This window comes from Falco punctatus, assembly GCF_963210335.1.
Source record: "Falco punctatus genome assembly, chromosome: 4".
Taxonomy (NCBI): Eukaryota; Metazoa; Chordata; class Aves; order Falconiformes; family Falconidae; genus Falco; species Falco punctatus.
Genome location: NC_137583.1, coordinates 43,060,450 through 43,132,538, shown reverse-complemented (window position 1 = coordinate 43,132,538; position 72,089 = coordinate 43,060,450). Strand labels below are relative to the sequence as shown.

The 72,089-nt window shown below is 39.8% G+C and overlaps 2 protein-coding genes across 2 annotated transcripts; one reads left to right on the top strand and one right to left on the bottom strand.

Moving 5' to 3' along the window:
- The first annotated feature begins 33,334 nt into the window (after nucleotides 1-33,334).
- Nucleotides 33,335-54,139, top strand: EMP2 (epithelial membrane protein 2). Its single transcript, XM_080386786.1, has 5 exons — nucleotides 33,335-33,630; nucleotides 49,328-49,439; nucleotides 51,608-51,701; nucleotides 53,062-53,208; nucleotides 53,800-54,139. Exons 2-5 carry the CDS (start codon nucleotides 49,362-49,364, stop codon nucleotides 53,982-53,984), a joined length of 504 nt encoding a protein of 167 aa, XP_080242912.1. The 5' UTR covers nucleotides 33,335-33,630; nucleotides 49,328-49,361; the 3' UTR covers nucleotides 53,985-54,139.
- A 1,429-nt stretch (nucleotides 54,140-55,568) lies between these two features.
- Nucleotides 55,569-71,646, bottom strand: LOC308063601 (uncharacterized protein). Its single transcript, XM_080386785.1, has 8 exons — nucleotides 69,471-71,646; nucleotides 69,255-69,388; nucleotides 66,281-66,364; nucleotides 64,947-65,104; nucleotides 64,399-64,443; nucleotides 62,288-62,349; nucleotides 59,593-59,665; nucleotides 55,569-58,212 (listed from the first exon to the last, which is right to left on the bottom strand). Exons 1-7 carry the CDS (start codon nucleotides 69,694-69,696, stop codon nucleotides 59,619-59,621), a joined length of 756 nt encoding a protein of 251 aa, XP_080242911.1. The 5' UTR covers nucleotides 69,697-71,646; the 3' UTR covers nucleotides 55,569-58,212; nucleotides 59,593-59,618.
- Between the last annotated feature and the right edge of the window lie 443 nt (nucleotides 71,647-72,089).

Below are 72,089 nucleotides of genomic sequence, written 5' to 3'. Positions count from 1 at the left end.
CAGAACTGTAAAGATGCAAAAGTGGAGCCAAGACTGTAAAAGATTCAGTTGTACTGCATTTCCTCCATTTTATTTCCCAGCACATGCAAATCTGATTTCAAGTATAGTCGTAAATAATGAATTACAACAACAACAGACTCAATACTGTAACACCAGCCATCTCCTTCTGGTTAGCTATGGAACAAAATCTTCTAAGATGTAAGCAAAGTAAAATAAGCCCCCCTGCTTCCCTCAGGAAAAAAATAAAAATAATAACCCCCCCCAATCCTCTCAGTCAAAATCTAGTTTGATTTTCAAGGCTACTGTGCAATAGAGACTAGTTTACTGCCAATTTACCTTTTATTACCCTACAACTCCTAGGTCACTTGAAAAATGAACATTGGTTTTATGTTAAGTTTTTAAATCTCTTAATGATCTCAACCTGCCCAGACCAAGCACTCTCAGAATAACTAGCACAGGTCACAGCATTGCCATAAAAAAGAAATATGGCTTGAGATCCAGCAGTATCAGTGCTGTTGGAACTTGAATGCATTCAGGTTTAATAGGCTACCAGTAATTTTCTGTATTACTCTTTGCCAATGCTCTCTTGGAAAGAGATGATGAAATTTGAGAAGTACTCTGGCCCTAGTTTCAAAAACAACATCAAGGGTTTCTCAACACATCCCATACATCAGCATAATGAACTTAAACTATGCACTGGCTAGTCAATTTACAACAGAAAAAGGAATCCAAGTTCAAAACCTCAGAGTTACTTTGCCATTACTTCCTTAATCAGACATTAAGACAGAAGCATTTTATTATTGCACTACATAGGTGTTCTTAAAGGCCACAAACTACTTGCATTTTAAATTGCAGAGCTTGAAGAGAATATCAACTAAAAAATTTAGAACAGAAGAGTCATGAAAGTTCCCGAACTTGCCTAGTCACATTGTCCAGAAGCATGGCAAGGCAAAAAAATAAAAACCCTTTAAGTTATTTTTCTGTCTAGTCCATTGTAGATTTATCTAACATTCAGAAAATCTTCCTGCTGCTTCCCCACAAGTTACTCAAAAAGGCAAGTGAGGGCATCTAGTACCTTGGGAAAGCACTCTAGCAGATTAGTCACCTTTACTGGATTAATTTTCATCTAACAAACACGCATCCTATTTGTGGTTTAGCGAAGTCTCATTTACAACATGCATTTCTATATAGGTTTGTTTGCTTTTTTTAAAATGCAGATAACTTCACCCACAGGAAGACTTCTGACATGTTGTAATTCCTCTGCCCCTTATATTTTTGCCAGTGTTTTTAAAAATGTAAGGTAAAACCCAGAAGGCGAAGATACACAACTTCATCAATGCTTGAGCATACTTCTATCACTGCACTTACATTTCTTGTAATGCTGATGAAATCAATTTCACAGCTCTCTGGCACAGTGGCAGAAAGTTTAAGTCCAAATCCTGTTATTTTTTTCATTAAAATTAAAGTTAACTTTCCACAGAAGTGTTTCTTATCTCCTGCAAGAGGAGAGGCAAATGACCAAATGAAGATTTAAGGGTAACTGCCACAACTTCAGACTGACCATGGATGATCTCCTAAGACTCAACTACATTTACTCAACTCCAATAGCATAAATACACTGTCAAGACATGTGAAACAAGCCAAATACTTGTGTGCAATTATGTACTTCTCCTGTTATTTTCCATTTCTTTTCTTCTTTTACTGTACATCTTACACACATATTGTCAAAAGTTGCACTTCTTCAGAAAAATTTCTGCTGACAGGAGGCTGTGCTTATGGCTAAAACACGTGAATAAACAGCGGGAGTTACTTTCAATCCCTGCTGTACTATCCAGGGACCGGACTCCGTATCTTATTTTCCAGTATATAAGGTAACACCTTTTCATAGAGGGACTGCAAATCAACATTTCTTAATGATTAAGACTATGTGGAACTCTTATCCACAGATGTTTCTCATTGGTATCACGTGACATAATCCTGCATGTGCATTTCTGTTACTTGGACTTCTCCCTGTTTTCCCCTCACAGGAATACTGGCTTGGCTTCCTCTGCTCTGGACTGCTGGCTGTAGAGGGAACAGGGATAGGCTACTTTTAACGAGCAGCAGATTTCATTTTAAACCTTTTTGCACAGAATACAAATCCTTGAAGGCTTTCCAGAAATCTGAAGTGTGTTGACCTCTGTACTCAGAATAAAAAAACCTGTGCTTGTCTAACCAAAAATAAGTGGAAACACAGTTCTGTTCCCCATTCATGAAAGAGCAGTCAAAACACTTTCATGCTGTCAACTCTATCAATATCATAACTGGGTTTCTCTGAGTGGGAGCAGCAGAGTTTATTTATTTTTTTTTAAAGTTGTTCCTTGAACTACAGCCAAGATTTCAGATAGTTTCCATTACACAGGCAACAAATAATCAAGATGCTCCCCAGCCTCTACCACTGACTTGTGCAATTCCTGCAGTAGAGCATTACCCTATGCTGTGTGCAAACAGAGTGTGCCACTTTGCATCATCAGCAGACAGCCTGGGAAAATAATTAAAGAATTACAATGCCAGTCAAGCATTAAAAAAACCCAAAAAACAAGCCTTCAAACTAAAGCCTCTAGGGATGTTAAGTTTAGCTAAAATCTAAATGTTAAATTACACCCAACGTGAATGCATAGAAGCATCTCAAAGTAAGATGCTGTGACTAAGGATATGCAAAAAAATCCCAACCAACCTCAATCAAAAGCATAGACATGCCCAAGTTAAGTGGTTTAAAGCCAACTCTGGTATCATAGAAAGCAAGTAATGCCAACTCAGAGGGAGGAGTTATCCATCTTCTCCTAATTCTGCTCTTATTTTTATGCCTAGGCAATACCAATGCTCAAGCCAACACAACTATCCACAGTCCTGGTATCAATGCCATAGTAGGCTTACTCTGAAAAAATTAGACTGTCAAATTGTTCAGGTCACAGTCCAGCTGGAGCAACAGGAGATCAGCCAAGGACATAGATTGTGGCAGCTCCCTCTGAAGTCAGCATGTGGTCTTATTATAACTATTTCTTATCAGAGCATCAGCCAGAAGAAAACAAAAAACCCAAATGTGGCCAGATGAAAGAGGTGCATTCTAGGTACTCATATTGCCTGCTTTTGTTTATGCCCATTTCTGCTGTATGTAGGCAGAGAATATTTGTCTTTAGCTGTACATGTTCATCTGGTTTTCTAATTGCATTTGCGCTGCTTACAAGTGTGAGAACAAAATCTGGTCTTCAGCTTAAAATATTTTCTAGACTTTATGAAACCTTAACTTATTTATCCAGTACAATCTAGAGAAGCTTTTGGATTTTATACTACAATAGAATAAAATATGACATGGACTGAACAACTGTGTCACCTACTCTATCATCAAAATGCAGTAGAGCTCACAGAACATTTAAGACAAAGAAAACTGCTGTTTGCAGAATGACTTTTTAAGTAGGAAGCATTTTTCTTTCAGAAAATCCCCTTTCCCAGTTTCATACAGGAAATCACAAGGGTTTCAAATAGAGAATTAGTCTGAGACAAGGTATGGCTGTTGCTTTCCTACTCAGTGTAATCTACTAGTTTTCTCACAGCTTCCTTTAATATTTGAACTAGAACAAGAAGTCTGTCAAAACCTTTAATTCCTTAATCCAAGTATATGAGCTAATGAATGAGATTTTCAAAAGGCAAAAAATTGGTTCAGACAAGAGCAGAACAAAGTTGCTTCCCTTGCACAAAAGCACATAAGCATGCATAAATTTTTATAAACTTATAAATATATATAGAAAAATCAGTAAACAAGTGTAGCCTCAAAGGACCATTCACTTAGTTCCCTCAATGTCCAAAAAGCAAAGAACTTCAGAGGACCATGAGGTCAAATCACAAGATTCCTGCTAGTTTCCCATGGAGGCTTTTAAATATTGCAAAATATTAAAATAAACATTTTAATTATATTCCACCAGGTGAAATCTTCACCATAGCCTTTGGCACAATGTCACCTCACAGTAATTTGTACAACGTCCTGCTGTTGGTGATGCAAGGCCAGTCACCTGCATGACTAGTAAGTACTAGTCATGATTTTGGAAGCTCCTGGAAGGCTGCCTAACTTACGCTTGCTCTTCAGTTTTGTTCTGATTCTCCCTGGGCCAACAGACATACAACTTACTACACATGGCTCCAGAAATCCACTCTGGATCTAAAAGAATTATGTAGGTACATTTACCATTTGATGTGGTTGCCCCTTGAGAATAAAAGCAAAACTGTGAGATGGGGTTTCAAGCAATCACTTTCCAAAGCTAACTGGCTTTGCTGACTGTGGCAGAAGGTTGCCCTGAAGGGGTCTGCAGAAAGACTTAATGCAGACTGACACAAAACCAACCAGGCTGGCTGCCACAGTGTTGGTAAGACATTGCTGTTAGTATCTCAATGTCTGCTGCACTTTCAAAACTTTCTATTGCATAATCCAGAGGAGAGGGGAAAAAAAAGGCATTTGTGATGTAAAAATGTCAGCATTGCGAGTCCCCTGAAATGTTCTTCTATTAATTGGTGACAAAACCCACACATCACAGAAGCATATTAACAGAAGAATGGGAGGAACTAGATCACCTGCTTTTCTGTATAAGCCATTACGATCCACTAGATTAGTAAGTAAAATCAGAGTAAGATAATACACACATCAACACCAAAGGTTTCCCTTTCTGTATGCTTCAGATTCTACCTAAAGATCTTGGTCTTTAAAGCCATAAGTTGTCTATCAGTGCTATAAAGCACTGAAATACTCCTGCCATTGATAACATTTGCTCAGAATCACCAGCTACAGGGCCATTGATATCTTAATACCTGTTCTGTGCTCCTTAAAAAAAAAAACACACAAAACAAAAACAACCCACAAACCCCCAAAAAACTAGGTTACACAGACGTGAAGCTACCTGGATGCCCTTCTACTCCAGGCTTCCCAAACTGTTACATTAATTACTGGATTAGAACTAATAATAAAAAAACACCTTAAAGATATGAGTGAAATACCAAACTTGGCTTAGTCAGAAACACTACCTATTCTCTTCACTGATAACAGCCAAAACAATAATCCCTTTTGAGCGGGATGCAAAGCAAAGTTCTAGAGATAGGATCCTGTTGATAAAAGTGCTTTAGAAACAAAGCTCCAGATGAGGTCAAACTAACAAAAATCATACTCAGGCACATGCAAGGCCAAGTTACAGCAGGAGGACTTTTTGAAAGAATGGAGAGTGGATTATGGAGTGATATGCATATTTCAAACATTGTCTTAAGTAACAGGGAAAGGGGAAAATAAGATGCTGTGGGAACAAAGAACACTTGGGGAGTCCTGTAGAAATCTAATTTACCTAAGCAGCATTTAGTACCCTCTGCAAGGCTCAGTGACTATAAATATTTAAGAAATGTGAAATGGTATACAAATATTTAAGGAACTTTTCAATTAAAACCAAAACAAAGAGACACAGTGGAGTCTTACACATTCTCGATGCAACATTTCAAGGTGGTTCTGCAGTCTCTAGCACACGGTTGTGCTTGTGATGATGTCTTCATCAGCAGTGAAATTACCCCAAAAGTTTCTGCTGAAGAAACATACTCAGGTAGTAATACCTGCTTTGAGTAGTCATCTTCTGAATTTCCTTTTGTTGTGAAGCAAAGGGCAACATGTACTTACTCTGCTGTTCATCATGAATTCATTGTACCTCAGTTGTAAGGGACTAGACTCAGCAAAATCTGTTGTCTATCAGAACAGGTAAGAGAACTACTAAGTCCATCTACTAGATGACTACATTTCTAATTCACTTGGTTAATGACTATTTTTTGACTCATAATACTAGAAAACACTTGTGGGTAGAGGATTGGAGTGAACGTATTTGTCTCATTGTCTATTAAGAACCAAAGCATTCTAGGGGATGCTCATCCACAGTGTGATTTTCTGCCGAAACACGCGACATCTCCACATACAAGACAGTGCTGGTTATAATTGCTCCTTAGTTTTCACCATGCCTGTACCAGTGATGTTGGGCCTTGGCACTGAGGTGGTCACAACCTCACTTCCCCTCCAAAGAAATTACTCAAAGGCAGTTTTATCTGGAGATATCTTTGAGCAGTTTGCTGGTTGTACAACATCCCAAGATTCTGAGGATTAATATGCTATGAATTCTCCACTCAACAATATCCTTTCATATAATCTTTTCTTCAAAGATCCTGTGGGCAGAGTTCTCCCCTTCTAACAGCTGGAATCAACAGAGAGCATAAGTGCAAAGCTGAACTCAAGACAGGACATCATGTTCCACAGGTGGCCTCAGAAGTGTCTCTGTATTGAACTACACAGCACTAGATAAACAATTCTCCCCTGGAAAAAAGTTTCAGCAACTAAGTCAGAAGGCAAAGCACAAATCCTATGCAAGTATAAATGCAGCAGTTGTGCCTTTTGCTTTCTGTCCTCCTGCCATTTCTAACTTTGGCTGACAGTGTTTCCTTTGGGAATCTAGAAAAAACATGCAATTCCCAGCAGCTCCAGCTGCATTGATGAACTTCCTCTTGGTTAGAGGTACAGAGAACTAAATCTGTTTCCTTAGAACTGGTAAAAATCTAGATAAACTTCAGAATTCATTAGTCAATCTTCAGAGGTATTACAGTAAAAATAAAAATCTGCTCCATGTGATTTTGTCATAACCACAAGGTTCAGACTTGTGGGGACTATTCTTCACCAGTTAGGAACCAAAACTTAACAGCAATAACAGCTGTTACTGAATTGCTGTAATATATAACTCTTACCCAAAGAGCCACAGCAAGTCTAAACCCATTTATTTTCAGAATTCTCAAATGGAGTAATTTACTGCTTGAAGTCTGTAATCGAGACCTTATTTCTTCTCCTCTGCTTCCCAAATCAAGTTTTTGTAGACTGGCAGGCAAAACTTCTACCAATTTTGGTCATAATAAGTGCTACCTTACTCCATGAAGAATTTCACAAAACTATTATTGATCCTTAATGAATATCCACAATATCAAGCTGATATTTCTTGAGCAAAAGTGGTATCCAATCACTGCTCCATCTCAACTGTCTGTTTAATTTTAAAAACTAAACATAACGAAAAAGGAAATTACCTTTTGTGCATGTGTTACTTGGAAATATTTTGCCATTGATTTTGCAGAGAAGACTAAAATAAGCCATCAGGTAAGAACTTGCTTCATGCAAGAAGATATTCTGGCTCATATTTTAGAATTACCTTTAAAATACTTTCTACAACGAATAAGTAATGTTTGTTTTCCCAAACCTTTACAGACTCAAAATATAACAGGAGTAAAATTTTGTTAACCCTGAAAAGCAAGGACTGAGACTACACTAGGTGGCAGTGCTACACACAGCTTAAGTTCCTTTACTGTGGGTTCAAATTAACCTTAATTTTTGCACAAATACCTGTATTAAGTTTGAGGGAAGTTTGGCAGGCAGCAAGCATGCACCCTCTTTGTTCTCCTGTAATTACAGAGAATTTTTGCTATCAAATTTTTATCCAGAAACCAGCCAGTAAGAGCCTTGATGATAAAGCTGATCTCTCCTTCAGGAATTGCATACCTGCTGTTTAAGCCAGTACTTCGACAGTCACATGCACAACCAAAACCAAACATTGCCTTTGCAACACAGACAGAAGCCCAGTCACTGGCTTCAGCCAGATGGTGAATTTGACCCTAAAGAGCTGGACACTATCAAAGACTGAAAATGCCAGAAGGACGATGGTGCTTTAGAAGCCAACTGAGTTGGCTTGGGTTAGAAATAAATAAGATCTTGTCTTTATATGATACCATCTAAATAATCATTTCATTTAGATGTCATCTTTTAACATTATTCAAGGGTTACTGCTGCATTAATGGTGCTCTACAGTTTGTATTTAGACATGAATTACCCTTTTGTTTACTGTTACCACTTAACACCAACAAATAGGACAAAATAGTTGTTGAAATGGATAGTTGCAGGCATCCATTGTTCATATTAATTCACAGCATTGTGCATTGCACAGCAAGATATTTACTATTAAGTGTCTGCAATTTCACTTGTCTTTTAAACCTAATTCCTTCATAGTAGCAACTGGAGTCAACTGAAAACCTTTTGCCATTGCAACCCCAAGGGTGCAGGTGGGTTCACACGACCAGTATGCTACCCACTGAATTGAATCAACTCAACCTTCACTCTTCTTCTTTACAGTAGTTACATAGAAGCAGAAATTCCAACAATCTTTTGTTCTTAGAAAAATCAGAAGGATAGAAGAGCCTGGCTGCACCACCTGCCCAAAAGAAAAACTTACAGAACTCAAACACTGTCTATTATTTCATCTTCCCCAATTCTTGGGTAAAAAGGAAGACAGTGAAACTAAAATTATCATAGCTGAAACTGGCAAGGCTTTCTTTTCAAACACACCAAGCCTTGTCACTAGAGATAGTTTAAATTAGTGCCATGCCATAGCTTTCCAGAGTGAGTTTTCAACACTGAGAATCTGTTTCAGCCAGATTAAAAATACATGAAGCAGTTTCCTCAATGGGAGGAAGAGAAAAAAGTTCTGTTCACATTCTCTTCCATTTTATAATACCAAAAAGAAGCAGTGAAAAATCTTCTACCATACATTTAAGCAAAAGCTAAAGTTCTGAAAATTGTGCAGTCTAACTGTTATTGCAAGTTAACTACCAAGACACTTATGCCATTACAAAAAATTCAAACAGATGGCTAGAACTGCAAAAAACATATAGGTAAAAAGGAGAAGCAAGAGGCTGGCTCTACATAATTCTATTTTTGTGCTGAATCTGGCAAGAGCACCGCTTATTCCTCTGCTTCCATCCCTGAATGGCTGAGGATGTTCATGCTTCAAAGTCCTATTACATCTCATGCAGATCAGGGTGAAAAAGCTCACACTGCTCAGAAAACACCCTGTAATATCATATTACTTGATAACTAAAAATGTACCATGAGCTATGCTCAAGCCTCATTAACTCTTATATTTAAGAATCATTGTGTGATAATAAGAGAAAGGCATCACCACTTTGCCACACCCACTCAATTTCAGCCCAAATGTGAGGATGTACCATCTAGAGAAAGCCACTTGATATTTAAGCAAAAAGAATTTTCTGGTAATCCTGCAACCTATCTAATAACCTAACATTTGAGGGTATGCCTCAGAAGCTGGAAGTCAACAGGCTTTGGTCTGGATGATTTTTAAACAGATCCACTTAGGAAGATTTACTCTATATTGTCATACAATGAAGAGGAGCAGAGTTCTATTCTCCTGTTCCACTTTAAAAAAAAAGCCTTGGTGTTATAGGTTTTATAGGCATCAAGGTTTGATAAAGTTGGTTGTGGTTATCACTACAAAATTTTTGATCTTTAGACAGTAGGTGTTCAAATGTAATAATTCAAGAGTGCAAATTAAACTCCTCCTAGTCATAGTGACTGCAGAGTGGCAGAGTTGCAAGAATTCCTCCAAAAGCAAGCAGGACAGACTGATCTTTAGATAGAAGCATGAGCTTGCCTTGCAGAAGTACAAAGTTTCTGAAAGCAGAATTTATTATGGACAAATTAATCTTTCATTTTAAGTGTCAGAATTTTGAAATCCATTGTCAAATAATGTACTGAAACAGAAGAATTAGTAAGTAAAGTGTGTTCTCATATACCTAGAGAGAACTATAAGCTGGGTTTAATCCTATCCACATGACTTTGTAAAGTTATACTGCTATCTTGCTGACGATCATAGGATTCAGTCACTTTTTTTTTTAATGATCCTACAAGAAATATTTCCATGACTTGGGGGGCAAGGAGAAATCAATGGAGTTTTTATTATCAAATAATCATAAACCAGGTCTTTTTACTCAAAATTATTTTTAACCGTATAATCAAAAAGTCAGTCTCAGTATGGAAGAATACAATTATTTTTTCCCTTTCACAGTAGTATCTTCACTATTCTTCCCCAGAAAACACTTAGTCTGTGAATTTTAGTGAGAACTACATAGAATTTTTTCCTTTTTTGCTTGATTCAAAACAAAGAAAAAGTAGAACTATGATCTTGGCAACCAAAATGGCTCCACTGTACTAAAAAGCCCTAAAAGACTGAGTTTATAGTGGCCCCTTCTTCAAAGGAAGCATTAGCAGACACAGCTACACCAAACACTGATTTGTGGGACTACTGTTACCTTTATACCAAGTTTGATTCAAATGTCACGATCAGAACAGGAAGCAAACAAACTGAAAGCAGACATTCCTGCTCCAGTCAGCTTTTAATATTCCTTTGCTTTGGTTTCATTTCAAGTGTGTGACTTCCATTTATCCAAGAAGGGTGGGTTGGGGAGGGTGGGTGGGAATCAGCATTTTATGGAAAACTGCAAAATGGAAATGTTGAAATGCATAAAACAGCTCATTGGCAGGTCCTCTTGACAGGAAGTAAAAACTATTCCAAGAGATTGCATCTTTCTTGGAAGGCCAGAAAGTATCAGGCTGTCCTAAAATTATTGAACATGTTCTACCACATGTATTCAATTAAGAGAAAAAACATACTAGCCATTACCTGTATGAACTTGAAAACTTGTACTGAAAGAAAAAGTCTGCATAGTCAGGCCTCTGATCCTGTGATGGAGTCCCAAAGCACAGAATTAAACTCTGATAGCATCCTACTGAATTCTGTAAGACTAGGGCGGTGATGGGAATCATGCTCATTTCAGAGAGGGAAATTGTTTCACATCCCATGATGCCATATGATTTGAGTACCATCTTCTCTACACAGAAAAGACAGGTATCACTGAACTTTTTTTTTTTTTTTAAATGGAGGACAAGAGAAAACACACATGCATATGTTGATCCAGCGTAAAAGGGTAAACAGCTTCAGAGAGGCTGCTCAGAGGTAAGAATAAAACATGAATTGATCACTTCAGAACAGGAACTACCTTCATTCAATCACTCCTCACCCACCAGATTATTGGCAAGTGCTTCCCAGGGCAGATACCTGGCATGTGCTAGGAAAAGCAGCATAGGAATTTGAACCAGGGGATTTGCCTAACAAGGCTATGTACAGTCAGTCTCAGTCCTGTGCTGAAAGGTAACACAGGGAAGAAATTAAAAACATCAGTTGGAGAGAATAAAAACCCGATACAAGTTACTAGGCAAAGCTGCCAGCAGAACTGCTAGCAGAAACTTGGGGACAGACAAATTCAAAGGGTCTGGGGACACACAGCAGAAAACCTCTCGTTCAACTGAGAAGAAGCCTGCTCTGTCAAAAACTCCAAGAAAATTCTTTGTTCCCACAAAATGATTTGAATTTTGACAAGTCAGTATTTTCCCTTATGTATTTTATGTAAAGCAGTCATTTTAGGTAAAGCCATTAGGAAAATTCCCTAGAAAAGCTCATATTAGTATTCCACTGCAAGTTCAAGATCTGAAAGGCAATACTGCATTCTGCAAGGTTTCAAAAGAAACAAGCTCCTGCAGTTCTTCACATTACATACAGTCTATTCACAAATCAGTGTTCTGTATGTCTTTATTTACTGGATGAACCTATAACGCTGGTTTCCTCATGTTTCTGAAGAGCCAGACAAGATTGCTTTTCTTTTATGAAAGCTTTGATTCTCACATAATCCTATTTTTCCATGAGAGAATAAAGGACAGACAGGACACAAATAAACCAGAGATGACAAAAAAAAGAAAAACAAATTTAAGTGTTTGCTGTCTTCAAGCCCATTAACACAACAAAATATGGAAACCCATCTATATCTAAACTGAATTTGTTTATGAAATAAGAATTTGCATTCCAATATCTACTGACACATGCAAATATCCCATTCAACAGCAAAGCTACTGCAGAACTTTAGTACAGAGTTTAACAGAGTGGAATTGCTTTTCAGCTGGCTGTACTGGTCATGGGCCTGTGAAATGAGGCCTTCAAAGCAGACTATCACTACGGCATATGGTGTTTTTTTTAAGAAAACCAACATGTCACTCACTACCTGTTCTGAATATGCAGCAAACTGAGAATATAGCAAGTTCACGAAGTAACAGTTCTGCTTTTGGAAGGGTGGAAAGTGGTGTTCCCTCAGATTCTAATAGTGCATGTAATCTTTACACTTAGTCACCAGGAAAAAACAGAAGTGACATTCTAAAGGGACAAATTCTTTCTTTATGATGGGTTTAATTATCCAGTATTAACTGATACGCCTCCACTGCAGCAGACGGGGCTGCTTTCACTGCAGGTGGTCATCTTAGACTTCATGCTTAGCACTCAGCTCCCTACCACAGGTTAGTAAACACAGGTTTCTCAGCAAAGAAACTCAGCACAAGGCAGTTCAGCTCCCATGCAGCCACACCCTGCACCTGGCAGAGCTGCAGGCACTATCAGAGCAGGCAAAAACCCCCACCAACACACCCCACACCAGAAAGCCTGTTTCTCACCTGTCAGGCTGGTTTTAGGTGCATGTGAGGGAGGAAGGTGAGGGAATGACTCTCCAGCCCTGGCTCTTCAACAAGTTCAATCAGTCCCCAATGTTTTCAATGCAAATGATTCAACATTAAGAGTTGTTTCATTATGCCATGCTTTAATTTATAGCATATATTTGCGAATTCCCTGTTTGGACAAAGCAATAAGAAGTTTGCATTTAATTTGTCACAAATACAAGCCAAAGAAAGATGACTGCAACTGCTAGTCACACAGAAAAGTTTAACAAACAGGCTTAATTTGAAAGCTGATGCCGCTATTACTTAAGAGTATGGACAGAAAAATAAAAGCCTAAAAACTGTAATATCCAAAGGTTTGAATTAAAAAAATAATACAAAGAAGATAGCTTGCTGCAGTTCTAGGTTAGACGGCAGGAGAAATGGGAAAATGTGCATCCACACAGCCCCCTCGTTACTTGCAACACACCCACTAGGTCTGGTTCCGATTCCACCCTCTTGAGGAATTCAGCAAGCACTGCCAATCAGTCCCAGTAATCTATAAACTATCGTGAATATTTTGGAACTGCCAACAGGTTTATTGACAGTTGATTACTTTAATCTTTTGTTTTGATGCAAGTAAAAGCTTTAATCCTATTTGCCAAACACTGAAAGGTTAAGGCAGATGAGAAGGCCTTACAGCACAGGAAGAAGCTTTTATCTTCTACAAATGTGACTGTCAAAACTTGCAGGGGATTAAAAAGCTCAAATATTTGTTATGACAAAAAAAAAAAATCCCAGAACCTAGAGTCTCAAAAGTGTACACAATTTTAGGATCAAACACTAAGCACTCTGAAGTCAAACTGTCCCAATTAACACAGCATCAAGTAATCTTCTGTGTCCTATTACAATAAATTTTAATATATTAGTAGATCCCATATTGGCATTACAAAATAAAGTATCAAAAAGCCTTAACTTCTCTCTCCCAAGAGTAACACTGCAAAAGTAAGGATATTACAGGAATGGTTGAAAGACAGTATAGTTTATATACACAAGGGAATGAAACATAGTGCAGTACTGGCTGACTATATACAACAGATTCCATATGTGCAACATAGAAGTGGTCGGAAAAAGTGAATCATCTTGTACAGAATGTGATGAGCAGTTTATGGCATTTGAAATACACATGAATCTGGATTCAGAATTTCACAACAGCCCTCACTCATAGCTAGATGCTTATTTATGGGGAAAAAAAAGTCTTCTTTAAAGCTCTCCCCCCCCCCTTTTTTTTTTTTGTAAGTATTGTACTTCTGTCTCACTGAGGCGAGTGAAGTAATTTTTTTTTCAAATGTAAGTAATTATTTGCAAGTGCACCTTGCTAACATACAGCAGAATGCTTTGGGCTGAAGAAGTTAAACTGACACTGTACAGTACTCTTGTGGTTTGCAAAAAGAGCTCTTGCTGTGCATGTTTTGATTAAGTTAGTGCCTGAAGCAAACAGTAAGCATAGCTAACTCCAAAGATTAAATCAATTTTTAAAATGCTGATAGCAGTCCTAGGAAGGAGAAGGTCCTTGTTTATAGTAAAGTCTCACTGGAGAACATGAGTAGTGCTGTGGACCTCAGTGGACTCACTGTCTCCAGTTCTTTCATATCTACCTCAGGGCTGCAGGTTCCTTTTCACCCGTTGTCTACCCTGAGGCTGCTGCCAGGACCAACTCTGCACCTGGCTGAGCAAGCAAGACAGAGATGCTTGGGCTGTCCACAGAGCCAGTCTCAGGCCATTCGTCTGGTCTGTCTCAGCAGCTGTGATCAGCTCTTTGCTCTGGGCCTGTAACTACTGGGACAAGCAGTCAGCAGCTAGCGTATGCAGACCTGAGAGGAAGGGGAGTTTGACAAATGTTCCAGGTTAAACACAAGAGGAACTGAATATATATTCTTGCAATTAAATGAGGATGGCTATATATAGTTATTGGGAATGTACTGATAAATTGGGGCAATAAGTCACTAGGGTGGCAGCAGGTTTGTACATAATTAATAAAGAAATAATGAGAAGAAGATACATAAACATTTTTTCAATTATGATTTATGAGACTATGAAATTGGCTCTCAGTGAAAGGGGAATAAACTGCTTGATATGGTTCATTCATAAGACTTCATTAACATAAAAGGCTCAAAGTTCTCAGACCCTAGATCTTTTTGAACTTCAGCACTGTCTTCCTAACACATTGACTAGAATAAATTCTGTTCCTCCCAAAGAAAGGCAACAGCCCATCCCAAAAACAGGTAGAACATGTAAGGAAAGAGAATACATGAAGAAGAAACCTAATGCTGCTGTAGGATCTTTCTTATTTGTGTCCTTCTGGGACTTAAATAGAACACCATTCTTCCTGGGTTGAGTCAAAGCTGTTCATAGTGAAGGCACAATACCAGCCACATTTAATTCTAAACAGATTTAAAAAAAAAACCCAAAAAACAGCTCAGCAGAGCTTTTTTATTCAACGGGCAGCATTAACTTCCTCCAAAACCACATCAACAAGGCTTGAATAGAAGTTTTCTTAGCCACATGACCAACAGGGCATGTGGGTGAAGAGGGAGAGGAACTGATCCCCTTTGGGATGATGATTGGAGGTACCTCTCCGAGACAGCGGCCTCTCAGGCAGAACAGGCACTGCAACATTAGACACACATGTCCAAGAACATGTGTAAGCAGCTCTGACCAGGGGCCCACTGGGAGGAACTGACACACAAAAATCCAGCTTCCATTCAATTCATACTGTGTTTAAATCAGACAAAGCTTGTTAAGACAGAACAGAGAAATGCACTGAGAAACAGATGTTTGCAACATGACAGCCAATGCAACTTTTCTTAAGATGTGGTAAAAAGCTCCCCAGGAGCTTCTGCAACGCCATCATGAAGTGAATGAAGAAACCCAAGACAAATAACATCAATGGATGAGACTAATGGGGAAACTAGGATGAGAACACACTGGATAAGTGACTCATCACAACAGTCTTCACATACTCTTTAAACAACAAGTCAGAAATCCCATACAGCTTTCAAATTTCAATGCTGATGACAGAATATTGCTACATCCCACCAAAGCCACAACCACTTACACCTACAAACTGTTGCTTGGTCCATATTTTCACAGCAACTGAAGTCTGGTTTGATCTGCTAACTACAATAGCTTCCACGTACATAAAAGGCTGCTAAGGACAAGACCTTCACCTTCTAACATATTCCACAAAGCAGCACTGCACTGAGACTAGAGCAGTCCTATAAGGTTGAGGGAAAGCAAGGGAACAAGCTATTTTATCCTGTTTGAGAGGAGGAAAAATCCCAGAGTGACTCAGAAAAAAACAGAAAGAGCTTCTACCTTTCAAGTAGAATAGAAGGATAAGAAAGTAAAGATTACTGTCTCCCTTACAGCTAGGGAATCAACCAACCAACAACAGAATCCTGGAAAAAAGCAGAATTCAGGGACCACAGCCTTACAGAAATGGACAGGAAAAATTCTGTTCTCCTCCTTCAAGGGGAATTTTCCCCAAGTACAATGTTTTGGGGGATTACCTGTCACCATTCTTCCCAAACTTCTTAATGATGCCATGGACTCTGGACACATTTAGACACTGTTCTTTAGTACCTCAAGCCAAACAAAGCTCTCCAGAAATGAATAGTATATGACATGCATTTTCCCAAGGTGTAGCTTTCTCCATCCTCTCATTCCTGTGCAAGTATGAGTATATCTATAACTGTTCTAGGAAAAATAAGATTATATTTTACATATCCTAATTGTGTTGTACATATCCTAATTGTGGGTTCTTTCAGGGGGAAGTTGAGGTACTTCCCCAAACAGTTAAGAAACCACTGTTTTTTTCATACCATACTGCATCACCAAGGTTGAGAGAAAACAATAGATGCCAAACTTCCAACTCAGCTGAATTACCTGACAAGTAGAACATTAACACAAGAGATGGCCATGCTATCACTAAACTGAAGATGACTGGCTTCACAGATGAAAAAACTTCTGAATATGGCTCTTTCATCACTTGTTTGGAAAGTATCCATCACATTTGGAATGCTCTTTTTTCTAATCAGATGAAAGGAAATACCTACTTCTCAATCTACAAGCAAACACACTTCACACAAGCTTCATATCAAATAGAACATTACCATCACATTTCTATCTTCCCAGCATTCACCACACAAGACAAACAGGGATAAAAAGCAAAAATTTACTTACTTTACCAAAATTTCTCTGATTACCTCAGGCTACAGACATTAAGATTCTCTCCCTTCCACCACCTGCTCCAGCCTGCAACTCACCTAAATGTGCCCAGATAGATTCATAATATGCATCTGGGGTACCCTGATAGCATAGGAACAGCACCTGTTCAGACTTCAAACACCAAGTACTCAGTATCCCAGGTCCAGAGGTAACTTACACAGCCCATCTTGTATGCTATTATGATTATCCTTCTCTGTACCCCAATTAACTGGTTCAGTTAGCCTAGACACAGCTATACAAGCTACAGCTCCACCTCTAGCTTACAAAAGATGTACCTTTTCGGACACCACTGATAAAAGATCTAGAAATTTCTACCTTTGTTGCACACCCACTTGTTGACATTAATATTACTTACTGTACTGAGGAAAAAAGAATCTGAAAGATAGATATTGCACCAGCTGAACAAAACTAGTATTACAAAAACCCCAAAGTAGGTAACTAGTACTCTAGATTGGACAAAAGTGTTTTATCACAGCCTAATCTTTTGAAACTGTTAAAATTAATTTCAAGCTCTTTCACAAAACACCACTTGAAAAGCCTTCACCCATTTCCAAGGAGATGATAAAAGCATGCTTATCCAGACCTTGATGATAAGATCAAATATAAACTCTCAAAGAAAGGGAAATACATTACAATACTCCTGAATAGCCAGTGGAGACTGGCAAACATGCGAGTTTCAGGTTACGTTCACCCACAGTTTGTGCATCAACACTACTGAAAAGTATGCTTATAAACTAGAAAGAGAAGCCATTAGGAAAAAGTGGAGAATAAGATTTGAAGAAAATCCAAGGATCTTCTATGGACACGGAAATGGTCTACAAATGAGAGAAAACCCAGAATCAAAGGATGACCCAACACTGATTACCTGTAGCATGTCTGCTCAAAATGCCCAAGGATTTTTGACAAAAGTTAGCAACTTGTAGGTTCATTGTGAAGATGCAGATTCACAGACAACACTAACTAGCAGAGGTATGTATAAAGTGGTCATTATGCAGAGTTTCCAGGCAAAATAATTCTGTTTGTTTTAAGGAGGACACTAGAAGGAAGAGAATGGTTAAGTAATAGGTAGAAGATTTAAAAAGAAAAAAACCTTTACATACCTGCCTCTCAAACAGATATACATTTATCTACATGAAAATCTGTTGCTTGTTCAGGAAAGAGGGGGAAAAAAACAACCCAGCTCATCCCTTTTTAAGGTTATTGGGGTTTTTGAAACTGAAAGACTCCACACAAAGATTTGACTCCAGATTTTATTACCTAGTAAAAGCTCTTAGAAAGAAGAATATAGAGATACATAACAAAAATAGTCACGGGAACATCTTGAACGAGGACACCTGAAAAGAATGAGTCTCTTTAGGTCATCAAAGGATGAGTGAGACAGTACAAAATAAAAGTAAACAAACGAGTGAATTACATAGTTAATGTACTTCAGAAACATTCCTTGCATTACAAGTACTGAATATTCACTTTAGAAGAGGTGACAACTTCAGAGCTGGAAAGTAACACCTTTCAGCACTGCATAGCTGACTCACTGTCACAAAACATCCCTGATGTTTATTGCTTCACTGGACTCAGAAACGGGTGAGATGTTTCTATTAATAACAATATCCACAGTTCTAAAATAAGTATTACAAAATAGCCAGGGCTTTGAAAGTGATATAACCTCTTCAGCTGTGGAATGGGAATAACTTTGGCCTTTTGAAGGTTAAATGAACTGTTGTAGTGGTAACTGTAGTATAACTGGCAGCAAATTAATAGCATTGCTAAAATTGGGCATTTTTCCATATGATACCTAAATATTTAATTTTTTTAATTTATTGCATTATTAATGATGAGATTGAATGCCAATACAGTCTGATTTTCCAGCAATACTTTTCCTTTCTTTGTGTGGATGCAGAGCAGCCTCATCTCCTTGAGTGGAATAAAGGAGACGGATAATGTGAGATGTCTAAAACATTATGTTCACTTGTCTAGTACAAGGGCAGAAAGTGGTAATTACTGGGGGAATAAAAAGAAACTATTCCATATTATATTCCACTTTATTATGTATTCCCTGTACTGCCTAATCTCTTCCAACTTCCATCCAACAATGCAGTCTGTCTGGCAGCGGTTGGCAGGCACAACAGCAGACTAGGCATCATGCAACCTTGCATGTGTAGAGACAAATTCTGCTCTGTGATGTGATCTTAATGCACTTCTTTCCTTGTAACCCTCCAGCATGAAGAGAGGAAAAATCTATGAACCTAGTAGATGTACCAGATAAATAATTAAAGAACTTCTTGAACAGACCTGTTGGTGGACAAAGGTTACTGTGGAAGTGCACTGCAAGTAATTAAAATTTAACATAGATTTTTACAGGTTTCTTTACAAAAGGCATTCTTACTTTTATACTGATCTAAAGTCCAATTCTTACAAGCCCTGCTGTGAGTGGCTAGGTATCTTGCCTATGCATTTAGTGACTCCATACTTCGTAGAGTATTAATGTACTGAAACATGTTTGCTAAGCAGTAAATCTCAAAGAGGGATTGATGCTATCAACCAAAAGTTAAATATGAGAGACCCTAAAGAAGTTCAACACCCTTCCTGTGAATTTAAACTGAACGCATACTACATTGCAGACTGCTCCACTCTTTGCTCTTTAAACAAAATGGCAGATAGATAGTTCTCAGTCAAAAAAAAAGGAGGTATAGGAAGCAAAACTACTGAATGATATTTAGGACTATGCCTTGGTAAATGAAAGTTTGTTAGATCATAGAGGAAAGATTTGGCAGTGTTTTCCAACAAAAACAGCTGGTACTTATGAGCTCTACTTATCCCATTGCACTTTTTCATATGGAATCTTGCAAGATTCAAGCAGTACAGACAGTTCCAGGCCAAATCATCATTAAAGGTATTTCTGTTTCTGTAAATTTATCACTAGAATATACTTCAAAAATAATGTACAGTTTATATTAGTTTAGTTTATATTATTTCTATATCTCTTGATATAAGGTCAATTGCAGTATATTATCTCATCTATACTCTTAGCTTCCCCTTGCTTTGTACTGTGTTTGAACAAATCATTTTGTTCTACTCTCAAAACCCTCTGAGAGAAAGGGTAGACACTTCCATTTGCTGAATGATATGTATTACCAGCCATACTGGCACAGGGACAAAATAAGAGCAATTAAACCCTGTAAACTTTACTAAAACTGAAATATTCTTTCACCCTGATACAGTGACAGCTTCAGCTAAAAAAAAAGAGCTAGCCAAACAGCTCATGTCTTCTAGCATGTTCATGCTAACATATGGCCCTGTGCCACAGGGAACAATTTCCAAACACATACTATTACATAGCAAACACCTGCTGGGGTACAGCAAAGCAATAAAGAAACACAGAGCTTTAAATTATGAACTTATAACTGGGAGCAAGATCATCTTGTTTCTCACGTGCTGTTGAGGACCACAGTTTCTTCATTCTTAATATAAACTGTAGGTTATACAAAAATGTAAATTATCATATGTCTTGACTGATAGGTTTTAAATCAGATATTCTTCTCTCCACATTGAGGTATCCAGAACATGGGCCTTGCAGGCTCACAGATCTTTGAGTAATTTGTGCACATGTGAACACATTCAAGTAGAAACAGTAGATAATAGAGACATAGTATCCACATTTTATGAATAGCTGTCATTTTGAGAATTTTCAGCTTCCTAATAGGTATATGATTCACTTATCTGTGTCTAATACCTGACTAAATAGGGAACTAATGGCATAAATACATATTTAGATTATTAAAAAGAGTAATTGCTAAGAAACTTCTTGGCAGACTCAATACCTGATACCCTCTGCTGAACTGTGCATAGCAAAGTGTCATGCGCCTCTCCCTTGCAGGTGGTGCAGTGCTACCCGCCCGATGTGGCACCATGCTCTCTCATCTGGTTTTCCTGCTTATTCTCTCCCTTCTGGTTTCATTCTGTGCTGTGCAGGAAATTTTGCACATCCTACAAAGACAGTATTCATTTAGGCTGGCAAAAAGGAGGCTAACAGGAATTCTAATAACTGCCTACGACTATTTGAAAGGGATTTGTGAAGTGAAGGGATTTTTGTGAAGCGATTTTGTATGCTAAACAATACAGCAAGGGCAATGACCACAAACTGCAGCTCTGAGGATGCAGATTGGATGTTAGGGAAATCTTTTTACCAGGACAGTTAAGAGTAGCACTGAGACACCCTGACAGACAGATGGTAGCATATCTGTCCTTGGGAGATCTAAATACTTGACTAGGCAAGCTTCTCTCCATCTTCCTACCAATATTTTTCTGACCCTATCATTCTTCAGATGCAAGTGAATCTCATATCACCATGAAAGTAATGCACAAGTACTACAATAAGTACCATATCAGATGTACGGAAATAATCAAAACCACTGTCTTGAAAGGTTCACAGAATTCTTCATACATGGGTTGCTTAAGCTTTGTAACAAATCTAGATGGCAGGTAAGTATAAAGCCCATTTCATAGGTAGGAAGTTAAGTCGCCAGCTAAGCATTATGAGAAGAGTAAAGCAAGCAAAGGCTCTGCAGTCTTGAATTTGTGTTCTAGCCACCAGAATGATTTACCACATAAGAGAAGCAGTCTTCCAAACCCTCTGCAGTGTTCAATGAGCTACCCAAGAGGGGGGGCTGGTTACCAGCCCAACCTCAAAATATCATAATCATCATCTGATTTTGAGGCTCATTGCTGCAAGTCCCCTTTCACCAAGCTTTTTACCTTCAGGACAGGTTCGAGAGATGCACTTGGCCCCTTTAGTTAACATCTATAGGCTAAACAGACCAAGTAATTTACATAATTCCTGTGGAAATAAATTGCAAAACCTCACGTGAACTTCTGTTATTCCTTTACTTCTGAAGTATTTTGCATTTTATCTGCCATTAAATCTTTATGAATACATACCTATTAAAAAGTTTTGTACAGGAAAAAATGAGACAGATTCCCTCAATACTTAACTGCCCCTCCTTGAATCTTAGTAGCTATTAGCCATTCAGTTTAAGAGAAAGAGGAAGAACTGCAGGGCTAGATATTGTATGAGAACACGCTTTTCCACGCATAAGTTTGTAACAGTCCTACATGATGTTTTAACCATGGAGAAAAGAACACAGCACAGTTTAAGTGGAATTCTTAAAAGGAAGAGAGATGAAGCTGCTGTGATTTTCTGAAAACGGGCTAGCCTGGGCACTCCAGCCACAGTTTGTTCAGTCCGAGCAGCCCACATGCAGCCAGCAAGACATATGTTTCCTTAAAATTGCCAGGAATGCAAAGCAATGCTAGACAAGTCTAGACTGATCACAGGATAAATGCAAGAACCGAAGAAGTGTATCCAGCTGTGTGGTGGATTACATTTGCCTGGCAAGGGGGGAGCTACAAGTGCTGAAGTCCTGGAACGAAGTGGGAGGGAGAAAGAAACAGTTTTCCCAGAACTGCAGTTGGTTCCAGAGGAGAATTTACCTCGCATCAGTGGGGAAACCCAGCTTAGCTAAGTTTGCTCTCCTCTTTGTTAGACAAATACATCTCCCTCTTTCTTAACACAAGTATGTTCAGATCCGGTTGAAAAGCAAAGTCCCGAACACAGCTACTGCACAACTCATGCAAATCAATCTCACTCAAATCTTCCTGCTTCTGCCCAAAACACAAGATGATGTATGCCCTTAACTGTTGCTCTCCCCACCCTTTGAAGGGGCATACCGGATGTCCCTTCAGTTATCTCAGACTTTTTTGCACAGTTCCCATACCCTGCCCTGTCTCACTTCCTGAACATCCTAATGATACCCTCTTTTATAAATTAAAAATAAAAATACAGCCTTAATAATTTCTACTTAAAATTTATAATGCTGCTTCTGCCTTCAACAAGCTCCTGCTCCCTGATCTAAATCCTACCACTGTCCAGTTTACTCCCAGTGATGCTGTTCAAATTGCCGGACTAATTCATGACCTATAATGCAGGGCAGATGTCAGTCCTGGACAGCTGGCCAGCGTGGTGGAGCACACTTAAGATTTCTTTTTTACTTACATGTATGTATTTCCTTCCTGTGGAAACAGGAAGTGGGTCAGAAGGAAAAGGGAGGAGGGCTGTACACACTCAGGTCTTCGAGCCCAGTACAGACAGACCCAGTACTCTCATTAGTATGCTCCTTTTCAGCTTCAAATCTTCTTCCAGTCATTAACAGTCTTTTTGTTTGAACTTACCAGTATCTCTTCTTCCTTTCCTTTGCATCAACCTGATTTTTACAGTCTGCTGCAAGGCTGTAACATTTACTTCCTTCCCAAAGTTTACTTAAAACCAGAATACATATACAGGTCCCACCTGTTACAATACAGCTTCACCTGCTTTGTGGAATTACTAGTATTTTTTCACTTTGACAAAGACCCATGTGATAACATCTTAGTATTGGCAAGTATCTACATTCAAAAACCATGAGTCAGGTCACAGTACATTTCATGATTGGCTTAAAAAATGATAGGTTTCAAAAAATGAATTTTGGGCTTCCTTTACACGACAAATATATTTTCTTCCTTTTTTTTTCTTTTTCTTTTTTTTAGTATGAGGATAAATGGCTCTCTCATATTCCTGTGGCAGTCTTTGAGAAAACACTAAATGCCTTGAGATTCCTAATAATGTTGCAAAAGCTGCAACACACTGCTGTTTTCCTGATACCCTTATGCACTGTTTACATAGTAGGACTTAAAACATAAAATTTGTAAGAATCATTAATACTTCACATTTACATTTTTTATTTAAATGGTCTGTAATTCACTAAAAAATTAACTCTTATTAATGGTAGGGCTCATGCTGTGCCCATTTGGTATTAATACTTGCAATCACTATGAAAACCATTTCCGCTTTAATAGTACACAGGTCCAAATCCTGCCTGTGGCAACATCCACTGAAGTCAATGAGATTAAAAAAATGCGTATCTGCAGGCATAATCTGGTTCATTGCCACTGTCTGTGCCTAATGCAGCACCCCAATGCTCCCATGAAGAGTCAGATGTGTATTCCACTGACTTCAGTGAGTGTTGAAATCTGTAGAGGCTGAGTTTTCTCTCTTTTCTGTACTGCTTTTCCTGTGAGAATTTGTTAAGTGATCAGGAAGATACTTAAACTTACATAAGAATTCAGTAGGAATAACAATATTGTGTTCTTCTGATAGACAGACTTAGAAGGAGCTAACATTCACATGCATGGAGATGCATCATAATAATAAAGATGATGAATTTCCAAATGGTGTACAGAATAAGAGCCTTTGTAGCGTGTGTTAGTCCTCAGAAGATACGCTAATCCAAAAATTCTTTTCAGGTGACCCAGTTTCTGGATTTGAATTTTTATGTGCACATATTTGGAAGCGTACATGTGTATGCGTGTACAAATTTACATGGAGAGAAGTGTATTTGCACATCAGACTTGCTATTTAAGTGAGAAAGCTGCAGGAATGCTGTGGTTTGCCCTATGGGGAGGGCAGCAGAACCATCTTACAGATAGGTCAGAGTCTAGAGGTGTTTGTTTACATGTGTGTTTTGCAGAATAGATTCATACAGAAAGATAGCATCCTTACTGGTGGAGCTCTTTGTCACTCACCTTTTGCTGCAAATGGGTAAGTCCCTTTGTGTGTTTGGACACTAATAAGAAACAAAAATGCTACATAGCTTATTCTACTTTACAGATCAGATGGAAATGTGAAAATGTGATTTATTCATTCCTTATATTCTAAATGTTTGATATTATTTGGAATGTGCTGAGAGTAAGCAGTTCTCTTGGGGGAGCAAACAGGCATGTTTTCTCATTAACTCTTGATTTCTGAGTGATTAAAGCTTTGTCCTTTTTCAGATTACAAGGTTAGTAACCAAAGTGACAAAATATATTGTTGCTCTAAGCAGTACAAGTGGCTACTTTTCAAAATAGCGTCTTCTTGTAGGGCACTTTGACCTTTTTTTTGATTTTGTTTGTACAATGAAGTTCCAGTCCTGCTATTTTAACCACACACTCCTGCAGATTTCAAACAATGGTATGTTTCCTGTGGCCAAGTCCCTATTACCCCTCTTTAATTTTAGCCTCCTGTATTCATATCTCCAGTGGAGTGACTGTTAGAAGTTGTTTCCTTATATATTTGATTTGTAAAGCTGTATGTTTAGAGGGTTGGGTTGCTATTGCAATTGTTTTGGCAGGATGGTAAGCAACATAAGAGTTTATTTGTAATGTATTAAGTCCTTGACATACTGTACTGTACTTCAGAGGCTCCACAATTTATTTTTTGTTGCGGCTTGCCTTTAGTCCTTGCCAATTTATTTCCTTTCCTTTTCCAAACAAAGCTAGGGTTGTCAAATCATAACGTTAAAGAATTTTAATAGCTAGATTCAGTTACTGAGCTAATTTTTAATTTACTATTGTCTGTATAACTTTTGACTAAATAGAAAGCCTCTGCAGATGGGCTACCAAGATGTGACCCACTAGCCAACAGCATCAAAATCCCCTCCTCACTTAAAGGCCCCTGGACTCGATGCTTTTGCTACCATCATCCATAAAAATTTTGTGAAATACTGCTTTTAAGAAGTTCTCATAATGAGATCACTGTACTGGCAAACAGCTTTGTCTGATCCAGCAATAACATTTCCAGGGGCAGCACTACAGTTTGTCTTGGCTAGATTTTGCCAGAAATTTTTATTGGTTTTCTTAAAGTAATTACAACATTAATGCAAGAGTATTTTCCAAGAGAACACACAAGACTGGGGAAGAAAGGAAGGGTAAGCTTTTCCTTTTCATTTAATTTCATCTCCACAGGTCCTGCAGATCAGCATGGTAAACAGAAATTTGATTTCATATATTCTATATGTTTGCTGTATAACCCATGGAACATAGTTCCCTGACATTTTGTGCTGTTTGTGCCTAAATCTTTCACTTGTTTCAGCAAAGCCTTACTGCAGCTAACTAGAGGCGTTCATTCTCAGGAATATTTTTGGAATTTTGCATCTTTTGGTTTGGAAGATGACAGTGGGACAAGAGGCAGTGGAGAAGAATGCTAACAGATGGAAGCGGTGAATGAGAAAAACAAAATGTCTTCAGATCCCTCAAGATTTCACAAGTTTGTCAGAACACTTTCCAATCTCATTGTGCTAGGCTTAGCAAGCCTAAACAAGGACTTCAGTTCTCAAGAAGTTAAGGATTGTTGGGAAGCTGCTGCTCTTACTTAATCACATCATGTTCCTTTGAGGGGAAGGAGGAAATGTTCCCAAGGTTGGAGTGGGAAAGGGTATGTGAGTGAGGCTGTTTACCAAGGACACGCTAAGGTTTGTAAAGATATGAGACCCTTTTTACGAGTATACCAGGACTCTCAGGATGAAAGCAAAGAGGGAAAGAAGAAGGGGGAAAAAACTGTAAGAACCTTGATGTGGCTCAGTGGCTTTTAAGGTGACTAACAAAATGATGTCCTACATTGGGCATGGCAGCTCCCTTTGTATGGACTTTTGAAGAACCATGAGAGAGGAAAAGTCCATTTCGCTATTTTCTCATTGTTTTCTACACTCCTCCCCTCACAGAGCTGTCCAACAGTGGAATTGTTCTACAGCATACTTCCTAAGGTCCATCGTGGGAAAGAAGTTATATTCATCCGGATTTTGAGCATTAGTGGAGTGTGATTTTGCTCTGAAAGACTTAATACATATTTATGGTAAATTGAATGGCATCCCTGTCTCTTTATCCCTAATACTATGTGCATCACATCATAAGGCATGGATGCTTCCCAAGGAAGCAGTTTAGGAATCTCAGCTCCAGATTTCCATAATTTCCAATGCTGAGCATTTAGTGTTAAGTTTCACATTACCTTTGAACTCTCCAGACTCCATCTTATAAAAATTCCTGTAAGAATTCTGAATTCTAAATAAACAAAATATAAGTCTAACTTTAGCATTTCTGCAAAGCTTTTTTGCTTGTCAGACCTTATGTTAAGAAAAGGGGACAAACAATGGAAGGATAAAAGCTGCAGCATGGGAGGCTCTGTGGATGACAGCTCTACAAATTGTGGGCAACATTTTGCTGTTGACAGGAACCACTAGAAAAAGTATTACAAATGACTAGCTTTTAAAAACAGACACATTTATAACTTGACCTTTCAATTACCTAAAGCTGCATGCTAATTTTCCCCATACTACTGTACCTGGTAGGTACTGATGGGAGAAACATATGCAGTTTCTTCCATCAGTGCTCTTTTAAGAATGTTATTAAGTCCGTTCTACTCCTCCCTAAGTATTTGGCAGCTACTGCCTCTTCATGAGAAAAACTAATGTGGAAAAAACGTAGCTCAAAAAGGAGTATGTTCACTCAGACAGTGGTTTTTTTTTTGCAGCCAGAGGAAGCAATGACTGGGGTAATTCAGCATCCATCCTGCTAGAAGAGAGAAACTAAGAGAAATCTAACAATATACAATCTACTTTTTAGTTAACCAAGTTAAAAAATAAATGAGCAAATTGCAATGAAAGGGTTATTCTCTCACTTGTCTAAACACAGCAATCACTGGGAAAAATACCCAAAGGAAAATATCAGGTGTTTCAAAGAGGTCTAATTTTTTACATTTGAGAAGAATAGATGAGTGAGAATTCACTGCCTTATTGGACTTTAACTCACCTCATATGTTGAAGAATTTATAAGCCATCTGCTGGCACTGAAACAACAGGTCTAAGCTTGCTAAATAAAGCCATTATATTCAGACTTTCATTCTTCTAATTCAGATGCAAAACTAGAAGTGTCTTATGAAAAACTTTGTAATAGAAACCCCTTATACAAACCCATGAGCTACCATTTACAGGTGTAATGCATAAATCACCAAGGCTAATAGTGGTAAACATCCTGTATTCCAACACAAGAAATGGAGTAAATAGGAAGTAAAATAAAACTAACCAGGAATGAAAGAAACAACTATTAGAAGAGAAACAGTCCTTCATCTCCAGAGCCTCCAAATGCCTTGTCCAAATGGTTTAATGATATCGTTAATGATATTATTACCACAATGGTGAGATAGAGAGTGGAGAAGTAGACAATACAGTGGTTGGAAAATTGGCTGAATTGCCAGGCTCAAAAGTTTGTGACCTGTGCTGCAATGTCCATCTGGCAGCTGGTGACCTGTGGCATCTTTCAGGGTACAATATTGAGACCAATACTGTTTACTGTCTTTATTAATGACCTGGATAATAACATGGATTGCACACTCCATGAGTTCATGGACTACAGCAAACTGGAAGGCATGGTTGATAAGCAAAGTGGCAGGGCTGCTAATCAGAAGGACCCTGACAGAATGCAAAAATGGACTTACAGCAACTGAATAAAGTTAAATGAAGTTCAAAAAGTGCAATGTGGACTGAATAATCACAAGAAATGGTATCAGCTGGGCATCAACTGACTAGAGAGCAGCTTTGCAGGAAAGGACCTGGGGGTCCTTGACAAGGGAGCTTCATGACAAAGGAGGAAAAACACAGAGCAAAGTAAAAGCAGCATGGTTTTGCCCAGTGGTTGTTCACTATTTTGCATTCTGGAAGGTGAAAGAAGTTATCTTCTTTAAGATGTTCTGGTAAATTTATGCTAGGGTTTTTGCTTCTTCAGTGTTTTCCTGAATTGCTGAAATGAGCACCTCAGAGGAATCAGTTTTTTTCTGGTGATGAGCAAACTGAACATGAGCCAGCAGTGTGCCCATGCAGCAAAGAAAGTTTACTACATGATGGCCTGTGTTAGCAAGAGTTGTCAGTAGACTAAAGGATATGATTATTTCACTCTACTTGGCACTTTTTAGCCCACCTGGGGAATACTGTGTCCAGTTTTGGTCCTCCCAGTTCAAAAGAAACATTGAAAAATTGGAGTGGGTCAAGCAGAGGACCACTTATGATTAGAGGGCTGGAGAACCTGACCTGAAGAAAGCTTGAAAGAATTGGGTTTGCTTAGCCTGGGGAAAAGATGTTTCAGGGAGGATCTAATCACGGTCTTCCAATACCGAAAATACAGTTGCAGAGAAGACAGAGGTACTCCCTTCACAAGGATGCATGGTGGCAGGACGATAAGTGACAGACACAAATTCCTGCACAGGAAATTCTTCTGGATATAAAAATAATAATAATAAAAAAATATTCACTGTGATAAACAGCTTGTGGTTGCCCAAAGAAATGATGGAATCTATGTTACTGGTAATACTCAAGATTCAGCTAGACAGGCTCTTGAATAACCTAATTCTGCTTTCAATAGAAGACTGGCCCAGGTGATCTCCAGAGGTATCCTCCAGCCTAGATTTTTCTATCATTCTGTATGTGCAGACACTTAAAAAAACCCCAACCTAATGGGTAAAAATGAACTTTACAGTGGCAAACATCACAATTAATATTATATTGGCAAACTGAGCAAGTTAAACTTCTAATGTCTTAAAGGCTCATGGAAGTCCAGTATTCAACGTCCTATCTGAATGCTAAATTAAAGCTTCTAAACCCTTGTTCAGATCCCTAGATCAAAATCGGTTGTGCCTGCAAGGAGTCCTGTTTTTTTGGTTGGGGGTTTTGTTGGGGTTTTTTTGTTAGTTTGTTTGTTTGTTTGTTTTCATAAATACATAGTTTTGGGGCTTTCAGCTTGTAAGCCTCATTTCCTGATCTGTGGCAGTGAGCAAAATTAAGGCTCCAACTTTCAGTCTTGCTTACAGTATACATCCATCCCTATCTCTCTTCCTGGCAGAGTAAGAACAGTTTCTTCAATAATAGAAATGACAGCACAGCCATACAAGTCTACATTTGAAGTCACGTTCATTGATGAAACTTCCTACCATTCAGCAACAGCTCATCAGTATTACTTATGTCTACATAGCTGACTATTGGCAGTAAATGTAACTTTTTTTTAAAAAAAGGAAGTGTGAAAAGGGTTTGGTAGCATTGTATACTCTGAATCAATAATCTGAAGGATTTCTACTCAGATTCTTGAAGAAAAGTGTCAGTTTTGATATTGTGCTAAAAGTCTTTCATTGGTATATTGGTTTTCATTGTGACAAACTAATAGATTGGTGTTACAAGGATGCCTATACAAGGTGTTGCCTTATGTTCCTCTCACGAGGAGTTTTGACATAGTATTTCCAGTTTGAGAGAGGTTATATCACAGCCTGCCTAGGCAGGGATACTTCCATCACAAGTCATTTAAGATTTGGACAAGTAATTACTCAATTACCCTACTGATCAGCAGCTCCCTTGGTCTGAAGGGTTCTCGCGGTCACTGGCAATCATGAGGTCCCTTTCTTGCAGGTTCCCTCCTATCCCTGTTCAGATAAATCCAAAGATTTTGTTAGCCTGTGTTTTTATTTACAACCTTTTACTGCACAGCAGAAAGCATGCCCTGGCCTCTTCTAGCTATGTAAATATTTGACTTCTTTGCTAATTTTGACAGGTTACATGATAAGGCATAAACTGTAGCTATGTAATCAGTAAATGTAAAAAAAATGCCAACAATTTTATTATTGCACTCCTTAAATTACAAATTAATGAGACCAACACTTACACCACTGTCCCATTTTACATATCTGCAAATTGTCTGTAAGCTGTTTTATATTGAACTTTCAATATTCAATGCACACACATGCCAGTAAGATCAATATTTGAGCTTGGATTTCCGTTGTACAGTCTCTCTTGGTCATGATGGCTGCTCAGCCTGCATTTTCAGACCTTGTTCTGAAAGCTCCTCATATATAAAAAGGAATTCTAACTACTGGAAAAAAGTAGTTATAATTTTGTTTGTATGCCTTAAACATACAGGAAAATTGTGTCCACTGTATAACAGCTGATAGTGGGAAGTGGGAGAGATACATCTGTTCATTTATGCATTCCATCTGGTTTCAATGATACAGTCTAGGATGAACTGTCATGGAACGGTTGTCTTGTATTTGCCTACTATGAATTCCACTGTCAGTAACTTTGCTTTCAAATAGCTTATCTCTCAAGATACTTAGATATGCCACATTTTCCTTCATACCATTATCCTTCATGCAAATGAGGAGAGCAGGAGGCAGGAAAAAGGTCAACACCACTTTCAGATACTTGGCACTGCATTAAAAAAAAAATTAACTCAAAGCACATCAGTCCAACACAAGTCTGAAAAGCAGAACCTGGATAATTTATTTCCAGGAAAAGCCTGAAGTCATCTGGCAGTGTGTTGATACTGCTTTAAAAATATTTATTCTTAGCTTCTAGCTAACATAAAAGATGGATGACAACTATGCAACAATTAAAACCACAAGTAGAAGAAATTGATGGAGAAGAAAAGAGACTATTTTTGCCAGTAAATGTTTTTTTACAGGGACAATATTATACACTTACTAGCAAGCAGAGCCTTTAATGCAGTACATGATGAAGTAGAACAGTCAATTTTCCTCTTTCTAGTCACTTCAATTGTAAGCAACAACATCTTTTGTTTAAAAATCAAGTGTTGCCTTTCACACCACAATTCCACTGGCAAACTTAGCTCTCTATGAGGGGAATATTTTAAGTGACTTCAGCTCTTACCCTTCAGTCCAGTGGAAGTCAGGCTGCTTATGCTTACAGTGGTTGGCTCAGCCAACTCTTTCCCGAATCACTCTCTTTCCCGAAATCCCTGGGAGTTGACAAGCACACCTGCCTCCTCCACTGATATTCCCAAGCTTCTCATTTCTGCTCCTTCAGCCTCAAAGCGATGGGCATCTCCCCTTAGAGCTACTTGGATTTCCTATTCTAGTCTCACCACAAGGCAATTACCATAAAATAGGTGATGCACAAAGGAAGCAGCTAGGAGAGGTCTTTGCCAGTCCCTCCTAGCCAGAAACTTGGAATGAGCATATAGAAACCTAAGGTTTTAGTGAACAGTGGGGACTGTTTATGGCACTGGATATTCTTGTATATGATTTCAAAATGATTCATGAACACAAGATGTTTTTTGATGTTTGGTAGTTGTAACAGAGCTTAAGCTAATTATCAGAGTGAAAATGACACTGTAAGAGGGACTATCATGCCACCAAAGGCCATTTTCTCCAGTTGAATTGCCTGTAGTGTTTGGTGGAATTGGTCACGCTTAGACTGGTGAAGCAACTCTTTCACAGTGTTTCTACAATTTTGCTTTTTAGCAGCCTGTGAGATTCCTAAGAGCTGTACGTGTCCAGTAATGCTGTCCTTCAGAAGGTCATGCTACTAGTTTTTGAGTAGTAACCAACAGTGTTTTTGCTCAACATAATAGTTGCTATTTGTCTGAAGACTTTAAGAATAGGGATGGTGCTGGAGCTCACTACAGTTCTTACAGAACAGGTAATCTCTGGGATTGGGAAACACTGCCCATGAACTTGCATGTGTGGTCTGAATCCAGAGTCACGGTCTAGTTGATTTTTAGGTAACATCCACAACAAATGTTAACAGCAACTTGTGTGTAAGTATAACAGAAGGTAAGACACAAAAGAAAACAAATGTAAAACATGCAGCTTGACAGTCGCAGCAGCATGGCCAGTTTTTCTCACCAATTTTGCGTGTTGTAAGACCTAAACCTGGACAGCAGGCGAGACCTTTGGCCTTCTCAGTGAGCAAAGAGGCTCTACCAACACGAAAACCTACCAGGCAGCCAAAAAGCTGAATTAGTCTCCATTCTGCTTGCGAGTTAGAGTAAACAGCATCGTCCAACGGTCATTATTTTACCTCCTTTGTCATGTATTTTGTGAAAACTAAGCTGAAAATGGCCACAGCTTACTACTGACCCTTGCTAGCGGTGGTGGTTTGCAATGCTCCTGAGGGGAGGAGGTTCGTGAGGTGGGTGCAGCTACCCTAGGGCTCACCTGGGCTGCCTGGAGATGACTTGAGGAGCACAGATTTCCTCATCTCTCCGCACACAAGATCTTCCCCCTGAGGAAAAGGCCCCTGGAGCCGAGTCTCGGCGGCCGCGCCAAGGCGGCTCTGCCCCCGCACGGCGCTCGCTGCCGCCCGAGTGCGCGCAGGCCCCCGCCGCGCTGGCGCTGAGGGGCGGGAGGCGGCCGGGACGGGTTACGCAACGCCCTGACGGGGCCGGTGCCTCGAAATGGCGCCCATTCCCGCCTCACCGGGCCGGACTGGGTCCCCGCGGCGCTCCGCCGCCGGCCCGGGGAGGGCGCACCCGGCCACGTTGGGAAGCGGGGCTCCCTTCCTCACAGACGGCTCCCGCGGGGGCTCCGCCCTGCGCCTCGCCGCCATCCTCCCCGAGGAAAGCCCTCGCCCTGCCGTCGGCCGGGCGCCGTCTCTCCCGCCCCGTCGCTGCCCTCGCTGACGGGAGGCGGCCGGGCGGGCGGCCGGGCACCGCCGCGCCTCGTCGTGCGCGGCTCTTCGGGACGGCCGCGCTGAGGCGGGACGAGCCCCCGCGCCGCCTCACACGCTGCGCTGCCAGCACGGAGCGGTCCCTGCTCTGAAAGGGCCGGCGCCCGGCCCGCTCCCGCCTCAGTCGCCGCCAAGACGGAGGGCGAGGGCGGCCTGGGGAGCGGGACGGGCGCCCGCCATGTGGCACCCCGTGCGGGCTGCGCCCCGGGGCCGCCGTCGGGGCAGCGTTCACGGGAGCGGCCCCGGCCGCGGGGGGCGGCGGCCGGGCGCCCCGGGGGAGGGCCGGCCCGGGCGGCGGCGCGGCTGGATGCCCGCCCGCCACGGAGTGGAAACGGGCGGGGAAAAGTTTCTGCCGTGCTCGCCCCGTCCCTCCCTCTCGCCCCGCACACACACACAGGCTCACACGCACACCTCTGCCCGCGCAGGCGGCGGAGGGGCACTGTTGAAAATTATTTTCTTTCCACACCCAGTTCGCTTCTGACATCACTGCTGCAGGAGGGCGGGCGGGAGGCACCCGCCGCCGCCGCCAGACGGTCGCAGCCCGCGCGGAGTGCTGCCCGCCGGCCCCGCGCCGCGCCCGTGAGTAGCCTGGGCCGGGCGGGGGGCGCGGGGCTGCGCGGGGCAGGGGCGCCGCCGCCGGCGCGGGTGGCTGAGCCAGGCGGGGGGGAGAGGCCGCCAGAAGTGTGTGTGTGCGCGTGTGTGTGTCAGTAAAAATCAAGGTATTTGTTTACTAGGAAACAAGTTTTATTTCGGCACGTCGGCGGCCGCTGCGCCGGGTAGCCTGTCGGGGGTGGCGGGCTCGCTCTGACGCCAGCCGGGTGGGCTGCTGCCCCAGCCCCGGCCCCGGCCCCGCTCCCCGGCCCCGCTCCCGGTTCGCGGCCCCGCTCCCCGGCGGCGCGACCCGCGCAGGGCGCCGGGCACCGGGACAGGGCGGGAAAACCGGGCTCTCGCAAGTGACCGAAGGGCTGGGCCAAGCCAGCAGAAAGTTCGCTGTCTCCGCAGGACAGCTCTGGTTTTTTTTTTTTTTTTTTGGTTTTTTTTTTTTTTGTTTTTTTTATGTACACTAAGTGGAGTTTGGTGTACTACAATAACGTTTGGTTGTTTTTGGCAACTACCCCCTCCAGTGGAAGGAAAATACACTCATGTATAATTCAGTGCAGATTTTGCATTACGAAGTTTTTGCCAGCGTTAAACGTTTTTCCACTTGAGTCAAACTACAGTTTTAATAAGCCAGTCTGTCTTTCTCACTGCTGTTTTTTGGGGTTTTTTTCTATCTGTAATGACCAACTTATACATGGGAGGTTACGTGCCAGCTACCAGACAGGCAGCTTTCAGTACCATGGGTTGTCTGTAATACGGAGTGTTGAATTTTTGAGGTCAGCTCCTTGTTTGGACATCTCTAGGAAGAATAGTGCACTGCACTCCTCAGCAGGCATACCCGGGGCTTGCTCCTGCTCACAGAACACTGCCACCAAGAAGCCTGCAGTTTGGCCTCTCCTTTGATTTCTTGGCAGAAATGCCTTGTTCACATGGTGCAGAAAGGTCTTCCCTGCCCCTGCACACCACCCCCCCCCCCCCCACAACACATGGGAATAATATGTAAATGATCAGTAACTATTGCAGTTGAGCATCTTAGAAGTATCTACTGACTTGGTACAGGGCTGTGAAGAAAGCCACTGAATAGGTGTAAAATACACACTAGATTTTCTTGGAGTTTTCTTGAGGAACTTTGGAAGTAAACAGCTACGGTTAGCTAATTTCTATGAAAAAAAGAACTAGCACTTTCTCTTCAGTTACTTTCAGACTCCGTACGTACAGTGCTGGTATGTTAACTATGTAAAATAAGCCTTCTTGCCTGCCTGAGCAGATGTTTTTTTGTGTCAGATAAAATAGATTGTAATGACTATTCCATCCAGACCTACTCTCTGAGGTTGATTTAGGCTTTGCCATCCAGGCAGGGTAGGGTAGTTTAGGAAAAGAGCTGTGAGGCTGGACTGCCAGGGCTGAGGTGGCAGGTGGCTACAGACACAGACCAGCAGGAGCTCATGCAGATGGTAGTGGGGGAGTACTGGACATCAGTTTCAGTGAGGGGAGAAACGTGAACAGCAGTTTACTGGAGAGTTGGGCTACTTTTTAGTAAGAGTGTGTGACAAATTAAATGCCATGCTAAGGAATGCAGCTGCGATATAGGTACTTACCACAGCTTATAAAGTCAAAGTGGGAGTGGAAACAAAGGTATATAGAAAACATTCACGAGAACCTGATGTGAGGTTTTTCAGTGTAAGATGTAAAGACTTGACCTTTGCTTCAAGGTTTTTGAAAGAAAGAACTTCTGCTATCCTCTGCATCCCTTTGTGAACTTGTAGAATAAAGTTGGAGAAGAGACTGTTGGGATACCTGGGGGAAGATTAATTCTCCATGCTGAATAAAGATCTGTACAGATTTTATTGTCAGCTGCATGGCTGATGTAGATGTTACCAGGTCAGCTGTCTGCCCAGCCAGGAAACCAGGAATTATTCTGCTCATAGCCATGAACAGTAACTTAACGTGAAATGCAGTAATTCCATGAAAACTCTTAGGGCATGATCAGCTTCTTAGTATGCTCATTTGGGAAGAAAAATGGTCTATTAATACAATTTAAAATAAAAACAACATACTATCAGTAGACAAGACACTGCTGGTGTTGTATTCTTTATTTGTGGTCTCTGGAAAGAATTCTGTCATAAGCACCCAAACAGTGTTGATTATGCTGTGGGTCTGCCAGTGAGGAAAGACAGCATATTCTGTTTGCTTACAGAGATTTAAAACCTTGTTAATAAATGAAGTTGTTCAACTGACTGAGCAGGTCAAGGCTTAAGGCTGCTGCAGCGTCATTCTCTTAGACAAAGGTTCTGTCTCAATTCTTAGATGCTATATTGTTTCTGGCCGACATTGCTGAGAAGATATTAACATCTCTACCTTCATCTTATGCCTGCTTTCAGTTAATGCACTCTTCACCCCTTGATTGACGCTTCACAGTTGCCTTGTATCTTACTTCCATTGTCATGGCTTTTCTTTTTTGTCTTGTCTCAAGGTTGTTTCCCATCTTGGGTTTGGTGTTCCTACAGTGATTATAAGGATGTTGTAGTGATGAGTCCCATACGGATATTTAGAGAAGCAAGACCTTCCTTCACTTCTGCTAAATATATTTATTAGTTGTATTCTGTCTCCTTTCATAATGCTGTTTGCCTGTCCATTTAAAAATGAGATGGATGGACGCACAAAGAGACTCGGCCCTTTTCACCTCAGTGGTTTGTGTATAGTTTGGTTTTCCACTTAAACTTCATGTTCTATTTGTGTCTTGAGCATCGTGTAAGACATGACACCACCACCTAAATCAGTACAAGAATGTGTTTAATTAAAGAGATAAGTAGGCTGCTGGGGACAAGATCTTCTGTACTGCTTTCTGGCAGAAGACATACAGGTCCTACTGCCATGTTCCTGTTGGAAGAAGACCCGGCAGAATGAGGCACTCTGTTATACAGGAACTAAAATCCATGAGATGCTTCAGCACAGCCAAATTTGAAAGTAGAAAGGAATGCACAGCTTTTATTGAAATCAGATTGGTCTCAGAGGGAAAGCAGGGGAAACAAGCACAGCACTGAGGAATTCCATTCATGGCACTGTTCAGCATTTATTAGGGTTTGGTTTTGGGGTTTTTTGGATGCTCAAAGCAAACCAGTGATCTTTGCGGTGGGGTCTCAGTTCTTCACTATTTTTGTTGAAAGCTTTACTGTTTTAGAAAGAAGATAATTTTGTAAAATGTAACTCAATATGTCAGGTGATGCTCATGACTTTACTGGGAAGATAAGCATCTCAATTTTTAGAAAATAGATCTTACTGGGTGGGATTGAAGAGAAAGCCTGATGGCCTGAATTCATCCATCAAAGGAATTATTATTTCTTCACTGAATGGGGAAAATGTAATTACACCTTTTTATTTTTCCTATGAAGTTTCATGGGCAGGTTTAATGGTGGTATGTGCATGCCAGGTGAAGCCTCATAATTTGGGTGTGACCTTAAAATACAACCCTCTGGCTGTGTAGAGGTGTTCACAGGAGTCTGTAGGTGGAGCAGAAAGTGGACTGACTCAAACACCCCTTAGAGATGGCTATAGGATATATGTTTATGGTTTACTTCACTGATGTTAAACACTACACTGTGTTTGGAATTGCACAGGCCACAAAGAGCCGAGGTGGGCAGTAGGAACACTCCCTCAGGTGTTTAATGCAGGTGTTAAGTGTCCTGAAATACATCAAAGTTATGGCCTTCTTCCAGGGAGAAAGTGACCTTCCAGAGCACCCAGGCATCTGTGCTGAGATGTGTGTGCTGATGGTGGTCTCTGCAGTCAGGCTGCAGACTCATCAGATCTCTAAGGCTGACAGTTCTCAATCCATAGAGGCAACGAACCAGCTGCTTAATTCAAACGCAGAAACAACCCAAAGTCTAGAGTCTTCAAGGAGAATCTAATGCAGATTGAAGATAACTGGCTGAGCCTGCCCATTTGTCACATGCCAGCATGCTTGACAGGGCCTTTACCTGTCATTGTGGCTTGCACAGAGAGATGGGGCTCTGCAGTGACCCAAGCGCTATCTGGGCGGCCAGCCTGCTTGAGGTGGAGCCGCAGGGTAGAGCAAAGTTGACGCAGGTAGTAGCAGGAGGTGACTGGGCTCTGTTTCCGTAGAGCAGCCAGAGTGTAGAAGAGCAGTGCAACTAGTGTGCTCAACTGTGCAATGAAACGAGTATTAGAAATCCTTCTACCTGAACCAGTAGAGTTCACATGGCAACCTTTAATTATACTTTAATTGCACCAATTACAAATTAGAATGTAAATATTACATTCTGAAGGTAGGCTGAGTATTAAATCCAATCACATGCTACAGTATTGCTGTGAAACAAAATAGTAGTAGTCATGGAAGAGTTCACTCTTTATTTTATAGCCAACTGTTGTACTGTCAAAAGAGATGTATTTTCAAGCTCGTGATAGATGATGTGTAAACTCTGAAATAACTAAACCCAAAATTTTTCAATACAGAGCTAGTCAAAGCCAAATCAAAAGAAGCAGTCTGAAAATTTTACAGCAGTGAATGTAACACATTTAACTGCTAGCAATTTCCATAAAGCATCTGCCAAAGTTAAAACAATATCAGCTTTCATTTCTACTGAATTAAATGCATTGCTTTGAATCTGGAAAGACAGACTTTTTCTGCCTTTGTTTGTTGGTTAATTAGGTGGAACAACATAAATCACTCAAGCTGTTTAGTTGTATCTCGAATAATCTCTGGTTAAGCAGCAATCTGTAGTCAGTAGAGCTCAGGGTCTGAGATTTGCTCTCAGAACTGTTTTAATGCTGCAGGTCTACTTTTTTTTTTCTCTCCTTCTTTTCATTGGATCAGACCGAGAACACATTTAATCTGTCAACCTGATGAAAGGGTCTGGTGTTATACTTGTCTGTCCCTCCCTGCCCTGCCAAGGTATTGAACAGGGACAACCTTGACACCGAGATGTGGCCACACAATGAGTGAGCAGGGGTGAGGCCAGGCCACACCTCAGTTCAGTTATTTGCTTCAGAAGCAGGTTCCCAGGAGGCTTCTCATAGCTTGAATAGCTGATCAGTACACCCCCATACCATTGTCCCGGCTCCATGAACTGCTGTCTGATAGCCCGAGCCAGAGGCAGGGCTGTGCCAGCAGGCTGCAGAGAGCTCTGTGGTTCCCCAGCACTGCTCAAGTGTTGGGAGGCAATGGTGGCCCTTGGGTCACCCTCAGAGAAGAGGGACAGGCCTTGCTCACTCTTTGTAGCTTTACTGCCCATCTGAGAAATGAGTCCTCCCTTGAAGCTGGATGTGTGTCGCCAGTCCCATGGTTGCCGCTTGTAATACTGCACTGTACAGATTAACAGTCGGCATGGCTCCCAGCATTGCCTCAAGTCTCTGAAAGACAGGAGAGAGAATTCAGCAGAATGCCAAGGGCATGGGTGTTATGCAGAGGCATGTTACAAAATGTACAGAGACCTCAGAGAAACTGCTGGGATAGCTTTTGCAGGAGTGCAGAACTGGAGGAACCTCTCAAGTCACCAAGTCTGCCCTGCTAGCACAATTGCTAGGTCACATAATCCCTTTTTGTGGAGGTGGGTCTTTTTTTTCCTGTGGCGAGGTGATTTTAAGGTTGTTCCAGAACCTGACAGCTCTAAGAATTATAATCTCCATCCTAAATGTGCTCACACCTGATTTATAGCCATTTATTTTCATCTTTAGGTTAAACAATTTATTTTTCCTTCCGTGTGTTTGCCTTGACCTGCAAGCAAGTATATCCCAAGTTTGTCGTTGAAAATGAAAAAGTCAGAACAAGAAGTTCTGGTCTTGTTTAGCTTAGGAAAACAAGCTTTTGATACTTTTAGACCAGCTTGATTGTTAAGGTTTTAATGTGTACCACAGCTTTGTTTATAGTGAAGTGGTACCTGGTGCACAGAGGATGCATTGAAGGCCTGAAATGATCTGTGCTTTTTTTCAACTTCTAAGCATATGATTAAGCTCTACCCATACATACTTCAAGTTACAAACATTTTGTAACGTGAAAGCTGAGAGAATATGTTGCAAGAAACCAGAAAATACAGTATACAAGTAGTTCCTTCTTTCAAATTACTGCTGGGTGTTCTCAAACAATTATGTGCCCTTTGAGAACTGATGCCTTGAACAGATTGCTGCATGGGGTATCTTTCATTAAAGACCAGTTTTTGACAGCATTTTTCCAAAGGCAAGTGACTCTCAGCATAAAACTGAAGGTGGACAAGCAGATGGTGGAGGGGACAAGCAAGGACCATGATGGAAATTAGAGGTGAACTGTAACCATTTCAGGTATTACTTAGTAATAAGGCAGCCTACCTTACACTTCTGTGGGTTGTGCTGGGATTTAGAAGCAGACATAAACAGGTTAAATCTGAGATGACGATTACCTAATGTAAAAGTGCAGTTACAAGAAAAAGTGCTTTTGAGATTAAGAAGAATATATAAAAGATACACTTCTGAGGAAGATGCTGGTTTGTGCTGCTAGCGAAATGTCTTTCTGTTGAGCACCCAAAACCCTCTGAAGAGCAGTTTTGAAAAGGTGAAGGCTTAAAGACTATTACTCAAAGATGCCTGTAGTCAAGGGTCTGTTGGTGTATGTCGCTGGCTTCTGTACCTGCTAAATTGTCTTCTCAGCATATAGTGGGTGTTAACATTTCTCTTCCAGGTTTTGCTAGAGTATTTGAATATGTCTGTCTTGAATCTTTCAAGCTTGAGACTTTTTTAAGATTTTCAGGTAAGATGTCACAAGGCTCATTTCCCTGTAAGTGCCACTTCCCCAGCCTGTGACAGGGCATTAAGCTTGTGTTTTCCCAAAGGTCCTGCCTGCTTTCTTCTGCTCAGCCTGCCCACAAGGGCTCCGTGTCAGAGTGACTTCCCTCTGCAGGGCACACAGTAGGGCCATAGTGAAAGGAGTGGTAGGGCAAGTCTAAACCCAGTCAGAGCTTGTTTGCAAATAAATGACTGACAGAGTTACAAAAGTGGCAGCAATGCTGGCATCCTTAGGTCAAAACTTTATTAAAAGCATTCCTAAGAAATTACAAACATCAGCTTCTTTGGGTTTCAGTACTCAAAGCTAGCACTTTGCATTTTTGCTGCAGTTTTTTTTCTTGTTTCTGTTTGGAAACATATGTATGGGATAGCAGGGTTATAATTTCCCTGACTTTGGAGTTCTGGTTTAATAGCATAGATCTGGTGAGGAGGACAGTGAGAAGGAACGGAGGAAGTCTAGGGAAGATCTGCCAGCCTAACCTGTAAGCAGGGTCTGTTCTGCTTTTGATAAACAGGGTTTCTGAGGAGGAGCTAAGATTTAGTGTTTATGAAATAGATTCAGAAAAAGCTGAAAGGGTGCTTTAGGATCCCCTCACACAAAAGTGGTAGGTAGGCCAAGAACATGAGCTTATTCACTGTAAGTTTACTGTTGTTCGGGCAGGCCCACAGAGTAGCAATGGGATGGACAAACACCTAGCTGCCATAGTAACAAAAGGCTTTATTAAGCTATGGGTACACACTTATATTAATCTTGGTGCACACAACAAGCAGACCTCAGGGCTTTGGATGCAAGGCAAGGTTTTCTGGAAGAAGTTGGGTAAAAGCTAGGTCATACCATAGCTTGCCAGTTTGTCTCCAAGCCCCTGTATTTCACTGTCAACATACAACAAGCTGACCGCTTTAATTGTGCTGGAGGTTGCTGGGCCTTAACAGCCTGCTGCAAGGGCACCAACAAACTGAGATCTGGCAGAATGAGCCTACTTTCATTTTCTGCCATAGAGTTAAGAAAGCATAAACGTAATTTGAATAGAGCTCTAGAAAATACTGGGAATTACTTTTTTGCTGTATTGATTCCCCCCCCCCCCCCCCCTTCCTTACAGTAATTGTGTGCAGGGAACATTGTTTCATTTCCTTCTGATTTCCTTGGTTTGTGGTGAAGGACTTTGAAAAGCAGCTGTAAGTGTAAGTGACAAGCTCTTTTCCTTCCACGTAAAATAGGTAGCACAAAAAGCTATGAGCTTGTATGTGTTCTCAATTAACCAGTTGCTCGTAAGCCAAAGAGCTGATGGCGTCTGACAGGACACTTAAACACTTAGCCCTCTTGATTCCAAGTCCGGTGTCAAGCACGAGCCTGAAATCTTATTTCTTGACGAGCGTACATTGTTCTTCATGCTTAGCTTCATACCAGGAAAAAACTGGGTGGGCGCCCACCTGCTGCATAAACTTACTCTTATTTTGCGCTTCCCTCCTGGGTTCCCACTCAATATTATAGAGGTCTAGTCAGAGCCAGCCAGCACTTCTTGGAGGTTTGCTAGCTGGCTAAAGAGATCACTGACTGAAAGAGGACATATCATTTCTGTATTCACTGTTAGCTCTGTAGTATCTGAGCATGGAACGAGGTCAGCATTTGAATCTATGCCTGACTGTGAAGAATATGTCAGGTGGGGTCCAGTTCTACAATGTATTTGATCCCCTGAAAACAGAGTATGTGAGCACAAATACGGACTTCCACATCTGTTGGTAGACCTGTAGTTTTAATTACTGAATTACACTTATCAATAAGACTTTAATAAAAGAGAAAACCCATTATCTGTGTAGTTTGTACACCTGTGAGTACCTCACTTCATGCACCAGAGAACTTTCAGTAGGTTTTTCAGGAATTACTGGCAGCAAAACCTTTGTGTGTTGTTTATAAACCTACATGCAGTGTTAGCTTCAAGATTAGCTCTCCTGTCCTATGAAATGTTTAAAGGCTAGTTTAGGAAAGTAAGGCTCCCAAGTCATCATTTAAAATAGAACTAGATTGCTTTAGTTGTATTTTCTTTTCTTTTTCGATATGCATTGATGACACAGGAAAAAATAAGAAAGAAAGGTACAAGGATATATTTATCTTTTCCAGACTTCTTGCATGATAGAAGGATTCTTCTGTACCTGACATGGAAAGGATCCAAATGTGTCCCAGCTGGGGAATGTGCGCAGCAACACACAGGGATGTGCAGAAACACTGAGGACAGTGAGGATGGGCTGCTGTGCTGGGCATGTGCATGAGGCCAGCCCGGCAGCTCGGGCATGTGGCCAGGTTAACCCTGCAGCAACAAAAAATGACAGACAGATGATCCAATGGAAATTACTCAAATGATAGATTAACGTGCAGATACCACAGACACAAGTCAGCTTGGAGAACGCTGGAAGGACAAAGTGTAGAAAGAAAGTATGAGAGTTTGGATATTACCTGCCTCATTTTAAGGAATATCACTCAGTAAATTATATCTTGTAATGTTGGTGTTCCCAACTGTTAAATTAAATCAGGCAGAAGAAATAATGAAATTGGAGTAAGTTGTTTCAACTGGTATAATTATTCTCTTGGTGTTAAATTTCCTGATTTTCTTGTCCTTTATGTTGGTTGATATTTAGGTATTAGAGGATTGTTGAAACCCTCAAAGCTTTTGCTAGTTTGGGAGAAACTCTGCTGTCTGAACTTAATTCACTTTTGGTTCCAGTTCTGAGAATCACACAAGAGAAACAGAGGAGGTTAAAAAACAAAAAAAAAAAAAAGAAGGGGAAAAAAAAAAGTGAACAGTGTCACTCAGGTCCTTATAAACCAGGGGATTTTATGCAAGTTAGAGACAATGGTACAGGCAAAACATGAGCCAACTGCTGAGTTCTCTGTCATGAGACACCACGAGATGTGGCACAAGAACACTGAGCAAAATGAAGTTATTATCATGTAAATCCAAACATCTGATGATGCATCACAAGATGTCAGACTTCTCATGCCACCAGTATACAAGCTTTTTCTTCTAATTTTACATACACTGACTTAATTATAGCACCAAAGGGCAGAAGAATTGATAATTAAGAAGGCTTGCTTTGATTCAGTTTTACACCAGTGACTTCAAGAAAGTCCAGCTGAATCGAGTGCTTGTTGATGGCCCAAAGACCTGCTGTTCTAGTTGCAATGAAAAAATCTTGGTGCAGAAAGCTGCAGGTACGGTAACTTGTTTAGCAAGATCCTCTACCCCTTCTTTTGGGTGTGTCTTTACAGGACACTGAGTGTGGGTGTTGAGCAGTCTGCACATCTCCAGCCTTGGTCTGTACAGAGCAGGAGCTGTTCTGCAGTGTTTTGGCCATGTTTCTAGGAGTGTAAACCAGAATTGTCTGTGTTGAGATTTTCTTTGTACAGGTACTCAGATGAAGATGATAGAAAAAACTGACTTGATCTTAGGAAGTGAGGGCAGCAGACAATGTTGTAGGATAAACTTTAGCCTTCTCAATGCAAATAAGCACAGGGTAAACATGCTGTACTATGTACATCGTTTCTCTGGTTGCAAAAGTCAAGTATGCACAAACATGAAAAATAGCCTGGCAGCAGCGTTTAACTGCATGGAAAGAAATGGAAGCACGGGTTGCGGGAATAAGATCTGGACTGGAAAGAGTGATAACCCTTCTGCTAAGACCTGTCAAAGACAGTTTTCCTTTTTGCTTGCTCGGTGTACTAAACAGAAAAAAAATCAAATAGGCATGTTTGTACTGTTGGACATTAAAGATAAACTTTATCTTAAAGATAAACTGAGGCTTTTTTTTTTCTTTTTGCGTGGGGATGGGGGGATATGTGTGTGGAATTTGACATTGGGAGGCAATACAGTTTTGTAATGTGTTTGCTTACTACAATACAGAGATTCTGGGAACCCTGCACTGGATACGTTTTTTGCTGTGCAGTTCTGTGATTGTCGTACTGTTTTATCTTGTAAAAATATACTTGCCTTTGCATGTCTAGATTATAGCAGAGGCCCGTCTTAGCCACCTCTTGTAAAGCACATCAGGCTCTCATAACAAAACTGCTTCCAATAGTCTGCATTACTGAAAAGTTTAAAGATAGGCATGACTGCTGCATTTATCATCCCTGGGCAAAGTAAGGTAGCACTGGAGTATTACTGAGAAAGAGTTCTTCTGCACTAATGGAAAAAACCTTTGTTGTTAATATAACTTTCCTTCTGTTTTCAATGTGTTTTGTGTAACTATCCTGCAACTTAACAGCATTTGTAGGAAACCTTATTACCAGAGCAAATCTGGATGTGTTCAGCAGGATTCTCATAACCTACTCTTTCTGGATTCAGTGGCAGTCTGCGCTTCTAGCTCGGCTGTACCTGTACATTTCTGCCTTATGACTTACTTTTTAAAGTGGTATTAAATGCTGAGGCTTTCAACTGAAGACTATAACTCCAAAATCTGTTTTTACTGTCACATGTGATGAGCAAGGTCAGATTTTGTGTTCTCCTTTGTCAGAGCTTTGCTGGAGATCAGTACAGGGAGCGCCTGAAGTAGCTACAGATTGACAAGAGAGCAGAGCTGGAAGGGGCCTCTGGAGGTCTGTAGTCCAGACCCCTGCTCCAAGCAGGGAGCTAGCTCAGGATGCTCTGGACCTTGTTCCAGTCAAGTTATGAAGATATCCAAGAATGGAGATCCCACAGCCTCTTGGGCCCTGCTCCAGTACTTAATCATGCTCATTGAGTATAATTAATACATTTTTCACAATTGGAATATTCCTTGTTGCAACTTGTGACTGTTGCCTCTAGTCTTTTCATCTTGTACTTCTGAGAAGAGTGGCTCCATCATCTCTATTAAAAGACAACTATAGTGTGTCCAAAAAGCTTTTCGTGTGTGCGCAAAAAACTTATTAAAAGAATTCAAACCACTTTGGGAAATGTTGAACAGTATCTGTTGCATCATCCCAGTCTTCCTCCATGCCTAAAGGCAGTGTACTTAAACATCAGAAACACCTTGACTTAAGAGCTTAGTACATACTACTGCAAATGATAGAAAGTAAAAAATTACTCTGCCCAGGAAGCTTTTTTTGATCCATACAAATATTCTTGCCTATAATCAAGAAACTAAAACAGAAGAGTTGAGTAATGCTTCACTTAAAGAGCAAGACTCCTGTAAGAGCACGAAACCTTTTCATAGCAGCGCGTATTAGCACTGATAACAGGGCAGTGCTTCCAAAGCTGCAAAACAGCTATGGGAAAAAATACTACAGAATCCCCTATCACATCACACACTGATACCAAAGTTGTACTTGGAAGAGTCTGATCATTCCTGTGCATCTTCTTAATGTAGTTGTTTGCAGATTCTTGTTCTATGCAACAGTACAAAATACTAGATTCCCAAATTTATGAGAGGTAAAAGTCTATTTTCTGTTTTTATTAAAAACGCCTTTTAAGCAATATTTTCTTATGGCTGCAAAAATTGAATGTAAGAGGTGGTAAAATTGTAATCTAAGCCAAATTGCTGGCTGTTCTGGGGAGCAGAATTAGTTCAGCCTGGTTAAACAGTAGTGCTACCTTATTTGTTCTTGCAGGTGCCCTCCATTTCAAAAGAGCGAGGCAAAAGCCACTGCCAGGTGGCAGTCTTGGTTTGACATGTTTCTGCAAGGGTTTCAGCTGTTGCTAAAAGAACCTGAAGAGAGCCCTGAGAAACAGTTAATGGTGAATAAGAAACAAAGAAGACTGCAGCTAGTGTGCAGAATAGGATGTTACCAAAGTGTTTGGTTAGTCATGAATTATTAAAGTCAGAATTCTGAATGTTAATGCAGTGTTCTCAGAAATTCTCCGTGTGAAAACGTAACTGTGTCCTTCCCTTGCTTATAGAGAGAGGAAAGGTGCTGCCTGCTGCTAGGAGAGGTACCCAGACAGGCTGTTCTCAGCGGATTGGGGAAGGAAGAGCTTCCAGCTGAGAGAGTGGAAGGATCTTGAGTCTCCAAAATAGACCCTTAGATTCCAGCATTGTCTGGAGTGGAGGAGGACTGATTGCTAATAGTCCCCCCTGAGAGATGAAGTCCAGAAGTTCTGCCTTGAGATGGATGCAGATGCTGTAGGAGCTGCTGCTTCATTGCTGGCTGCATCTTAGAAGAAGGGAGCTGCTCTGTTCCTCCTGGGCACAGTTTAGCTGGGAGCCTCTCCTCCCCTTGTTACTCCTGGCACAGGCTGCGACGAACCAGAGACACTCCTGCCTGGACTCCATGGAAAGAGAAAGTTGCTAGGACTGACTGAAGCCCACAAATCTTTCTGTGCGCTTCTGGGATTCCCGCTCAGGCATGACAGATTGAGTAACAAGCTCTTGTTGTCTTTATCTGGTATTATTACTTGGAACTGGTCTGTCTCCTTCCTTTCCCCCCAGCGTATTTAATTCCCTGGTCTGCGTATAGTTGTAGCACTGCGTGCACAGAAGTTGTAGCAGCTCACGAAGGGAGCCATTGCCAGCGAGTCAGGAGGAGTATCTAAAAATGGCTGTTACGAAGGTTCTTCAGAACAGAAACATCAGACTGTTCTTACTGTCCTTTTTTTTTTTTTTTTTTTTTTTTGTAAAGACAAAAAACCCCCAACTCTTTCATTCCATCTTGGCTTTATTTGGGTAAAACATAAGAAGTCTTCTCACCACCCATACATGTTTCTCCATCCTGTTTGAAATGCTTCTGTTTATGGCTGAAAGCAGTAAAACAAAAACATTCACGTGACTGAAGATTAAGTGGATTTTTCTGTGCTGGCAATGGCATGATTTTGCAAGACTGGTTTTAATTAGGCTACATTTTTCTGTCTCTTATTGTATGATGCTTCATGTAATAAGATGAAATTGCATTGTTATTTTTAAAATAATACTGAGTACAATTTGATTCTCCTTATATGGCAGATGACTGTTGCATTATTGTCTGCTTAGATACCATCGGTGCAACACATGAAACTCAGAATAAAACCCAACCACAAGACAAGAGTGCTGTGTGAAGACTGGTACATTTCACAATGAAAATATTTTGATGTGGCATTATACAAAACCACAAAATATCTTCTTTTCCTTCTTCCTTCCTTTCATTCAAGAAGACTCGATACAGAGCCATGAATGACATTTCTAGAAGCAGAAGTAGATGCAGAGGATCTTGAGTCATACAGCAGAATCGTCTCTTTGGAGGAAATTACCACTTCTTTGTTGTGGCTGAGAAGGCAAAGTTTAACTGAGAAGACGGGAAGGAGTGAAAACTTGACTAGCTGCTGACCTTCTTTCAGGATTTGACTTAGCTTTCCCATACAGTCATCCCAATTAGATACAGATATAAGGTTATCCAATTAATTTTTATTTCTCAAAAACACTAATACTGTTTGGCTTCATGTTTGTTGTAGCGCTGTACCGCAGTGAAACACTATACTGTGGTGTAGATGCAAAGAATCAGTCTGGAACTTCTGGTCTCTATTCAGTGTGTTTATATGCTTTCTGTTACCTTTTTGTCCCAGTTGTGCAGAGCAGTTGTATTTTGGCTTGATGAGAGTGCCAGTGGAGCTGCTTTAAAATGCTGTTAAAGTAGTCCTTTTATCTGTTTCAGTTCTCCATGTGGCTTGTAGTTCTGGTAAACGGCAGCAGGGGAGAGAGGGTTAGACATGAAAAAAATCACAGAAGTCTTAAAGAAAATCCTAACTGCCTTTTTCTCTGGATGTTTGCTCCGTTATGTGAATGGGATCATTTGGCATAAGAGATTGTGTTCAAAGCAGAAGTGGAGAAACATGCATTAATGTACTGATAAGCGATAACATGCAGAAAATGCTACAGAATGGTGGACGTGATATGCAAAGAAAATACCTGCAAGACTGCAGATTTCGTATAGAATATAGCATATTAATTGGCAAGCACTTTTACACAACAAGAAGAAAAAGGTAATAGATATACCCAACAACTGTGCATTTCTGTGTATTAGTAACAGTAGTTTTCCCTAACCTATTTGTTATATGCCCACAGATTTCCTGGGGATTTCAGTTCAAATAAACTTTGTGTTTCCTCTGTAAATAAGATTTTTTTCTTTTTCATTTGAGATGTGAAATGGTAATAAATAGGTTAGGTAGGGTATGAAGATGATAGGTAGACTAGAGAGAGTATTAACTGACATGAAGTAACTAACTGGATTCTTACATGACTAATGGGTTTATTCAGCCCTACCAGTCAGAGCAATATATTGGAGAAAATGGTAGCCCAAAGTCATTCATCAATGGATAAAACTTGTAACTCAATGAACAAAGGACAACCTATATGAAACCTAAGGTACAACATAGCTGTTACTGAATCTCAGAGGTAGTTCTTGGTGCACTTCATTTTGTTCTACAAGCTCCGTTTTGGAATCTGCATTTCTTCCTACTTTGAAAGAATGGTTGAAACAAGACCTTGCTATAGCCAGTGGAAATTCCAGCATCACATGCAAATGAGGCTGTAATTTGAAAACTACTTCTCTAAAAGTAAACAAGAAGGAGTTTTATATCCTTGCTGGAGAGGCACACAGAAAGAAACTTTCCTGTGTGTTTACTCACTGCAACCATCCTACTGGCAGGTTGCAAAATATGCCTCTTGGCTGCATTTCAAGCTGTGATTCATTTTAAAAGCAGTGATGCTAGTTACGTATCACATACAACAAACAGAAAGCTATTATGCTGATGTGAAGTCTGATTAGGTGAAATCTTTTATCTCTGGAGAAAGAATGCCTGCTGTGGACTCAAACTGCATATAGTGTTCCTAACTCCCAGCACCGCGCTGTGAAATGCACTCACGCTGACCTTGACTACTCACAGCCACAGTGAAATAGAGTAATGACAGGTTGATCTGTTGACAGCTTTTAAAGACAGTTCATATATGCTCTTATTTTTAACAGATTTATCTCAAACTAAAGCCTCCACAGATCAAGGATGTTGATTCTTCTGGCTTTCATTATTGTGTTTCACATAACCTCGGCAGCACTGCTGTTCATCTCAACTATTGACAATGTAAGTATAATTTCTTCTCTTTCTCTCTCAAACACACATTTTTTTTTCTTTGCTTCATAAAAATGGAAGTATTCTTCTCCTAGTTGTCTTCAACTTGCTCATTAAAAACACTGAACTTTGTTAGGCATCCTGGTCTCCTTATACCTTTTTGTATCACAAATGCCTTGCTTGAATAGGTATGCTGCTGGTACACATGGATTAAGACTATACAAGTACATGCCATGCATTTGTATGACATCATGTTATAAGCCCATGTTGTGCAGCTAATCTCCCCTGTGAGGTACTTGGCCAGGGAGTATGTAGAGGTATACTTGGTTCAGCTAGATATGAGGGAAAGGGTGGGGGGAATCTGTTGTCTCTTTGTGGTGAATGTATGAAGCCAAATAGCTCGTGACTGATGCATGGGGGTAATTTCAGTCAAGGTATGCTTTGCCTCAGGAATGGTTGTCCAAGATGCTCACTTAAATCATGAAAGAGACACCATGAATTTTTTAGTTTCCATTTGGGTGAAGCGGTTTCAGCACAAAGTTTTAAAATAATTTATGTTACACTCTTTTCAAATTTCCTTTTCGTTTTTGTGACCAGAAAGAATTTACCTCCCAGATTTACACCTAGCCCTTAAATGATTTTTCCTCTTTCCAAAAAGTCCACTGTCATGATTGGTACTCTTAGCGGTGCACTGGGAGTCTTTCTGTCTCTTAGAGTTTCAGTGTACGTGCAGGCTTTTAGGGCTAAAAGAATTGTCTGCTGAAAATACTTTACTGTACTCAGTGAAGCTGGTGTGAATCCCATAGTCTTTTCCAAGACTGTGTTCCAACTGAAATGATACATTACCCATAACTTTTTATTGCAAAATTGTACAAACGCAGATGTTATCTTTCAGTCAGCTGGTTGATTTGTTCTGTCGAAGGAGGTTATTAATTGAGCACTGAAGCAGGTTGTCTTACCCTGTTCTTTTGAATATTTAGAAAGCTAGGTCAGTGGACAAAGCAACTTATTCTTAGTTCAGTTCTGCTACATACAAAAAAAAATTATAGAAATAAACCCCCATGCATTCTGCTTTGTGTCATTAGTTACCTTTAAACAATTATGAACTTAAACTGTGTAAGCACTTTCTATTAGATTTTATCTTCTTCAGAGGCTTTTTATAGTCATGAAAATAAATAGTGCTCAGAGCTGAAAAATAGTATACCGAACCTGGACTGCAAAATGCAAATGAGTGGCATGCAAAGAAAGTAATGCTTTTTCTTAGAACACTTACTAATACACTTACGTCTATTAAAATATTTTATAGTTTTTACTGCAGTATTGTTTTCAGAGCTGCGCGGTAAGCTGTGAGGTTTCTGGAATGCCTATTTAAACAGCAGATACTATTAGGAATCATATTTAAAAGTCTTATTTTTCCAACTCTAGTCAAAACAAGGGCCTGGGTAGCTATCAGAATGGGAATAGGTTTCCTGAGGAAATGCCACTTATGTGGAGTGCTTGGCATTTCCCAGGCTAATGTAAAAATCTGTTCAAACATTTAGTTCCATTTTGTGTTAAATGTTAAAACATCAAAATAGAAATACCACAGAAAGTTCTTAAGTTGTCGCTAGCCACTTCCAGTCAGATGCCACAGAGTACATACTGCATTTGCACATTGACAGCACAGCTACATTAAGTTGGGATTGATTAAATTCAGTGTCAGGAACCAGAAAATTTATAGAGGGTTTCTGTTTCATAGATGTATACCCTGCTATTTCCAGCAAATTTAAAAATGCTGTGCCTTTAAAGAGTTGTGCATCCTAAGCAGGGTCTGGATGAACAAAGCAGATCTCGTCTAGGTATCTTAAGGAGTGAGTAATTACTGACTATCCAAAATTTCTGCCCAAACAGTGGAAAATCCCTTGTGCTTTGGGGTGTTCAAGATTGCCATCTATTCCCTTTTCTACTTTACACAGGTCTAAAATGAAAGTGATAGGTGAATAATGAATGATACACCCTTCATTCCAAAATTCCATTAGATCTCACATGTAGTTTGAGAGTTAAGTATCAAAAATGAACAGAAATTTGTTCCAGCTGATGCGTCTGATCAGGATACACTGGTACAAAGGAGCTTTGTGGGTGTTTTTTGTTGTGGTTTGGTTTTTTTCTCCCTGTAAGAGCCCTTTACTTTTATTTCACAGGCCTGGTGGGTAGGAGATAATTTTTCTACAGATGTCTGGAGAATCTGTGACATGAATACTAGCACCTGTGTGGCTATTACTGACCAATTCCAGGGTGAGTGTCTCTCTGTGCCCATGTCTCGGTTCCTTTAGCAGGAGATCTGGTGAAATTGCTATGAAATTTGCAGGGGCAATAATACATTTGTTCAAAAATCTGCATGCTGCAACTGCTCAGGACTTCTGGCAACTTTAATACTGGCTTTTCATTTGGAAAAGCAAACTCTTCCAACAGTTTCTGTTAGAGAAAGACAGAGGAAACTGTCAAGTGCACTTGAAAACCCAGTGCAAGAGAGTAAACACAAACTAATAATGAGTGATAAAGAATTCTTAAAAAACCAGATCTGGTAAAACCAGTGAAGTTATCCAAAAGTGTGGCTAAAGTGGTAGGATTTGCCTCAGAATTTAACTTTTACTTTCAAAGAAGAACCTAAAAATACTGGCTGTGTAGAATAGGGGGGAAAGTGGAAGAAAGTCAGAATACAAGAGGACTTAATATAAAGCACAGCCCAAACTCCTGCTTTACAAAAAATAAAAAAATTCCAAAATGTTACATTTACTTTATTTCTACACTTTCTATCTTTGTGTATATTAAAGAGGTAGATGACTTGAAGAGCCACGTACCCACAAAGTGACTTTGCTTTCCAAGCATCAGGTTGTTTTAGGGCATTTCAGTGCTGCAGTGAGATGATCCATTACGCACAGGCATATCTAAGCTAACACGAGTTTAATGAATTTGCATTTGATGTCTGTATTACTATGCATTCCTTGAAATTAGGTACCCAAACGAGCTAGATTATAAGTAGCTCAGGTGTGTCTGCTGCTCACAGACCGACTATCTGCAGTGTAGCTACGCTAGAGGAGAGGTGCCCTAAGGAGCTTACCTGTGTGGCTTAGCTTGTCTGTGTCATTGCAGCAAAGTTACACAGAGCAACTAGATGTAGTTACAAATTTAATTGGAAACTTTAGCTCCTAGTTATAGGGAAGTATTTGACAGGGTGCAAAACCTGAATCAAAGGAATCTTCTGTGCCGAGTGTGGATATCCTGTCTGGTTACATCTTCCTGGACAGAGCTGTCTCAGGTCTGGTGAGAGGCTCGGGTCTGCTTTGTAAGCCGTTTGGGACACCTGGCAGTTTCACTGTGCTCTTAGTACGTTCATGGTAGCAGAGGATGTGGTGTGGGAGAAATAGTTTCTTCAGTATTTTTATTCAGTTTTATGAAAAGCTTGTAAAAATCCTTAAACCATGGGCGGTATTAACGCCAAGGAAGCACAGGAGAACCACCCTAGGCAATGCACGCACAGCTGGTTTGCTGTATCCGCTGAACTCCTGCTTTACATAACATAGCTCTGCCCCTCTGCAGGAGTAGGCAAAGAGAGAAACCATATTTTTAATCAAGGCTGTTTTTGTTTTTGCAGAATATCAATCAATTCAGGCTGTTCAGGCCACCATGATCCTATCTACTATTTTCTGTTGTGTGGCATTTCTGGTTTTCATTCTTCAACTCTTCCGTCTAAAGCAAGGAGAAAGATTTGTGCTAACCTCTATTATCCAGCTCCTGTCATGTGAGTGATTTTTCAACACTTGTGACTTTAATGTTGTTTACATTAAAGTATGAAAGGGAAGGGGAAAAACGTTTCCAAAAGAATGAGCTGCATGAGAAATTTGTAGGGCTCTTGAGGCCAGAGCTTATCCTTCGTATTTGTTTAAACAGTGAACTTCTCTATTCTGTACTATTTAGGCAGTTAAAACATGGATGACATCACTGCTCAGAATAAAGTCATTTAAACTTTAAAGGGAAAGATTCTGAGATTCTGAACTTCTTGAACAGATTAAATAACTCTGTAATTGTTACAGGCAGTAACAGTATTCCCTTAACTTTTTGTTAGTCTTTAAAACTGTCCAGGTGTGCAGAATTATTTTGTGTTCGCTGCAAATGACATAAATAAACAGCAGCACTTCAGATTTAGTCCATTCCAAAGAAAGTGAAAATGTGTCCTGAAACGCTGCCGGGTTACTCTGAGGATGGAAAATGAGTGTCTGCAGAAAAAAGGACATTGGTGAAAGCAGCTGACACAAGAGAGACAGTGAATAGTTGCAATGTACATTGATAATACTTTGAGATGCTAAACTTTACTATTTTCTTCCTCCTCCAGGTCTGTGTGTTATGATTGCAGCTTCCATTTACACAGATAGGCATGAAGAGCTGCACAAGAACAATCAATATAGCACTGAAGTTTCTAAAGGCCAGTATGGCTATTCCTTCGTCTTAGCCTGGATTGCATTTGCCTTTACTCTGATCAGTGGTGTTATGTACCTAGTATTAAGGAAGCGTAAATAAATGTCAGCAGCTAGTTATTTCTTTCCCTACAGTACAAAACCAAATTCCAGTAACCATTTTGTACATAATCATTTACATGGTTTTGTAGTAAAGGTATTGTTTCTCTAAAAATGTACTGTGTTCTTGATATGAAACAGAATCAAAAAAAAATAAATCCGGCAGGTTTAATGGAATGCCTGGCACCTACAGGTCAGGGGTCTGAGCAGGACAGAGCCAAGATGTTTCTTTTACATATTTCATCATCATAAATGGTTTTCCCTTTACTAGACATTAACAGTTTGTTCCTGGCCTCTAGCAGATTACAAATAAAGCCCATGCAAATCAGTTTGTAAGCAGTATGCTAACTATATTCCTGGACCAGATGTATCCCTTTGGAACGGGTTTAAATATGGGGGAGTGAAAAATGAGGCCCAGATCACAGTGAAAAAGCAAACAATTGTAAAAGCCAAAGCTGCACTTGGTGTGCCTGTTTTGGCAGAGGGCTGGTGTCCTGCTCTTCATAATGTGCAGTACATGTCATCAAGCTTTTATTAAAGCCACTTGCTTTGCAAGAGTAAACAACTCCTTTTTGTACTCCAGCAAGTGATTCTCTTGATTCCTTTCACATTTAATTTAAGCATACAGAGCCTTTGGCAGGAGAATTTACCAGCAAATCCACTGCACAACGTGGGACCAGAACAGTCTGAGCAGTAAGAAATATCCCACGCAAGTCCTATATCCCTTTATTTTTGCATTGTGCATAGTCTTTCTGGGAGGAAGAAAAGGGGTGGTGGTGGAAAGCATTACTTTGCCTACATCTGCAAATTCCTAAGCAAATTAGTGATCAAGCAATGCCAAATTTTGTTTTTTACAGCCAAACTCAACATGCTTATTACACAGGGCTTTTATTATACCGTGATTTCATGGTTAATACATCATTTACAAAAGCATTCCCCGAGACTGCCCACTAGGAAATTGCCCTTTAAAAAATTCATTCTAAATTCCTTTGTGGATTTCACTTGAACAAACACTCCTACTAAATAAATCAGAGTGTAGTCACTGTGCTTACGAATTCCGGGATATTTTTTTGGGGACAAAATGACTTGGTGATTTTTATTTTTCAATAATTTTGTGAGATAAGACTGTACTGTAATACCAGGCTTAACTGCTCAGCCACTACTGGCTTTGCCTGATGCTGGTGTCGGAGCTGGGAGGTCAGTGTGGAGAACGAATGAAATGGCTTTTTCTGGTTAGTCGCAGCTTTGATGCTTAGATACAGAATTGACTTCTTAAACGCACTAACCATTTATTTATTTCTGTATATTCACTACAGCTGGCCCAATACACAGGCAATAAAAGAGTGAATAGTTTTAAACGAGGTCTTACACTTCATGTAGAACAAATTTGTTATTACAAAGTAGTTTAGCTTTACTAAAGTCGATACTGCGTTATACATCTGCTGATGGTCTGACCCATTCCTTCAGATAATTTATCCTTGATTTCTCACACAGTACAAGTTCAGGTGCACCGCTGTATAGGAAATGTCTCCAACATGAGTAATAGGTCATATAGTTCCCCCTCCATGCATTGAACATCTTAAAATGCTTTGGCATGTACTACTTGTCTTTTGGGAGTGAAGAAAGCCCAACACAACTGTTAAGAAATTAGACGAGTAAGCAGGACAGCACGTTAGAAGTTGTAATCATAGTAAACCCCCAAATCAGTCTGAGCAAAATGCATTCTCACCAGTCCAGCATGATGCTAATATTTTGCCAGGTTTTTTCTCTTAGTGGGAATGCTCTGCATTTCAAGAATTATTACCCTACTTTTTAAAAAAGTGTTTCCACAGTTTGCTGAATACATTCCAAATTTAAAACCTGGATTTTGCTAGCAAGCAGAATTTGTCTTAAACAAGCAGATGCAGATTTAAGGTTGAAAGTAGATAAGAGTATTAGCTAGACATTTTGCTAGTTCTATTCAAACATGAAGTAGTAAGGGAAATTCTTAAGCAAATAGAGATTAATAGTATCTTATATCTAGAAGACAGTCCTGTAAAATTCTAAGTTAAGCTGTTGTGCCACTGACTTAAAGAAATGCTTCTTCAGTTTTTTGCCTGGATAACGTTCGGGTCATTTATAGAGCAAATATTTAAAAGAAAGATGTATATATACATGAACACACAGCTTAATTCCACAGTAAAAGCTCTGTTCCTTTAATTAAAAGTGGAAAGCACGCACACCACCGTGTACAAACAGCGGCATGCACATGGTACCACATAGAACAGATGGGAATGTTCTGTCTACCAAGAAAACAAATGCCAAACCAGTGTGAACTAGAGTTTTAACAGGACAAACATATTTTAGGATATTCTTTCTACCTGATATGCCTTTAAAATATACCATTTTTTTATGCTCTCTATATTCTGAAACTGTACATGAAAATAAAGTTAAAAGCAATTCTTGTACTGTAATAGCAAGCTCAATACATTTAGCAATCTGACCTTGTCTTTAAGCTTGGGCTATACTTACACAATGTTGGATGAGAAATAGTTGAGTATTTGTATGAACAGGTAAAATTAAATTCTTCTTGCCTGTACTAGAACCACAAGCTGGTTATTTTTGTCCTTTGTTGAAGACTTCCCAGTGTAAGCAGAGTAAATATTAGTGTATTGAGCATCTAAGTGTATGGTGTCAGAAGAATAGCTACTGAGTAATGCAAGATCCACAGATGCTCTGAGAAGTAGTTTACTTGTAAGTTGGTGGGTTTTTTCATCATTTGTAGAATGAGCTGTGTATTTAAGATTAGGCAGAGTGCCTTGACCATGTGAGAAAACAGGCCAGTTCTGTATCTGCTCTGGTCCAGCCTTCAGGTTTGCACTGAGATGATAACAACACAGATGGGTTTGTACAGATTGATCCGAAACAACACCCCCAGCTCCTCAGGAACAAGCCCCATAAAACTTCTGCCTTCTATTTATAGTGAACAAAAGGGAAAAGTCCAAACTATTAAAATATTCAGTAGCAGCTGTGAATCTACCTGACATTTTTTACCCAGCAAGTAAGCATCTGAAAGGAAGTACAAGAAACAATAATGGAAAACAAATCTAGAATATTTATGTCAATTAGTTTTTCTTTTTCAAAAAACATGTATTTTTTTAAATGTATTCCATCCAGGACAAGATAAAATGAAGTTCTGCACTACCTTGCTATGAGATATCTTGTGAAAAAAACCCCAAAGAACCAACATTGTAGGTGATAGAAACTGTGCTGTTTAGGCATTAACTATATTTTTACCCGAGTTATACCAACTATTAATTTTAAAGAGCTCTTAATGGCTTCAAAATAAGGGAGGGACTACAGCAGTAGTGTCTTATCTTGAGTGTTGTGGAAGCTTGTGCCATTTAGCTAGACACAAAACAAAAGAATTCTTCCTGTGATTTCTAAAAAAGAGGAGTAAGACGAGCCACTACCTTTCCAAACACTGAAGAGAGCTAAGATCCCTAAAACGGTTCATCAATGCCACTGAAATAAAGACCGTAATGAAGCTTAAGATTTTATTATATTTTTCATTTCTTTGTATGTGCAATAATCCTTTCTGGATTAATCAGATGAAAGAAAGTGAAATGTGGAAGTAAATTGGTTGTCAAAACAAGACTTCCATCTTCAAGGCTGTAGAAACAAGCTTACAGAATTTAACGGAGTGAAGTTCGTAACAGACTAACAAGTAGGAAACACAAGGAAATGAACACTGTCTGCTGTATAAACAATGCTCTGACAAGGAACTCGCTGCAAGTAACAACTATATTGTTATTGTACTTAATAGTGGAACAACAGTGACCACTTAAGGTAGTCTGAGTCTCCTAAAGAGTTTTTAAAAGTTACAGATTCTATATCATAAAATGGTCTGTAACATCCACACACATCTTTTCATTGAATGACAAAGCAGAGCTTTGAGATGATAACCTGTGATAACCAGCAAGCCACTGAAAGTGGCAAAGCCTTTATTTTGCCTGTTTTCTTCCAGTGGGATGCAGAAGCGTTATTGAGGTTTTCCCAGGACAGATGTAAGTGATAACTGTGCCAGGAAGCACACTTGGGTCAACTTCTGTGAGGGTCTGGGACAGTGCAGCCCCTTAGGGATTTTGCACATAAGCCACTTCTCATTTCAGGACCCTGGGGAGGGTCTTTGGATTCTGCAGCAAGCTCTGGGCAGGGAGGGCTCCTTGGCAGTGAGGGAATTGCTTTAAAATCTAGGCACCAAGACAAAACCAGTGTTATTTAAACAGCGATTACAAGTTAGCCAGTTACACTACTTATTCATATGAACTTTGCTTCGTATAAATACATAAACTTCTGAATTGTTACTGTCTGTAGAGTTTCCAAACTAACAGAAGTGTCACAGGTGACCTGATGTTCATGTATTAATACTCAGCATGTTGCAGACAATTGGTTTCTACCTGTCCAGTAAAATTTTCCCCAAAGTAGAAGATGCAGGCTCGTAATAACAATTTAGAACAACATCTTGTGCGTTACCAAAAGGAGTTCTGAAGAGGTTACCATTACATCTAGAGTGATGTTTGTTTACTTTGGATCATTACTGCACTAACCTAACTGAATTTCTAGATGTGGGGTTTTGTTGTGTTCTGGGTTTTTTTCCTCCTTAATAAATTTAGCCAAAAAGCCACAAACCTGTGCATGTACTTGGTTACTTAGCTTTAAACAGGTGTACGTTGCACAGATGCGTAAAACTGCAGGTGCCTTCATGAAATTCAACTGCTATAATAAATTTCAACAGATATGAAACAATCCTGATAATATCTGAACTATATCATGTGGTGCAGATTTTGATCTACTTTACTGCAGCTTCTTGGAGAAGAAAGCTGGTGTTCTTTTTCCCCTTCAAAAAACCTCCAAAAAGTTAAATTCTCTTTCTAAAAAAGTAATAAAAAAGTGTTACTGTCATAAATGCTGAAGGTCAGAAAACTTCATTTAAACCAAGTACGTACACATTGCTACAAAGGAAAAGGTAGGAAAATAACACGTGTGCACTGCTTCACAGACTCAACCTTCTTAATATATTATCAGCAAGAAGAAAAAGTGACATATTCTCTTATTCTTGAGAGGGTTTTCTTAATATTACTTTATATTTTTTATTTTTAGTAAAATATTTTCAGCAGGAAATTCTTAAATTATCTGTATTGAAGAATTAAAACTGTTTTGGAACCTAAAAACTCACAGAGCAAGGGTAGTTTAAATCCTGTTTTCACACATTTTTAGGCATGACAGATTTGGAGGGGGAGGCTGGGGAAGGAAGAGACAAAGCAGAGGAAAATGAATACAAAGGGGGAAGGAGGACTGGAACAGATTTTGGCGTTAGGGGGTTTTGTGTGTTCATTTCTAACGAAGGTATCTCCTACAGAAACTTTCACTGCTCCAGCACTGTTACAATAGAGCCTCCTCGTGGCAAAGCAGAAACCTACTCCTTCAAAACCCAACTTAAACACTGCTCCTTTCCCATTTGAAAAGGTCTTAAAAAAGGTCGAACTACCCATCAAGTTGCAAACCACCCTGCAGTATGCAAGTCCACACTTTAAAAATTACTGTCCTACAAAAGCTGAATAAATGAGTACCTCATTTGATGTTTCTTCTCTCAACTTTAGGAACTGTTCATTCCGTAAGTATTTCTGCTCTGTTTCTGTTCTCCTGTAAACAAGATGCAAGCTTTAAATATTATTTTTCTATATCAAAAGACAGAGTTGTTAAAATCCTTACTTCATATATGATTGATTTTTCTCTGCATGCTGAGGTTTTTTTCCCTGTTGTGAGATGTTAATTTCAGGCTAAGACTCTTTTTTACAAAACAATCCACCAAGTGAAAATTTCTTGAAACTGTAAGATTGCTTCAGTTTAGTCCAGCTAGATTATCATTAAGTGAAACCTGAACAGAATGAGGCCATCATCAATCCTTGTAACTACAGATTTTCATCTTTCAATCATATAGACAGTAGAAGGATAATAATTCATCCCACACAGAACAGCAGGAAATTTCTTCCACTGACAAAACAGCTTTCAAATTTCTCTCTAAGCTATGTGTCTGTTACCAAAACTGTGAAACAAGCTGAATGGCATTATACCAATGGGGCAGCTTACAAAAAATGATAATCAATTTCAATACAGTAATTATCAAAGAGTTGCAGTGTACAGCTTGGCATCTAATGTAAATCTGCTTAGATGAGATATTGGGAAGAAATTCTTCCTGTGAGGGTGCTGAGGCGCCGGCACAGGCTGCCCAGAGCAGCTGTGGGTGCCCCATCCCCGGCATGTCCAAGGCCAGGCTGGACGGGGCTGGGAGCCACCTGGGCTGGTGGGAGGTGTCCCTGCCCATGGCAGGGGGCTGGAACTGGGTGATCTTGAGGGTCCCTTCCAACCCAAACCAGTCTGTGATTTGATGATTTAGTAAAACATTTGTTCAAATTACATTTTTCAAGTAATTTGATTTTAAAATTATTCTAATAAGAAGTGTGACCAGTAGTGACTACAAAGAATCAGGAGTCAATTTTATTAGCACAAAACACAAACCCACCAAAAATTAGGCCTAGTTTCACCAGAAGTATTCATTTGATACGTGTTCATATCAAGAATAAGAATCTACCTGAGTACCTGCAAACAGTGTAGGGGAAGATGCCAAATTTTCTCTTTTTCCCTTGCATTTAGGTACTTAAAATATAGGAGCCAAGGAGTTTGTAAACTATTTTTATAAGTCAGACTACTAGCATATAACAGAAGATCTTCAAACATGCTTGCAAAGAAGGGTAGTTATAGAGACTACAAGTATTTCTTCTTAATTCTAAAGCCATTCTTAATCTGTGTAACTATTAGGGGTGCAGACATCACAAACCACACATCTGCTATTCCTAAAATGGGTTAGGATCTCCCCACCCTGGTTTTTGCTTGTCCTTCTAAGTGTTTTCCAATTTAGATTGATCATCAAAACCACCCTGTAAATGCAGTGAAGAACACGTGAAATACCAAGGGAATTCTTACAATTATCATCTGATTTCATCATTACTTACCTGTTTCTTAAAATTGTCCCTGACAAAAATTGTCAATACATAAAATAGGTATTATGTGTCAACACAGAAAATCAGCCAGAGTAAAGGTCTCAGTTTCCAAGGGGAAAAGCAGTATGACATTCCATCATCACTTTTCAATTCTTTTCCTTATAAGTTTATCTTTAAAAAGGTAATAGAACAATAACAAAAGCAAGAGGTATGACAGTCCGCATACCTACATTATGTGTTCATATATTTACCCCAAATCTAAGCACCTACGTACCGTTAGCATTTTAGGAATATTTGGAACAGCTGTAACACAGTTTTCACAGAAGGTTAAAATATGTAAACATGTTTTATCTAAAAGTCTTAATTTACACTGTTGCAATCACACTTTTTAACCCTTATCAGAGCAGCAGAATATTAAAGACCCCCACTCCCAAAACACATGGGACAATAGTCTTACGCAAATGACAGACGCACCAAGAATGCTCAGTATTGCCTCTAAGAAGCAGCTATCTAGCATGTCAGCTCAGCCTGCCCAGAACTGGCTTAGAGGGGCTCTAAATATCAAAGACATCTCTGGAAGGCAGCACTGTTGGAAAGCATGCATTCTGAGATGCTATTCAAGATTTTGTGGGCTAGCGTTTCTCTGGAAGTTTTTTTCCCAGTAAATTAGTCCAATTGCAATGAAGAAAGAAGTGTAGAGAGGACAAACAGCCTGCTGTGTATTACTCTTGATTAAAGGGTGATACTTCCTTTAAGCAGCAACTGCTATCGCAGTGAGGAAAGAGCTGCTCAGAATGCTCACTACATATTTACATGAGTCAAGCTTAACAGAAAAAATGTAGTGTTTCTACTATTTTAACCTATCTTAAGTTACAATAATTTGATTTTTAAAAACTTAAATTAATCCTTGTCTTTGTATGCTATCCCCTGAAAAGAATGTTGTAATAATAAAACAGAGGCTTGGGTGTAAAAAAGTTTTCATTAGTGTACCTCATACTAGACTTCTAATAGTTTTAATTTAAACATTATAAAAATAATGTCAGTCTACAGGCAGACATCTTAATAAAGTGAAAGCATGTTAATGTTTCAATTAAAAAATCACACACACAAAGATCTGGCACATGTGAAAGCGTTTCAGAATCACAATTGGATTTTAATGACATTTTTTAAACGAAAAGACACGAGTAGTGGGCAATATTCTAGATGTACTTTTTATATTCTGTAGTAAATTCACTAGCATGCATTCAACATTAAATTTCAATACCTGAACTATTTGCAGTTGCTGGATTTTCATTTTCCGTGGAGACCAGCACGACTTCGTAAGAACTGATAAAAAACAGAAAAAAATTGTTTTGAAATATACAAGAATGAATTCTTTTCTAAAAAGAGCATGGAAAATAGCTACACAAATATATCAACCATTAAAAGGTGCATTCATTTATCAAGACATAATTAAAACAACAAAATAATGGCACAGTAAAAAAACATTACTAAACCACTTAATAAATGATGGCACAGAAAAAAAAAAATTAAATGCATTTAATGTACTAACTTGTGCATTGCTACAATTTATTAACAGCAGAATCTGCTATGCATCAGGAATGTTCATATTCTAGACATCTTTTATAGAAATAAACCGTATTTGCTTTCATCTTAGTAAAACAAGTTATTCTGTTTGCTTTATGAAAACAGGGCACACATTAATTGTACTACATTTCTGTGCTCTCTAAACAACCAGTTACTCACATTACCCAAAACCTGGCAATTTCATCATCTCAGACTGCATAACAAATGGCATTAGTGCAGTACGTTGTGAGATCTACTGGGGTACGTTCTGTTGTCTCAGACCTGGGGTCACTTAATACTCAAAAATATCAGTAGATGCCGTTAGGCATGCTGAAATGTATACCGGCTGAGAGGTTCATTTTACAGTGTGGATGGTAAATTACTTCCTGCAGACTTTGTATATGTCTAAAATAATCCAGTTGATCTGAGGGTGTAAAACATCTGTCTAAGATTAGTGGGTCTAGAAACATATGAAGTGCAATTTACTCTGAGAAAAAGATAAAATCGACTAAGGGGGTATTTGTTTGCCAATTGCACTGCTTGTATCGTGGGACACTTGTCTGGGCTTGCCTGGTGCCAGCCACCAGGACATCGTGTAAGTGGAGGAAATGCTAAGTACCCAGAAGCAGTAGATCTACTGCATTGGGTTTTGATCAAAAGAACAGCCATTTAACACAGTCGATTCCCTGCAGATTTCTCCGTAAGAAACAAGGGAATCCTAGCCACACTTTGTGATTGTTGCAACCACACAAATGCCAGCTTTTACCTTCTTTCCTCTGGATACCCTGGTTTTAACTGCTGGTAACAATATAACCAAACTACTCCAGCTGTGTCAAGTTAATGTTTTGGATCTTATTCCTATGCAATTATAAACCAACAAATCTTCTTTACTGATTTCATTTTTGCCATAAGCAAAGATTAATTTGGATATTCAGAAGCCAAAAACCACATTAATATTTTTTTCTGTAAAATAAAGTTTAAAAATGCAACTTGAAGTGAATGTACTGAAAAATAATGCTGACTACTACCTTCCAAAGCAAGCTAAGAAACCTCATGCATGCTTTGAGCAATGTAAATTTGACTTCACAATGAAACCCAAAGGCTGAAGACATAAACCTGGTGTCAGCCGTGCAAGTATCAGCCATGCAGGATCCTATGCTAAAAGAAATTTTACCCATACAGACATATAGACCATACTGTCATATTTTTCCAGTCCCATATCACACAGTTGCACATTCATAAATCATTGCTTTTTGCAAACAGCAGACAAATAATTGGCAGATTATATGCAGTAATACATACAGAATCACAGAGTGGTCAGGGTTGGAAGGGACTGTAAACACTCAGAAAATCTTGAAACTACCATGAGAAGGGAGCATTAAATTAAAAATGGCAGGTGGACTGTAATCAGAAATAAGATTTCATATTATTCCAGTAACACAGCATGCAGTGGATTAATTGCCAGATTAAATAAAGCAACAAAACAAGATCAGGTAGCAGATAAGTGGCTTCTTCACAAGCTTGAAGGCCAGATTCCAACTAAACAAGGATTCCTGCAGCTTGCACAGTATTTTTTTCAGTACTGACCTTGACTGTGCACTTTAAATTCTTTTTTTGCATTTCTGATTTGGGACAAAAAATATTTGATAAATGGTAGTAAAATTCAGACACAGAAAAATCAGAGTAGAACTGATTCCTGCTTGCTTACAAAATTTCCTCAGGAAAGAAGTTCTGTGGTAACCTGTCTTTCATTTTTTTACAGTATTAATGATGTCTTTGTTTTACATCATCTTGCAGCTGTTTACTTACGAGATCACAGCAGTAACCAAGGGTCTGATCAGATCTCTCCTGGCACTAGAGAATAAGTGGAAAATATAAGGAAAAGAAGGCAGTACATGAAGTATCTGTTTAAGGAAATAAAAATGAGCCTATGCACAAGAAGTAACTTTTTTGTTATAAACCCAGTTATTTTGGTTTTGTCTATAAAGAGGCCAAAGTAACTTATTATCTTCTTACTAGCTGGTGCAGAAAAATCCCATTGGATAACAGAGAGGAAAAAGAAAAAGTGGACACCTGATCTCCAAACTTTCCACTGCATTTCCTGTCATTCAGTAAGAAATCAGTGGCCAAACAGCCCACGAAGCACTTAGGGCTGATCACCTGGCTTCAACCGCAATGGGTAAGCTGGAGATACTGCAACCGCAGTGGACACCTAATGATAACATTGTTTAAATCCAACTATTAAAATTTATCAGCCAATAAAAAAGTTGAGAGGAAAAGTAAATTTTCTCATAAATGCTTTAAAGCAATATAAGGACATTAACTAGATTCTACTATTCAACTCTATAGATACATACCCTGTATAGTCTAAGACATGTGCTAAAGTGAAACCAGAGTAAGGTGATAACAGAAGTGTATTTGAAGAACTTGGTATATTTATGATATCAGGACAGAAAGCAGAGGGTCCAAACTGGTTTACTACTGTATTTTGATGGTCTGCACTTGGAAGCACTGTCTGACAAAGGAGGAAACAAATATTACATTGTCATAAAACCTACAGTAAAAGCCTAGTCATATTTGCAAAAAGTGCTAAAGTAATCAAGGTGTACTTAAACACAACAGAAGAAAAATCACGTTAAATACACAGTAACACCAAAGCATTTTTTTTTTCCTTGAAGCTCAACTTGTTTTTAAAAACCCCAAACACTTACTTAAATTTTGAGGCTTATAAGCATCTTACTTGACCTTATCCTTTTTTATGCTTTGTTTTTGGGAAAAGTTTTTGAGAAAAGATGAAGATACGAAACTAATGCTGTAAAACATATGATAGCCTTTAACAAAAAGACAAATTTTATGTTTGTTACATGCAATTCTTTTATATTTTTAGATGTGAAAAAGACTTAGACTCCAAAGACTTCTTTTAAACAAGCTTATTTCTGTAAAAGTAAGTGAGGTTTTTTTTAATTAAATATACTGTCCACATGAAACAGGAGGCTGACAGTTCACGGAACTTCTCTCATAAAATTAGCTAAAAGAATTTCAGCACAAAAAATACAATCATGCTAAGGACATGAAATATTCATGTTCTTCATAAGAATCATATATCCTTAAAAAAAAAAAAAGACATTTTGCAATCTTATCATTTTATTAATAATATATCAATACCTCACATGAAAAATCCTCATATATTAATAGCTACGTTCCTAACATGTTCATTTTAACTTTCATTGCCGAGAGAATTGGTTCTCAACTTGCATTTCATGGCCCTTAATACAACTGGTGGACTACAGCTAAATGGCTGATGAAAGATAACTTGAAAAAGTAAGTATGCTGTAAGAAGCTTTAACTCTGTAATGAAGAGGTGTGACCCTTCACTAGAGAAATTCCAGTGGCTCTCCAGTAGGATAGGATCAAAGCAAAAGTTGTCAACACATATAGTGTCTAAGCTCTGTTGTGAGCTTATTCAATAATGATGACTGAAAAGAACTTCATTGTATTCTAAAACTGAAAATAAACTAATTCTCAAAAGATCAGCCAACTTAAGAGCTCTTCATAGACTTTTTTTCTGTTAATGCAAGCAACAGCAACATAGCTTTCACAGTCACCAGGTTTCAGTATAAACATCCACAGTTATCTATTACTTTACAACTAGGCATTAGTGCCTATATTAGCATAAGCATCTGTATCATACCTGATGAACAGCCTTTTTGGAGAACATTTTCTCCTGAAATGCTGTAAGAGCATTAATACGTCTCTCAAGTTTTGATACTTTCTTCTGCAACAGAAAAGAAACACAGCACAGGTTAAGAAACAGAGTTCACCTGAAATAAATAAGTTATAAATTATTATCATATGAAAAGTAGACAGTGAAACAATTGCAATCAACAAAGGCTAAAAATCAGAATTATTAACTTATCTTTATGTTACACAAGATGAAAAGATTACATATTTTTGGGAACTTTCTCTAATGTAGCATAATAGTCAGATGTGATACACATGCAAAATATTCACAGGCAAAGAAACTTACTAAGAATGTTTTAGCTATTTCTTCATGTTTGTTTTTGCATTGTACTTGTTCCACTCTTCTATTTAAACTTTCCAGTTTTTCATTAAAGAAGTAATTATTTAAAATATCCATCCGCTCACCAATCATAAGTTTGATCTATAATAAAGAAAAGCTGTGTTTCAAATAAAAAAAATCTAAAAATGACTATACAAATACTGCTCAATTTAAAATTTATCTATGTCTCAGGAGAGTAGAGCCATTTCCTTTCCATTGTTTATATGGCATTTCTGGCAGGTAAAAAACATTGAATATTGTACCTTGGTACTCTCCATTGGACTTAACTCACTTTGCATAAAGGACATGTCAAAACATACCTACCTTCTAAAATTTAAAGAGGTAAAATTAATATGTTTATATTAATCACTTCCAGTGCACTGATATAGCTTTAAACTTTAAAAAATGTTTAAGATTTCTCTACATACAAAATTTAGGATTTTACTGGCTACAGGACTGATGATCAAAAATTGCTGAGAAGCAAGATCTCTGCTTTCAAGCAGAATACTCATGAGCAAGTGAAGCTTGTTATCCGGAGAAATAAAACTATTCTTAATGACTATATAAACATGAATAATTAAATTTTAAATAAATTATAAATATTTTAAATTACTTATATTAAAATTACTTGTTGATTTTACACATCAGAACAGGTCTGGATACCAACAACAAGGGAAAAATGTCTATATAAGCAGGACTGAGAGTGCATCTTAATGTCAGGAAAATTAAGATTTTATAATCAAGTAATGGATTTCCTAGGAGTAAAAAAGTTTCCATTTAAAAACATACAAATTCCTGATCAGTATTCTCTACATGAAGTACTTATTTTCTGTCTCTGTGATAAAATTGCCAAACTCGGGCCTTTCATTCAAGGATTTTACTGAATTGCTTCTGCTTTTCTGCAACAATACAATAGTTCCATCTTCAAAAGAAAAAAAAAAAAGGCGCAAAGAAAGTGTTTAGGTTCTTTAGGTCTCTTAATTAAAATATTTATTTCCTATTACACCTGATAATTGCTAAAATGTTGAGGCTTTTAAAATACTTTCAATCTTACTGCCTTAAACAAAGTATTGTCTTGGGCCCCAGTTTTAAAGAGAAATGTCTCTGTCAAAGACATATATTGATGAATAACAGATACTGATGTGTTACAATACTGCTAAATATGAAAAATACTTATGCTGATGACATTCATAGGATCAGATCTTTCACTCTTTGATGCTCATTTACTGCAGCCATAAGTTGAGAACTAACTATAGTTTTCCTATACAGCTGTTCTTTCTCCCTCTTTTCCCTCCTTCAGATATCCTCCTACATTTGTCAGTCTTTCCAGTTCTAATGCAGACAGGAGGAATCTTTGTACTAGCAGAAGCAGCTGTCAAATGGGCTAAGTATCTCTCAAATTCCCCTTCTCCCAAAGACTTCTGACATGAAATCAATGAATTCTGTAGCACCTGCATTCTCATGTGCGTGTCTGTGTGTGCACAAATACTTCTTTCAAATCCTGCTGATTGCCAGAACGTCTAATTTTTCACCTGTCTGGCCTCTTACCCTTTTCTACTAGCACCAAACATTACCTAAGTTCTGTGTCCACAGCCCCTCAGTACTTTCCTCCCACCTTTCTACCCAGAAGTACCTCGGTGTCATCACAGACAGATTGCTGGAATCACAGGGATAACACGCTGAAACTCACCAGACTGAACGTTCAATTTCATTTGCACGGAAAAAAGTGCTGGAATTCAAACGCTTCAGTGACATACAGCAGTCATAACAATGCTCTAACCAGTATAACATAGTTGAACTATTGGACTTTAAGTCACATATTTTTTTTTCCATGTGACAATACAGTTCACAAAGATCCCCAGAAAATAATAAAATTGTGCTTTCCACTGAACACAGTGGGAGTATTACAGCAACTTCAAGACAGCTGATCAGTGTTTAAATGTTAGTTCTTTGCCTTAGAAATTTGTTCAGGACCAACTGAATATAAGTGGCAGTTTTTCCCTTAACTGAATCTGCATAAAGGGTTCAGTGTTCTCCAATCCATTTTAGACACTATGCTCCTTAATCTAGGTCTCAAACAGAGCGGCTGATATAGAAATATTTGCTTCAAGTGGAAAGGAATTAAAGGAGAATTTTCAGATATTCTCCACAAATGGAGAAAGAAATCATTATCCCTCTGAGTAATTTGTCCTGTTTCTGTCTACTGGAAGGAATGTGAGTCCATATTGTCTAAAGCAAATTATCAAATGCAGGAGCACACTAGCAGGCTGACAGACTTTCAAAAAGTTGTAGTCAGACCCATTCACAAAGCAAATGTTACTTCACTTAAAACATGCAAGAAATGGATGCATTCATTTGTACATTTTGTCTTACATAGCAATCAAAATATTTTAAATTTTGGATAAGTAGGAAATGCATTCAAGATAACATCAATATTTTCTCCCCTCCAAGTACCCATTTGTATTCTCCTCAGAGAGTTACCAAGGTTGCTAATCTAAATCATCAGTCCTCCCCACAAATATACCTTGTTATAAACAGGGTGGTCCCATCTCTTTTAAAACACATGTAAAACAACAATTCGAACAGTCAAATTATTGCACATTACCTTTCCCAAAAGACTGTCTTCGTTTTTTGACATTGTGCAAATACTCTGTTTCTTGGTTTCATCAGAAATCTTAATAGATTTACACGGGCTGTTTTCTTTCCTTGCTGAGCTTACCCTCTTCCGCGGAGTGCCCCCTGAGGAAAAAGGGAAAAAAACGTCCTAACACCCACCATCAATCTTTCAGACTTCTTTCTACATTACAGTATAAATAATTACAGCTGAGACCAGTAAAAAGAGGAGCTGTATCATTCAAATCAATGATGTTCCTCCTTAAATATTCTGCAGCAGTTTGATCTTCAAGTAGTGTTAGGACATTATTTTGTGCAAAATGAAACAGAAACCAAAAAGTCAGGCAAAAGCATGGAGAGAGAGAAGGGAGGGACAGAAACAAGATCAGATTGCTGCTATTAATTTTCTCACTACTAAACTTTATATTAAACATACTTGTTGAGAGCTATTTTACCCTCTTTTTTTTTTTTTTCCAGTGACAACACTTTGTTGTCTACTTGAGACAACAAAGCTCTCTACTTTGAGACGAGCAAATAAAAGACGACAATGCTTTTTCTGCTGAAATAACATTGAGATGTGCCTGAAGGCTTATCCTACCCGATTCTGGGCCAGTACCTCTCATTCCCCTTTTACCTAAGAGCTTTTTGACATATCACAGAAAACCCCTTCCTGGGATTAAGGATTCTTTAAGCCTTATCAGCTGAGAAGCTGGCCTCAGAGACATGTCAGAACCATCATTTTTTTAGAAACACTGTTCCTTACTACCAGCAAATGAAACGTCTCTCCTCCTACCCCCCCCCCCCTTTTTTTTTTTAAATGAAAAAAGACATTGAGGCAATTATTCTCTAGGGATTTTAATGAGGTAATACTTCGCAGTCAAGGAAGAATCTTACACCTACACTGCAAAACAAGTTGATTGAGCTCTTTTCCAGACACCATGCAGTACATTTTTGGGGGAAGATCAGTTCACTTACGATCTTTGCAGAGATGGCAACATGGAGTCAATGTGTCAGAAGGCTTGCATGTCCCATACCAAGGAGTTTGTGAGGAGGATTTTGGACTAGATGACCTCCTGAGGCCATTCCAATATGAATTCTTCTATGATTCTGTTCTATATGCTTAAGTCCTGTTCCATACAGTCTATATTGATACTGTTTAGAACAGGCCTGTGAAGAAACCCTTATGAGTATGGTACGAACAATGCAAAGTAAATCACGGTTTGGGAAATGGAAGACAGATAAGCCAAACCAATCACGTTAACACACTTTTTCTACAACTGCAACCAAGGTCACAGCATTTCAGCCAACTCCCTAGTCTTGCTCCCCCTGTGCTCCTTCCTTTGTTTTCTTTCTGCTATACAGCCAGCAAGATTTTACTAAAATCATTGGTAATGATTTTACTAAAATCATCTTAGATTGCTTGTTCAGCCTATGATGCAAGTACCATAGCTGCTGATAAAGAAAATCAAACGAAGTGGATTGCATGGTTTTCCCTTTGACAACTTTTCCCCCACGCTGCTGTCACCAATTTCACTGTGTTTCCAGTGGCCAGAGAAGAGACTCATCACCTCAACTTGCATCTGAAATTCACATCTAAAGACACCTATTTCAGTTACAGGTGGTGTATTTGTTTATGAAAAATGACAGAACACTTACATACTGGAACATTATTCACCTTCCATGCAGAAATAGCTACGGGCCCTCATGCCAATGTGACCACATCCACTTTGGGCATTTGTTACAAACTTCTGGGTATTCACAAAAGCTTATATAAATTAAAAAAAATATATAAATATATGTATAAAAACCTGGTCTAAATTAGAACCCATGCCATAATCTTTTTTGACAGCATGGGTCATAGCTCACCATCAAGTGGCAAACCATGGTCCTTCGCCCTGCTTGTGCTCGCCATCTCTCACTGGCCTCGGCGCCCTGCCCCAGCGTCTCGGCAGGACCCGGCAGCTGCCAAAATCCCTCCTGGGCCCAGGCGCCGCGGCTGGCTGCCCCTTCCCCCTGCCCGGGCCGAGCGGCAGGCAGGCGGGGGGAGGGCGGCAGAGAGGCAGGTCGGGGGAGGGAGGGCCAAGCCCGGAGCCGCCTGCAGGCGCTGCCCCGCAAGCGCTGCCCCGCGGTGCTGGGGACAGCGCCGGCCCCCGGGGGTGCGAGGAGAACGCAGGCTCGCTCTGCCCCGCTACCCCGGCCCTGGCGGCCCGATGAAGCCCGCTGGGGCCGCCGCAGCCCCTCACCCGTCGGACAAACGGCGCCGCCTCGAGCTGCCGCTCAGCCCCGCGCCGCCCCGGCAGCCGCCGGCGGGGGAACGGCCGGTGCCAGGCGCCGTCCGCGGGCAGCAGGAGGGGAAGCGGCGAGGAGCCCGCCCGCCCCGCGCCCGCGCCCGTCCCGCGCCCGCTCCGCGCCCGCCCCGCGCCCGTCCCGCGCCCGCTCCGCGCCCGCCCGTGCCCGCTCCGCGCCTGCCCTGCTGCGGGGGGGAGGGGGCGCCCCGCGCGCAGCCCTGAGGCGCCAAACCGGCGCCGCGCGGCCGCTGCAGCGCGAGGGGCGCCCGCCCTGAGGGGCCGCGCGAGGAGCCGCTCCCGCCCCCGCCGCGGTCCGGCGGTGCGCCCGGCACCCCGGCAGCCGCTGGTGACGAATCCGGGCGTCATGTAGCCGCAGACGCCACTTCTTACCTGTAAGAACTGATTATTGAGATGGCGGTGCATTTTAATGATTCACCGGAAGGTGAACGCCTGCTCCACCGCGTCCCAAACCGGGAGCGAAGTGGCGCCTCCTGGCACCTGTTGGCGGCCGGTCCTGGCCAGCGAGGTGCGTGCGGGGG

Coding starts and splice junctions, on each gene's coding strand:
- LOC308063601 (XM_080386785.1), bottom strand. CDS start 69,696: ATGTTTAATATAAAGTTTAGTAGTGAGAAAATTAATAGCAGCAATCTG. Junction 64,444..64,946: donor CATGTCTTAGACTATACAGG/GTATGTATCTAT, acceptor CTTATTCTCTAG/TGCCAGGAGAGATCTGATCA. Junction 62,350..64,398: donor TTGGTTACTGCTGTGATCTC/GTAAGTAAACAG, acceptor GTTTTTTATCAG/TTCTTACGAAGTCGTGCTGG.
- EMP2 (XM_080386786.1), top strand. CDS start 49,362: ATGTTGATTCTTCTGGCTTTCATTATTGTGTTTCACATAACCTCGGCA. Junction 49,440..51,607: donor TCATCTCAACTATTGACAAT/GTAAGTATAATT, acceptor TTTATTTCACAG/GCCTGGTGGGTAGGAGATAA. Junction 51,702..53,061: donor TATTACTGACCAATTCCAGG/GTGAGTGTCTCT, acceptor TTGTTTTTGCAG/AATATCAATCAATTCAGGCT.